This window comes from Muntiacus reevesi, chromosome 18 (genome assembly GCF_963930625.1).
Source record: "Muntiacus reevesi chromosome 18, mMunRee1.1, whole genome shotgun sequence".
In the NCBI taxonomy this organism is placed as follows: domain Eukaryota; kingdom Metazoa; phylum Chordata; class Mammalia; order Artiodactyla; family Cervidae; genus Muntiacus; species Muntiacus reevesi.
The window spans coordinates 42,573,903-42,644,625 of record NC_089266.1 but is presented as its reverse complement, the minus strand read 5'-3'; the positions used below and the strand labels follow the sequence as shown (position 1 = coordinate 42,644,625).

Below are 70,723 nucleotides of genomic sequence, written 5' to 3'. Positions count from 1 at the left end.
GACCTGGCACTGGCAGATGAGGAAACTGAGGCTCAGAAGTCGAGTCCAAGGCCACACAGTGAATTAGAATCATCTGGGCTGGATTTCAGTCTTAGTCCAGGACTTCTACGGCAGCACGGGCAGCGGGACCTCCTGAGCTCGGGGACTCCCTCTGTGGGAATTCCGCTCTGTTCCCCACGCCCACCCCAAGCCTTTGCTCAGCCTGAGAGGTGAGGCTAGCTGTGCAAAGCCAGATGAGACCTTAGATCCTTGGGTCTTCAGTGATTTACCCCAGAGGGTGGAGACTTCCCTGGAGGTCCAGTGGTTAAAGCCCCATGCTTCCAATGCAGAGGGCATGGGTTCGATCCCTCGTTGGGGAACTTAGGTGCCACATGCCTCACAACATGGCCAAAAGATTAAAAAAGAAAGAAAACAAAACAAAAATGGAGGGTAGCATCACAGTGAACCTTTATATACTTCCTGACCACCCCTCCCCCAGAGGCCCCATTCCCCCTTTCTGCACTTCATCTGAGTATAAGGTGGATGTTGGGTAGCGTGGTGATGCGGCAGCAGCGCTGACTGGCCTGGAACAAGATCTCAGCAGTGCTGCCTAACCACTGTGTGACCCGGGGCAAGGGACTTCCTGTCACTGAGGCTGAGTTTCCTCCTCTGTAAAAGGAGACAGTCACACTGCATAGGGTTGCGAAGGTTAAATGAGGGGCCTGGGGTAAGGTCTCTGGCTCAGGGCCTGGCCCAGGGTAGAAGCTAAGCCATCATCGTCTGTCTTCCCTCTGTCCCTGACGTGAGGCTCTCTGTCTTCCAGGGCATGGGGTACCTCCACGCCAAGGGCATTGTGCACAAAGATCTGAAATCCAAGAACGTCTTCTACGACAACGGCAAAGTGGTCATCACAGACTTCGGGCTGTTCGGGATCTCGGGTGTCGTGCGAGAGGGACGGTGAGTTGGCCTTGGGCATCCAGAGAGACTGGGGAAGCGCTGGTGGGCCTGAGGCCTGGGCACTCTTGCCGACGGTGGCCGAGGGGCAGCCCGCCCTATAGGAAAGCCAGGTCTGCTCTGCTCCTGCCCTTGTGGTTCCGGTTCAGAATCAGATTTGGGTGACCTTGGGGTCCCTCATAGCGCTTAATTCTCAGGCTGACCGCCAAAGAGGCTGGGTCCCCTCACCCCCATTTTCCCTGTATGCTCATTGCCTTGGGCAGAGGACCAGGGTTCCCGTCCCCACTGTGCGGAAGAGCATCAGGTTCTAGTTCCACGAATCCTGAAGGAGAAAGGCCACTCCCCCAGCTTCAGGACCCCAGGATGGAGAGCCAGCCCCAGGCCAGGTTGTGAGCCCCACAGGCCGTTCCCGTCTCCTGCACGGAGATTCCCTCTGCTCTCCCAGGGTAGAGAATCAGCGCTCTCAGGAGCAGCTCCCGGCCAATACTGTCCTTGGCCTGCTATTCTCGAAGAACCCGCTTATCACTCCTCTGTAACATTCCCCCAAAGTACAGGCGCCTGGGCAGGTGCTGCTGTTCTGGGCCATGCATGGGGTTGCAAAGAGTCAGACATGACTGAGCACACACACAGATGAGCCCTGGGGCAGACGCGTGCCCTGCGGGCCTCTCTGCTGCTCACTCAAGGCCATCTCCTTGCCCTTACTTCTTGCCACCAGGCGTGAGAACCAGCTGAAGCTGTCACATGACTGGCTGTGCTACCTGGCCCCCGAGATTGTGCGGGAGATGACCCCCGGGAAGGATGAGGACCAGCTGCCCTTCTCCAAAGCTGCCGACGTCTATGCATTCGGGTGAGGAGGCGCCTGGTGTCCCTCTTCCTGGGGCTCTGAGGCCAATTGTGGCTAAAACAGAGGGTCCTGCTGGCTATTGGGGGGCAGGGGGGTGTGCTTTGAGGCTGGTTCAGCTGCTTGTTTGGGCCAGTGACCGTGTCCTTGACCTTCTGTTTTCCCCACCTGTAAAATGGGATGAATAGAGCTCCTCCCTGGTAGAGCTGTTTCATGAGGACTGAATTAGGTAATTGTATAAAGTACTTAAGGGGTCTCCCAGGTGGTGCTAGTGGAAAAGAACCTGTCTGCCAATGGAGGAAACCTAATGAGATGCAAGTTTGATCCCTGGGTTAGGAAGATCCCCTGGAGGAGGGAATGGCAACCCCCTCCAGTATCCTTGCCTGGAGAATGCCTATGGACAGAGGAGCCTGTCGGGCTACAGTCCATGGGGTCGCAAAGCATCAAACACAACTGAAGCGACTGAGCACACATGTCTAAAATGCTTAATTCTGGGTGTCCTTCTCACCTGTTGCTCCCCAAGGACAGTCTCCAGAGCTAACCAAGAGCTGTCCTTCTGGGAGAAGGGGGCAGCTTCCAGCTGTGCCCCAAGAAGAGCTGGCGGATTGACACACAGAAATGTAGAAATAAAACATGAGCCAGATGCATAAAACCTTCCCTTAACCACATTAAAGAAGGAACCAGTGAAATCAGTTTCAATAGATATTTAATTCAGTGTGGCCAAAATATAACCATTTCAGCATGTAATCAGAATAAATTCAGGAGATATTTTATGCCCCAGAGCTTTCAAAACGTTGGTGTGTTTTACACCTCAGTTCCCCTCCCCACATTTGAGTTACTCAGTATCCTCACGCACCCCACCCCACCCCCCGCATTGGTCAGGGCGGGTCTAATGGAGATGGTCCCGTGCAGATAAGTCGAGAAAGGCTCGGGGACTTGGAGGGTCAGAGTGAGGGCCCCATGCCATAATCTCTTGGGAGGTCCTTTCCTCCTGGGTGGTCTCTCCCTGCCCTGACCTGTCAGTCATTTCCTGAGCACCTGCGGGTGCCAGGCCCAGGGCTGGGCATTCCTGTCACTCCTCAGAGGGTGCCCACCCCACTGAGGTTGAATGGTAGTACCAGGACCTCTGTCCAGAGCGGCGGTGTCTCAGACTTCTCACCACACTGGGAGCAAAGGGCCCTGGGTGCACTCAGGGTGGTCCCAGAAGCCTGGTGGGTGCAGAAGGTGGGCCGAGACCCGGGTCCTCAGGCTGGGCTCTGGGCATCATGGCAGCAGGCGGCCCCCACCCCCACCCCCAGGCCCCGCTAGTGTGAGCTGAGCGGAGCTGTCCAGGAGCTCACGCCGTGTGGGGGGGTGGTCTCCACAGAACTGTTTGGTATGAGCTGCAAGCCAGAGACTGGCCCTTGAAGAACCAAGCTGCAGAGGCCCTGATCTGGCAGATTGGAAGCGGAGAGGGCATGAAGCGCGTCCTGGCCTCCGTCAGCCTGGGGAAGGAAGTCACGGTGAGTAGCTGCCCTGCGCTGGGAGAGGGCGGTGGGGCTGGAGGGCCGGTGCCTGGCTGCCCTTCCTTCACCCACCTGAGAAGTGGAAATGCTAGCCAGATGCATGTTAGGCTGGCCTCTGTGCTGCTGGCTAGGAGGCCTGTGAGCTTCCCAAGTGGTACGGTGGTAAAGAATCCACCTGCCAATGCATGAGACGCAGGAGGTATGGGTACGATCTCTAGGTTGGGAAGATCCCCCTGGAGTAGGAAATGGCATCCCAGTGAAGTATTCTTGCCTGGGACAAGTATCCTCTGTCCCATGGACAGGGGAGCCTGGCGTGCTACAGTCCCCAGGGTTGCAAAGAATCACACGTGATGGAGTACACACACACACATACACACACACACACACAGCCTGTATCCTTCACTACCCCCCCCCCACACACACACATGAAGCCTGTATCCTTCACTACCCCACTGCTAACTTTTAAAAAACAATTGTCTTAAAAAAAAAAAATTAGAAAGGAAATAAAGCTCATGGTTTTCTTGAATTATGAGAAAGATAATAAAGCTTGTATGTTACTTACTAGAAAGAAGATTTAAAAAAAAAAAAAAAAAAAGAAGATAATAACAAATTTCACTACCTAAAGGACAAACAGTGGGATTTTGGTAATATCAGATCTTTCTCCTTCATGTCTTTCTCGACTGATCGAGAACTAGTCAAGATTTCCACAGCAAATTTGTTTTCAAGAGGCCAAATCATCATAGGTTTGCTGCCCTCGCGTGACTGAATGCCAATAGTGGTTTCTCTGTGTCGCGGTGTGTGAGTTCACCCCACCTGGCACCGTGGTACGTGAAGGAGTCCAGGGGTGGTGTTTTCAGTGTTAGCCATGTGTTCGTGAGTCAGGTGGGCCTGGAGCAGACAGATGCCAGCGGGGTGTTGATAAGGAGCTCCAGGGGGTTCCTGGGCAGCATGGCAATGGAAGCCTCTGGGGGGACCACCCGGCACTTGTCCCTGCTGGGTCCCCACCTGCCCGGTCACGTGACCACCTTCTGCCTGGTTGTGTGTGCAGGTCTGTCTTCTCATAGGAAGTTCTCCTGAATTGAAAGGCCGATGGGGGTGCAGTGTGGCTGAGTGGATCTGGAGAGTAGGCTGCAGGAGAAGGGCTTTACCTTCACTTGGGGTGGTCAAGACAGCTGTTCTGCCAACTCACTGCTGCCCTATGTCCAGTCCGTCTCGTCACTCCCAGCCTCCATTCCTGCAATGCCCAGGCTCCTGCCTCTGTTGCAGCCCCACCTTCTGAATATCTTGTGTCTCACCTGTCAACACGCTGCCTTCTACTTTCCATTCTAAATGTCTGTGATCTCTTTCCTCTGACCTGTCTTTTGGCTTTGTGACTGTTATTCCAGGGAGGTCAAGGAAGGAAGGAAGGAGAGGCAGGCCCATGCTTGTCATTTTAACTGGAAGCCTGAGAGTGCTCCTGAAATTCAGTTATTTCTCATAGTCCAACCATGGCTGGTCACCTCAGTGTTGACAGGAGGGTCAGGGGACCACCAGCTTGTGGGGGGGTGCCCAGGAGCATCAAAGGGACCCTGGGCAGAGGGCCTCAGCCTCGCCTCTCTCATGCCTTCCCGTGGTGTCTCGCCTTGCAGGAGATCCTGTCTGCCTGCTGGGCCTTCGACCTGCAGGAGCGGCCCAGCTTCCCCCTGCTGATGGACATGCTGGAGAAGCTGCCCAAACTGAACCGGCGGCTCTCGCACCCTGGGCACTTCTGGAAGTCTGCTGAGTAAGTACCCCTCAGAGCCAGACCTGCAGCCAGGTGTCTGGGGGAGGGGGGCAACCATCTGCTGTCTGCCTGAGACTTCCACCTAGGGAACCCCTAGAGTTGGTTAGCCAGAGGGGACTCATTCCCTTGCCCAAGGGGTACTGGGATTCTGTTCACCACATTTTTAAAAACTTTTTATTTTACGTTGGAGTATAGCCAGTTAACAATGTTGTGATAGTTTCAGGTGCAGAGCAGAGCGACTCAGCCATGCATATACATGTATCCCTTCTCCCCCCAGACTCGCCTCCCATCCAGGCTGCCACATAACATTGAGCTGAATTCCCTGTGCTATACAATAGGTCCTTATCAGTTATCCATTTTAAATATAGCAGTGTATACATGTCCATCCCAAACTCCCTAAATTCCCCTCCACCATCCTTCCCCCGGGCAACCATAAGTTCGTTCTCTAAGTCTGCTGTTCACCACATTTATTATGGAAACTCTTGCACAGGCTGCTGTCTCCTGTCCTCCTCTATGAAAACCTCCACATCACTGTTATCAGCTCAGTGCTAAAGCTGGGCCCAGGCTAAGACCCCAACAAGAAGTTTCTGCCTGAGAAAGTGCCAGAGTGTCACCAAAACCAGCAGAGCGGCTGTTGCCTCAACAGAGCTTTCAGCCCCCTGAGCAGCCACCTGTTACTGGGGCTGCATCTCCAGGGTTTAAGTGCCACTTAGACACTGGAGGCCCATCCTTCTTCTGTGTAATCATGGTCCTCGGCAGCCTCAGTGTCAGGGTGGTCTCCACTCCTCCTTTCTGAGTTCTGCCTCCTTCCCTTTTTTCTTTGTCCCTCTGGCTCTCTCTGCCAGATTCCTCAAAAAACAGACATCTTCCCTGCCCCTGCGAGAATCTGGGGAAGTCCTTCCTTGTTTCGGCCTCAGCTCCACAGCTAGACAGAGTGGAGGGGTGGGGAGACATGGCCTAAACATGGGAAATAGTTCAGCTTTGCAGGCCGAGAGGGAAACTCAAGTGACGGCTCCTGCCAGTGGGGTTTGCGGTGCCCCCAGCAGTGTGAAAAGCAGTGACACAACTGCATACAATCTGTGTCATAGCAACTCAGCTCTGCTGTTTGGTGTGGGGGCAGTCACAGACCTGTAAGCTCACGGGCTGACTGGTTCTAGGAAAACATTACTTATGAATGCTGAAACTTGAATTTCCTATTATTTCAGGCCATGAAATAGTCTTTTGATTTCTGCCCCCCCAACCATTTCAAAAGGTGGAAAAAAACCCAAACAAACATTCTTTGTTTGTGGATTGTGCAGAAACAAGTGGCAGGTCACATATGGCTGGACTCTTGGACAAGATTCATGGCTTTGAACTTTCAAAGTTGCTTTCTAGAAGTGAAATCTCCCACAGCCCCAGAACATGGAGATAGAATAGATACAGTGGCTTCTTTCTCTCTCTCTGTTTAAAATATTTATTTATTTGGCTGCACCAGCATCACTGACTCAATGGACACAAGTTTGAGCAAACTCTGGGAGATGGTGAAGGACAGGGAAGCCTGGCGTGTCATAAAGTGTCGGACACAACTATGCCGCTGAACAACAGTGGGTCTTAGCTGTGCCATGTGGGATCTAGTTCCCTGACCAGGGATCAAACCCAGACCCCCTTCACTGGGAGCTGGGTGTCTTAGCCACTGGACCACCAGGGAAGTCCCAAGTGGTGCTTCTCTTGATGGGAGTTGGGGGGAGGGCAAGAGCATAGCCTCCGGAGAAGCTGTACCCAGATCTCACACCTGCCCACGTGTCTGGTAGTGTCAGTACCTCCTTCTTCCAGAATGAACCAGGTATGGTCTCTGTCACACATTTTTTTTTTTTTTTTACGACTCTAAGATGATCCCTTTTTGTGGCCTGATTTGACAGACATTTAGTTGGGTTGTTTTGAAACAACCAGCTAGGTTGTTTTGAAAATAAACCAAACCAAGCTTTGAGCTGCAGGTGAGGAGAGGCCTAGGCTGGGTCAGCCCAGCGGTAGCTGTGAGGAGAACTTGTTGAAGAACTGTGGCAACTGAAGCCCGTCGTAGGGACAGTCTGAGGAATGATGATATGTGTTGAGGGAATACTGTACCTTATAATGAAGATTCGATTCAGTATTTTGCACTTAAGATGGATCAGAGTCCAATACAAATAGCGGGTGACATGATGTTGCTGTCAGAGGCCTGGGTTTTTCCCAGTGATTGTTGGTGGCTACACCACCCCTGAGGTCACATGCCAGGACCAGGCCTCCACCAGCACAGAGCTGATGGTCTAATTAGGATAAAGACAAGCAGACGTGCGCTGTAAGCCCTCCAAGCAGGACGCTGTCCTGTCACCTATGTATCCTCAGCTCCTAGCACAGTCCCAGGGGTGTAGTAATCACTCAGTAAATATTGGTGGATGAGGGGGATGAAGGAGGGAATGAGGACGACATGCCGAGTGCCAGGCAAAAACCCAGCCAATGTGGGCACGCATGAGGAAGGGAGCTTGAGGAAGGGCCTCCAGAAGAGAGGGGTCATGGGAGCTGGTTTTGGGTGGGAGCCTGAGGCTCTCCTGGACTCACAAGAAGTTCAAGGATCTGATCTGTCAGACCTTGGGTGACTCGTTTAGCAAACCAGGCCCTGATTTTCTCCTCCACAAAAGCAAAGGCTGCACTGAGCAGGTGCTGACATTCAGGAGATGATTACAGATTCCCAAAAGGCCATGGAGCCCTGCTTTCTCTTTCCACACGTGGGACAGAGAGTCACAAATGGGGATGTTTCCTGCACAAAGTGATCAGTTTTAGCCTCTGCAGGGAAAGAATGCCAGCATACCTCAACAAATCTGTATCAAAGCTTTCTGTTCATGATTTTTACTTCCACACAGTCAAGCCTCTAATTCTCATTTTCTCTTTTCTTTTCCATCAATCTTGTTGCTTATTTTTATTTTTGGGGGGTGGTGGATGTGCTGGCCCGTCCTGTCATCTTCCCCCTCTCCTGCCATCCTGATTCCTGTGGGCCCCCCTCCACCCACCCACGCTGGGTGTCCATCTCCATCACCTGCTGGACTGCGCTCCTCCCACGCCTGGCAAAATGGTTGTGGGCGCTCCCAGGCGCTGGCGGAGCCGCTACTACGGGAAAGGACGTTCCGGTCACCCTGACTTTAGGAACAACTGTCCAGTCCTGGAGGAATAGTGTGTCTTCTGCTGTTTCCCTGATCCTCTGCCTGTTTGCGTTTAACACTTTGCATATCCTGCTTCCTACCGTCTCTGCATCCAGCTTCCCCTTCTTGGCGTGTGGTATTCCCATAAACAACAGTGATGCTCTGGCGGCTCACATGGCCACTGGCGAGGGCCTTGTGGGCTGTTTCTCTCCCCGGGCTGAGAGCAGACCCACAGCGTGTGGCAGGGCCTCTGTCCACACACCATGGCAGATGATGGCTTGTTCTAGGGTGGGTGAGAACTCAGATTGCTGGCCTGGGTCCCCAGGATCCCCTCTGACTGGATCTTAAAGAAGAGAATGCAGGGAGCAGACAGTAAACTCCAAGATGTCAGTTTCGATGAGGAGCCATGGGCCTCCTGGTCGACCTCTGTTCAGCATTCTGTGGCCATGTTCCCAGGCGAGAGCTTGGGGGAGGTTCTCTATGCCAGGCTCCCTTCCAAGCTTGCTCTGCTGCCAAGACTGGACTGGAGTGGGGATGTTCTTTCCTCTGTCCACAGTGAAAGAGGGGCCCCTGCCCTGTGCCCTGGCCAGGCCTCAGCCACTCCCCCTGCCCTCTCCCTGAGGTCTCGGGCTCTGATTCTGCTCTCTCCCCTCTTGTCTCTCCTCCTGTAGGTTGTAGGCCTGGCTGCCTTGCATGTTCGGGGCTTTCTTCCTCCTAATCCACGCTCAGCACTGCGACTTCTCCGCCAGCTCAAACAGCGCTGCAGGCACTAACCCAGGGGATGCGATCCTGCCGCCCCAGCCTCTCTGCTGAGACTTTTCTGCTTTGTTAAAACTGGCCCTCGCCCCGCCCTGCGGCCCCGTGTGTGCCTGAGTAACAGCTTTCCACGGAGGGTCTCCCTAACAGCAGCCCCGCTACCCGGAACCGCCTCCCTGGACGCGACTTCATTTCTCTCTAGCACTTCTGTGGGGCGGTCCCGTCTCCCAACTAACCGCTCAATGAGAGAGATCCCCCCTCTCCTGCACCCCGCAACATACCTGCCCTTCGCAGGGTGTGTCCCCGGGACAGGGGGCGGGGTTTGCTTGGCACTTAACCCGCGAGGATCTTGTCCAACAAGGAGTGGAATGATTTCAGAGCTGCCTGCGGTCCCCTCTGGCGGGGTGCTGGTGTGACATCACAAGTTCTATTGCCGTGAAAGACGCCAGCTGGAAGGGGTGTGTCCTCGGCCGCACAGACACCTGGGAAAGTCGTCCTAAAGCTAGGGGGTGGGGCCTGTCTCCAAACAACTGTGAAAAAGCTTCTGGTCCACCCCCCGCCCCACAGCATCACTCCCCTTCCACCTGTCCTGTGCAAACAGAAAGTACCAGACCCCAAGCCAGCATTTGGCAAGAGTGTGGCTGACAGATCACACACAGGTCCTCCATGGCTTACCAAAAGCGTGTTCCTGACCCACCAAGACCTGAATCTGGGTGTCTGGAGGCAGAAGCTGAGAACCTGTATTTCAACCTGCTTCCCAGATGGCCCCGATGCACCCCCACGTTTGAGGACCATTTCTAGAAGGAGCATGCAAATATCACTCTCAGGGCTGGGGCTGAGTTTCTCTTCCCTCCCAGTTCCACTCAGAGCAAGAGCTTTGAGAACGAGCTGCCAATGAGACCGAGCCCACAGCAGTTACTGAGCACGCGGGGCACTGGGGCTTTCGAGACAAACAGGCCACCGCCCTCCAGGAGGGAGCTGAGGCTTAGCACCTCTACCCCCAACCCCCACCCCCGCCCAGGTGTGACCGGGAGCAGCTCTGCCAAGGCCACGGGCCTTATCATCACTCCCACTTCTTGGTGCGGCTGGGTCCTCTACTGAGCTTCTGGAACTGGCCCCGCTCATTAGCTAATGTTGCCCAAAGTCTGATCAAAACCTTCAGGGCTATAACTCTTGTTTTTGTTCCTCTTTTCAGCATTAACAGCAGCAAAGTTGTACCCCGGTTTGAAAGGTTTGGCTTGGGCATCCTGGAGTCCAGTAATCCAAAGATGTAGCCAGCTGTGCAGTTTTTCTGACAACGTATTTCTTTCTTAAATGTGTCTCTAAAACATCCGAACCACCACCACGACAAAAAAAACAAACAAAAAAACAATGCTCTTCAAAATGCCAATCACCCTCCTAAGTGCCGCAAGCCAAGAGCACGAGGCCTTGGTTTAGACTGTTCATCTGCAAAAACACTTGGGTCCTGGAGATGGAGCCGCACCTGCTGTTTCTTAAAATGACATCACCAACAACCAGACCTGTCCTGACAGGCGGCAAATGTTTACATGTATGTTCCTGCGGAGTTGGACTCGAGGTTGTACGATAGGTAATAATAAAAAAACTGGTGTGTGCAGAGGTTGCTGGCACCGTGGGCAGGGATGGCAGAAGTGGTCCTCCCTTCTGGAGGAGACTGTAGGAGTGAGGTGCCCACACTGGGCCAGAGGAAGAAAAGCATGGTAATTGTGGCTGGTCTCCTGGCAGGACCGGCGGGGGTTGGGGGGGTGGCAATCACAGGGTTTGACCAGGCTTCTATTTTGGCCCTAAATCCCATCACCCCTCATCCTATCAAAGAGGTGTGGTCTCTTCCTCCTCTTGCAGGTGAGACCCTGACTGGGAGCTGAACTGGATTAAGAAGGTCAGAGGTTTGCAGAGAGCTTGGGTTCATCTTTGACTCCTGTAATCCAGTCCATATCTGCTGGAAAAGTATAGACAGATCAAATCCAGATAACATCTGGATGGATCCAGTGGTTCCTAGCCAGGGTCTCCACTGCCTATGGAGGTGTTTCTTTCATGAATCCCCCAGCAGGGCACCTGGGAGATGGGATGAAAGGCTTTAGCTGTTTAGATACATCCTAGTCCTTAACTAACATTTGACCCCAGCGCTCAGGCCCAGCCCAGCAGTTTCATACACCATGAAAGCTTGATCCTTGAAAACAGGGAAGGTAAAAGACAGGGGAAGAGGCAGGCAGGGTCTCTGAGCCCACTCTCCCAGCCACAGGGTGCCCTGGCCCTTTAGAGGCCCATCATCCATCTTGCCACGGTTCTGTAACTGCCCACCCCTGAGTCCTGTTGAAACCCCTTAGCCTGCTCCTGACTCCTCCGCTGCCCATGTTCGGAGCTCTTAGATAAGGTGGGAGGTGTGTGCCCTGCCTTTCCTTTAGACCCAGCTAACAAGCCCCTCACCTTCAGAGTCTTACCAAGCCCCAAGGCAGGCCTCCTACTTGTGTCCGTTTGAACCAGGTTTGGGAAAGTCCAGAATATGAGAGGGTCCTGCCTGTCCTCATTAGAAGCTGACTCCTAAAGAGGAAAGTTCCAAATGGCAGAGAAGCCCTTCAGTGAAGGTTAGGGCATATCTGGCTCCAAAGCCAGAAATAACCCAGGGTGACGAAAGTGGAGAGCAGATTGTCTTCAGACCCCCAACCCATGTCCACATTCGGAGCCAAGAGGAGAAGGCACGTGGCCCTCCCACCGGGTTCATGTACACCTGTCTAACCAGGCTCCGAACCTGGAGTCTGGCCAAATCGTCCTGTGAAATGGGCTGCTTGGCCTGGAGACCGCGGGGTGACCTTCCTGGCTCTGGGCTGAGCATCCCTTGGCGGCCCTGCTGGGAGGGCACAGCCGAACAGCTGTGCTGGGTACCCAGGCCTCTGGGCCAACAGCACCTTAACCCTACCTGCTGGGGGTGTGGGGAGGAAGATGGAGAAGCTGTAAACCAGCTAAACTCTGCTCTGGGGTCTTTTGTCCCCTGTGGGATGCTTGGCTTCTCCCCATCATCCCTTTGACCTCCAGGTCAGCCTCTCCCCTGTTTTCCTGACTTCACGTGGTATGTGACTCCACCTCCTCTGGTCATCAGGCTCCTCCACACCGGCTCCTTCCCAGAGGTCACAGTTTATGCCTCTCACGTTTCCCCTCTGAACCCTTGGACGAGCAGGTGGCCTGAGAGGTGGAATGGCAGCTGAGTAAATGGGACTCACCTCATGGCCTACGGACAGTCAGCCTGGGTTTTTTTTTACCTTGGAGTCAGTTCAGGAAGCTTTCTTTGAGTGTCTACTGTGTGCAAGTTCTGGGGGCCCAGGAGGGGAGCAGTCTCAGTGCCTGCGTTTAGGAAACATGATCTGCCAGGAACCCAGAGGGTGGGCCTGGGGGCCATCCCCTTCCTCTCCCGGGCCCTGGGATGCCTTCTTGCTCTCAGCCTGAGCCTCTGCCCTGCCTGTCATTGAAGAGAAGCAGCTGAAAAGCTCCCCAGGTGGTCCCCATCACCCTGTCTCTATTGAAGTGACTGTGAATTGAGGTTAGGAAGACATGTCTGCCCTTCCGTGTGCTCCCCCCGGCTGCCTTGGAAACACATGAAGGACAGCAGATACTGTGAATTCAGCCCTCACAGCCAACTGTGAAAGGGATGGAGAAGCTGGGAGGCCTCCTGGACAAGATCTCGGGGGCTGCAGAGGTCCCCTGGGGTCTGAGAATGGAGCCCAAGTTTCAACCTTCAGCCCCCCCCCCACCACCTCCCTCCACTTCCCAGCCTCACCTGCAAACCCCTGGGATCTGTTCCTGATGCCTTTAAACACCAGAGCCACAACCCTTGGTCCCCATCCAACCCGAGGTCTTGAATCCTGAGTTCCCCACCAATTGTGAGTGGCATGTAGCCAAGATGACATCTCCATACCAACCACCAAATCAAAGACGCGTACAGGGCCTGGAATCCCTCTGCCCTCTCACGGAATTTCTTCCTATGATCATTGAGGGGCGTGGTGTGCCCTGTAAGCCCCTGGTGGGGGTGGTGGGGGTTGTCTGTGTTGCTTTGGGGGCCGGGTGGAGACATAAATGTGAAGCTGGTTAGGGAGCTTGTGCGATGCTGCAGTGTCAGCCAGGATTTCATCTGTGTGTGCAAACCCAGCATCTTCTGTGGCCATGAGGCACACACTTGCTTTTTTGAATGTGATGTAAAATTTGTATATTAAAAGTTTTTATATTTTCTATCAACTGCATTTGTCTTCCAGAAATGCTATTAATTTAAATTAAAATGGGTAGTATTAACGGACATGCGCTATCAGTTTTTGTGGGTGTTTTTTTTTTTTTTGCCATTGGCAAGAACACTGTGCCAGGCCCAGCCTGGGTGTCTAGAGTCTGTGAATAAAATTGTAACAAGGTGCCTGGGGCTTGTGTCTGCTTGGGTCCATTCCAGATGAGTGGGGCAGAGGTGGGGGCCTCTCGAATGGGTGGCGTAGGAGAACAGGAAGGGAGGGGACAGAGTGTTTGGCCCCCATCTGGGAGCTCCCTCCAGGGAAATAAATTTTGCCTGGACCTTGGAGGTAGATATTTCTAAACAGATGAAGGAATGGAGTGAAGGGCATCAAAGCCCATGATGCACAGAAGATCATCCTACCCCCAACAGTTACAGCCTGGTAACATACTCAGACCCGTCACTGTCTCCTCTGCTGGAGGGGTCTTTGACTTATGAAAGTCTTGAGGGGAGGGAGTCTAAATAAGATTCATCTAAATATTTTTAGGAGCCTCTCCTCACCAGTTATAAAGAGAGAAATGTGGGACTTCCCTGGTGGTTCAGTGGTTAGGACTACACCTTCCAATGTAAGGGGTGTGGGTTCAACCCCTGGTCAGGAAGCTAAGATTCCATGTGCCTCGCAGCCAAAAAACCAAGACTTAAAGCAGAGACAACATTGTAAAGACGTTACTATATTCATTGAGTAGTTCTATAAATTTTCTGGTGGCATCTTTAGGGTTCTCTATGTATAGAATCATATATACAAAGGGATATTACTCAGCCATAAAAAGGAACACATTTAAGTCAGTTCTAAAGAGGTGGATGAACCTAGAGCCTATTATACAGAGTGAAGTAAGTCAGAGAAAAATAATTATTGTATACTAACGCAATATATGAAATCTAGAAAGATGGTACCGATGAACCTATTTTCAGGGCAGCAATAGAGATGCAAATGTAGAGAACGGACTTGTGGACACAGTGGGGGAGGGAGAGGGTGGACAAATTGAGAGAGTAGCAAGGAAACGTAACTTAACTGTATGTAAAACAGAGAGCCAGTGGGAATTCGCCGTATGATGCAGAGAGCTCAAGTCCAGTACTCTTGGACAACCTGGGGAGGTGAGAGGGAGGTTCCAGAGGGAGGGAACATACGTATGTGAGCGTTCTTAGCTGTGTCCAGCTCTTTGAAACCCTATGGACTGTAGCCTGCCAGGCTCCTCTGTCCATGGGATTTTGCCGGCAGACATATGTATACCTATGGTTGATTCATGTTGATGTATGGCAGAAACCAACACAATATTGTAAACCAATTATCCTGCAATTAAAAATAAATTAAAGTTTTAAAAAGACTAAAAATGGTCCACATTAAAAAAAGAAGTCTTAAAATTTTTTTTAAAAATTTTTAGAAAAAAAGAGAGAGGTAAGCAGGAGGTTGGGGTAAGCAAAACAGATGGGGGCCAAGGGGAACCAACATCCTCTGAGCCAAGGAAGTGCTTTCTGCGCATCATCTTGCCTTAATCTAGTCCTCATAGCAGCACCCCCGGGTAGGAACTGTTGTGATGTTTCAGCTGAGGCACAGAGAAGTTAAAATACCTACCAAAGATAACACAGCTGGTCAGTGGCTAGTCCAGGACTTGGGTCACAGCTTGACTCCAGAATCTCCCTCTCATCAGAAACTGGGGAATTTATTGGCCAGACATTTATTGAGCACCTCTGTGTTCAAAAGATGGTGTAAAGTGCTGGGACACAGGAAGAGGTAGAACTCTTGGTTTCAGCTGGTGGCTGACCCAAAGAAGGAGTCCCTCAGTCTGTCTAGCAGGCTTCATGGAGGAGGTGGCCTTGGAGCTGACTTGAAGGGAGAGTAAAATGCCTGTTGCATGTAAGTGAGAGGGCTTCCCAGGTGGTTCAGTGGTAAAGAATCCATCTGCCAGTGCAGGAGATGTGAGTTTGATCCCTAAGTCAAACTTGGAGAAGGAGATGGCAACCCACTCCAGTATTCTTGCCTGGAGAATTCCATGGACCGAGCAGCCTGGTGGGCTACAGTCTGTGGGATCACAAAGAGTCAGACATAGCTTATCGACTAAACAACAACATGGAAATCAGAGGAGACCATTTTACTTTGAGCAAAAGTTTAGAGGTCTGGGAATACAGAGTGTGCTTGGGATATCAGAAGTTGTTCAGCTTTTCATCATGAAATGGAACCCAGGGAGTAGAAGAAACCTGGAGAGGATTCTGTAGGTGCCAAGCTAGGAGTTTAGGCTTCAACATGACACCCCTGGGGAGCCATGGATTGAACCTGGGCCTCCTGCAGTGGAAACATGTCCCTAACCACTGGACCACCAGGGAATTCCCTGAATTACTGTTTCTTGACTGCTTCTCCTTTGTTTCTGCATTCCTTCACTTCCCTAGTTAGGAACTGCTTGATTCTGCTTTTGGAACTAAAGGGAGTCCTAGGAGACTAAAGTCTTTTTTTTACAAACAAGAAATGAGGGATTACTTTTTGTGATATAAATAAAATCAAGTGGTTGTTAAGAAAATTAAAACGAACAAAAAACTTAATTCATAGTTTCCCCCAAAGTGATCATTCTTCTATGATGGAAATAAAATCAAGTGGTTGTTTAGAAAAAAAAGAAAAGAAATGGGGGACACAGAGGGACTTTTGTGCCCGGGAGGGCCCCGCAGGGTCTTGCTCGATTTCAGCAGAGATGCAGCAGGCTCAGGTCACACCTGCCATGAGAAGGCGCCCCCAGGTCAAGCGAGAAGGCAGGCTTCCAAAGTTTTCACCTGTAACAAAGATGAAAAACTCCAGTTATCAATTTATCTTTTGAATTTTCTCATGGTTTCCCCCTATAAGATTTAGAGCATCTCACAGGGGATGGGAGACTTATCTGTGTGGGTGTGTCGGCCTCATTTCTCGCTTGCCAGGTAGGAGGGGAAACTCAGGCCGGGGAGGCAGCCGTCACCACCCAAGCAGGTGGAGAAGAAACTGACCATGAGGATCAAACACGTGGAAGAGCGGGTGTGTCCCTGCCCCCAAACAGAGCTGGATTGTTCAGCTGTGAATTTGGGAGTGAAGTGGAGCTCTGTGTGCACATGCCAGGATTATCAGCGTGGTAGAGGCTAATGAGTTTGTAAGCACTGGCTGGCTGCAAACCTTCAAGACGTGTTGGCTGTAGAAATGAATGAGCAAGGGTGGGAACGAGGATATTGAGTCATCAACACTGGAAATGCACATCGAGCATTGATTCTGCTTTCACAGGACACATTCCTCCACTTGGATGAAGGATGATTTGAATGATTCTCAGAGAAGAAGAAAATGTATTGCTGAATGTAACCATTTTGTGAGACCTAAAATGTTTAGGGGTTACTGTGGACAGAGGAGGTGTTTGCAAAGATTTATATGTTTTCCCTTAAGCTGCAGCAGAGGGTAGGCTTCCCCACTGGCGCTAGCGGTAAAGAATCCACCTGTCCCTGCAGGAGACACAAGAGATGCAGGTTCAATCCCTGGGTCGAGAAGATCTCCTGGAGGAGGAAATGGCACCCAACCTGAGTGTTCTTGCCTGAAAAATTCCATGGGCAGAGGAGCCTGGAGGGCTACAGTCCATGGGGCTGCAAAGAGTCAGACATAAGTTAGTGACTTAACCAACTGACTGGCCTTTGGACTTTTTTGCTTTCTCAATAGGTTATTTTAATCTTTTGAGGAAGTGCTAATCAGTGGCAATGGATATCTCTACCGAGGGCCTGAGTGGTAGGTGGGGGAGGTTGACGATTAACCAGGGCAAATTGAGGTCCTAGTGGGAGTCCCTCTGTCCTTGTGCTCATGGAAGCTTCCAGACTGACTCGAAAGCAGTAGGGGGAAGGAGCTTTTGGCAAACAAGGCTCTGTCTTTAGCCCACTGTTTTACATCTAAAATCTCCTAGCTGCCTCTATGCCCTGAAACCCATCTTTAAATGCTATTCTATTCAAGCAGGTGATACATGTAGGGCCTGATGATGGGGCTCCCAGGCACAAGGCCTTCCTATGTCTCCTATTTCTTTGATTATAGAAAACAGGCTTCATTTGGCCTCCATGGCCTTCCCTGAGTTCCAAATGTAAGAAATGAAAACTCAAAATAGCCCATTTTCAAGGACAACCCGACTAGAGTGACAGCCTGCAGATGTAAGAGCCCTTAGGATACTTGAATAGGAAAATCCAGACAAAGAGAGAGTAGTAAATCCAACTGGCTTTCTCGGGAAGATTGTTAACCCTGTAGTACTTAGCCAATGAGGAACCAGGGGAGGGACTTGTGTGCTGAGAGGATAAAAACCCCATTGACTTTGGGTCTACAGCCTTCCCACCAGACACCTGATCTGGTAAGACCGTCATTAAAGCCTTACTTGTGTCTCCAAGTCTATTCCTTGGGTTGGGACTTGTGGGCTTTATTTCCCACACAAGGGGCAGATTCTAGCAGTTGTTAATTAGGGAAGGGAGAGGATTGGAGACCAAGGAGAAACAGTCAAGAGCAGATTTGGGACAAAGTCCTGTTTCCCCATCAATGGATACACACTACAATATCTTTGAGCTGTTTTGCAGATACCGAAACCCCTTCCAGGTGTGAGAAGTTAACAATTAATAATGGTATGCTGATCACAAGCATGTAGACCCCAGACCAGTTGGACCTGAAGTCTACTCACCTCACCACCAACCCATCACAAGAATGTCCATGGACTAACACACCCTCTTTGAACTATTACTATAAAACTTTTTTTATAGTAATAAAAAATACATTTTTTTATTCCTCACTATTTTCCTCAAGTTGGGACACATGGTTTTGAGGGCGTTTAGCCCACTGTGGCCCCCTTTGTCTGGCACAGAAATAAAGCTACTGTTTTCTACTTTACTCAAACTCTTGTCTCTGAGATTTGATCTCACCCGTATACAGAGAAGCTGAACTTTTGGCATCACAAGTGCATGTCCTCTGCAGGAGTATATGGTTCCAGACTTGGGCACTGGAGAGAAGACTTCCCTGGAGTATATTGGCGAGTGGGTATGGTGCTGGCAGGTGCTTTGGCTGGTCCATGGAGAAGAAGGGAGACATAGAACCATCAGCTGCCAAGATGAAGATGACAGCTGATAAAAACAAAATTCCACTGAGTAAATCTGAAGATCTAATTGGCTTTGTTATTCAGTGATTCATGAATCAGGCAGCATCTGATGTTGTAAATTAAAACTGAAAGGTTGTAAAAAAAAAAAGAAAAGAAAAGAAAAAAGAAAGGGTTTTAGAGGTAGAAGGAGGGTGGGGAGCAGGAGCTATTAACAAAAGCTAACAAAGGACTGTTTTACACCCAATCACCTTCTTTTGGAAGCAGGGCAAGTGTCACTCTTGTAGACTGTTTCTTCCTCCCAAGGATGGAGAGGTCCCAGGAGACGGATTACCACCAGGGTGCAGACCAGAAAATTCCAGCCTGGCTGATTAAGACTACATTCCTAAGGGGAGTTCCCTGGTGGTCCAGGGGTCCCAGCTTCCACTGCAAGGGGCATGGGTTCAGTCCTTGGTTTTGGAATTAAGATCCCCCATGCACAAGAGAAGACTCTACACATGGACATCACCAGATGGCCAACACCAAAATCAGATTGATTATATTCTTTGTGGCCAAATATGGAGAAGCTCTATACAGTCAGCAAAAGCAAGACCGTGAGCAGACTGTGGCTCAGATCATGAACTCCTTATTGCCAAATTCAGACTTCAATTGAAGAAAGTGGGGAAAACCACTAGACCATTCAGGTATGACCTAAATCAAATCCCTTATGATTATACAGTGGAAGTGAGAAATAGATTTAAGGGACTAGATCTGATAGACAGAGTGCCTGATGAACTATGGATGGAGGTTCATGACACTGTACAGGAGACAGGAATAAAGACCACCCCCAAGAAAAAGAAATGCAAAAAAGCAAAATGGCTGTCTGAGGAGGCCTTACAAATAGCTGTGACAAGAAGAGAAGTGAAAAGAAAAGGAGAAAAGGAAAGATATACCCATTTGAATGCAGAGTTCCAAAGAATAGCAAGGAGAGATAAGAAAACCTTCCTTAGTGATCAATACAAAGAAATAGAGGAAAACAATAGAATGGGAAAGACTAGAGATCTCTTCAAGAAAATTAGAGATGTCAAGGGAATATTTCATGTAAAGATGGGCTCAATGAAGGACAGAAATTGTATGAACCTGGCAGAAGCAGAAGATATTAAAAAGAGGTGGTAAGAATACACAGAAAAACTGTACAAAAAAGATCTTCATGACCCAGATAATCACGATGGTGTGATCACTCACCTAGAGCCAGACGTCCTGGAAGGTGAAGTTAAGTGGGCCTTAAGAAGCCTCACTACGAACAAAACTAATGGAGGTAATGGAATTCCAGTTGAGCTATTTCAAATCCTAAAAGATGATGCTGTGAAAGTGCTTCAATCAATATGTCAGCAAATTTGGAAAACTCAGCAGCGGCCACAGTACTGGAAAAGGTCAGTTTTCATTCCAATCCCAATGCCAAAGAATGCTCTAACTACCGCATAATTGCACTCACCTCACACGCTAGCAAAATAATGCTCAAAATTCTCCAAGCCAGGCTTCAGCAGTACGTGAACTTCCAGATGTTCAAGCTGGTTTTAGAAAAGGCAGAGGAACCAGAGATCAAATTGCCAATATCCGCTGGATCATCAAAAAAGCAAGAGAGTTCCAGAAAAACATTTATTTCTGCTTAATTGACTATGCCAAAGCCTTTGACTGTGTGGATCACAATAAACTGTGGAAAATTCTTCAAGAGATGGGCATATCAGACCACCTGACCTGCCTCTTAAGAAATCTGTATGCAGGTCAGGAAGCAACAGTTAGAACTGGACATGTACCAACAGACTGGTTCCAAATAGGAAAAGGAGTACATCAAGGCTGTATATTGTCACCCTGATTATTTAACTTATAATATGCAGAGTACATCACGAGAAAGGCTGAGCTGGATGAGGCATAAGCTGGAATCAGGATTGCCAGGAGAAATATTGTTGTAGCCACATGTTCCGGGAAACAAACTCACTCAGAAGGACAATGCAGATAGTGGAGTGCAGTTTATTATACCAGTTGGCCCAAGGCAGAGTCTCTTAGCCAAGGACCCCAACCAGTTTTTGTGAAAACCTTATATACCCTAAGCATATGTGTCTAAACCCACCTCCCCAAATTCCCTGAAACTAGTCTGAACAAAGGAAAAAGAAAGATACAATGATTCATATGAACCCATGATTCATATGCCTTAAACCTAGGTAGTTAACAGTGGACAATTATCAATAGGCTTGTGGTCATTCCCCAATAAGCATAATAGAATGTATGATTCTATTCAGTTACACAGATAATTAGGGTATTCTTTTAGGTGATGGAGAGCTCCGGGGCTCTTCCTTCTGGGGGCCTGGTTTTCCAGTTGGTATGTCGTTTCCATAGATACTGGGCAAATAGCTCAAAGTCCACAGTCCAGCTCAAGATGGAGTCCTGCTTTCAAGATAGAGCCTGTTCTGTTTCCTCCTTCAATATCAATAACCTCAGATATGCAAATTACACTACCCTTATGGCAGAAAGTGAAGAACTAAAGAGCCTTTTGATGAAATTGAAAGGGGAGAGTGAAAAAGTTGGTTTAAAGCTCAACATTCAGAAAACTAAGATCATGGCATCCGGTCCCATCACTTCATAGCAAATAGATGGGGAAACAGTGGAAACAGTGGCTGATTTTATTTTTCTGGGCTCCAAAATCACTGCGGATGGTGATTGCAGCCATGAAATTAAAAGACGCTTACTCCTTGGAAGGAAAGTTATGACCAACCTAGACAGCATATTAAAAAGCAGAGACATTACTTTGTCAACAAAGGTCCATCTAGTCAGGGCTATGGTTTTTCCAGTGGTCATGTATGGATGTGAGAGTTGGACTATAAAGAAAGCTGAGCGCCGAAGAATTGATGCTTTTGAACTGTGGTGTTGGAGAAGACTCTTGAGAGTCCCTTGGACTGCAACGAGATCCAACCAGTCCATCCTAAAGGAGATCAGTCCTGAGTGTTCATTGGAAAGACTGATGTTGAAACTGAAACTCCAATACTTAGTCACCTGATGTGAAAAGCTGACTCCTTTGTGTTAGAAAACGCCGCGGGGGAATAAAGAGCCACCTCTAAGGACCGGTGGTAAAAGGCCTTTAATGGGCGGGCGCTCTCGGGCAGATCTCCCGGGGAGGGGCGGGTGAGCGAGGAGACAAAGGGAGTCTGCGAGGAAGCAGAGGTGGGGAGAGGTTTTATAGCCCGGACCGGCGCCCAGGCCAGGTCCTTCTATATAAGGAAGAAAGCGCGGGCTACAGCGGCGGTGGGTGTCCAAGGGCTCTGTGTCGGTTCCTGATCGGACCAGGCTGCAGGGTGGGGTCGGTCCCCTGAAGTTTAGCCAGCCTCCGGAACTTGTCTGCGGCACTTTTTCTGGGGCATGCCTCAACATACCCGACCTTTCACTTTGATAAGACCCTGATTATGGGAAAGATTGAGGGCAGGGGGAGAAGGGGATGACAGAGGATGAGATGGTTGGATGGCATCACCGACTCTCTAGACATGAGTTTGAGCAAGTTCCACGAGTTATTGATGGGCAGGGAGGCCTGGTGTGCTGCAGACCATGGGGTCGCAAAGAATCGACCTGACTGAGCAACTGAACTGAACTGAATAGCCCTCCTCAAAGAACCCTGCCCCTCTGCCTGACTGTTAAACTTAAGCGCCTTTGTTCAGCTCATAGAGAGATAATCTGACCCTGCCCACCTGTGAATGGCTGCAAGGGAAAGAAGAGATTTAAACACCTTTTCCAAAGGCTGGCCCTTCTCAGAGATCTTTTGCAAGGCTAATGGTCCTTTTTATTTACTTCCTCAGTGCCTCTCCCTTTCTATTCTACCTTTTGACTTTAGATTCTCACCACTTTTCTCCCCGATTCTTAAAAGAACCTGGCATCCAGACCCCTACAAGATGGTCATTTTGAGACATTATTCAACCATCTTCCCAGTCAGCTAGCTTCCTGAATAAAGTCCTTTTGTTACCAAGTCCAAGTTTGTTCTGTTTGCACTTGACAGACCAATGAATTGGAGATGAGGTATTGACTCAAGGAATACGACTTTGGAGAGCTGGCTGACTGAAGAAGATGGTAGATTAATGTCTCAAAATAACCATCTTATTGGGGTCTGGATGCTAGGTTCTTTTATAGATCAGGGTGGGGGGAGGTGAAGAAACAAAGTAAAAAGACCATTAATCTTGCAAATATCTCCTAGAATGGCAAGCCTCAGGCAGGAAATGTGTTAATTTCTTCCTTCTTGCCATCTTCTACTGGTAGACAGGGTTCTGAACAAAGGCCCTTCAGTTTAACAGTCAGGCAGAGGGGCAGGATTCTCCAAGGCAGGCTATAATATTATGATAAAAGCTATGTAAAACAAAGAAACAGTTCCAACATGGAGTCAGAATTACAGTGTTCCTTGCCTCAACACCTTGTCTCTCACTTTCATTGGCCAGTTGTGCAGCAGGCACAGCAAGCTTGGGCTTGGTAAGAAATTTGGCTTAGCCAGCCAGGAGTCTTGCTGCTCATGGTTAGCTGGCCCCAGTCAGGGAATATTGGAGCAAGGCTCTTAGCAGCTGCTGGGACAATTTTTCCTGAAGATCTTTCACTCAAGATTCCCTGAAGTGGCACCAGCTGCCCCAACATTGGCAGCTGAAGCAAGGAACCAAAAAACAGAGTCGATGGACTCAATTTTGTTAGTAAGTCTGTGTGTCCTTTTGTGTTGTGAGTCAATGTATTCTCCCCTCAACTTGTGGAGAGAGGAATTGTTGGACTCTACTTGAGTTTGAACCAGTTCATTGGGGAACGAGTTCTTGTGGGGACAATCCTACCCTTGTTGAAACTGGTTCATTTGTTTGTATGGTAAATTTATTTGCCCGAGTTGGGAACTGGTTCACCTGTGCTGTGTGTCCTTTTGTTTTACCAATTGATGGACTAGATTTTGTAGGGTAAGTCGCTTCAGTGTGTACCCTGGAAACATATTCCCCCTTAATTTAGGCCTTTCCTTTATAAGACAAGCCAATTTGATTGGGGTAACCTTGAAGAAGGGGAATTGTGGTTGGACTGTTTCTGAGTTGGAACCAGTTAATGGGGGAACTCGCTCTTGTGGGGGTAGGAACAGCCTAGTAGCAACAAGGTCCTTTTGAAGGAGGAAACAGAACAGGCTCTATCTTGAAAGCAGGACTCCATCTTGGGCCGGATTGTGGATTTTGAGCTATATGCCCAGTATCTATGGAAACAACACACAAACTGGAAAACCAGGCCCTGGAAGGAAGAGCCCCAGGGCTCTCTGTTGCCTAAAAGAACACCCTAATTAATATCCTAATTATCTGTGTAACCGAATAGAATCATACATTCTATTATGCTTATTGGGGTATGACCACAGGCCTATTGATAATTGTCCACTGTTAACTACCTAGGCTTAAGGTATATGATCACGGTTAACTTTGATTGTATCTTTCTTTTTCCTTTGTTCAGATTAGTTTTAGGGAACCTTATACACTTAGGGTATATAAGGTTTTCACAAAAACTGGTCGGGGTCCTTGGCTAAGAGGAGACTCTGCCTTGAGCCCGCTGGTGTAGTAAACTGCACTCCACTATCTGCATTGTCCTTCTGAGTGAGTTTGTTTCCTGGAACGCGTGGCTACAACAATTTGTTTTGTAGGGTAAATTTATTTACCTGGTTTGGGAAATGGCTGATCTGTGCACCAATGATGGAATTTATGCCATCTTTGTTGGAATTTTCCTTTCTTTTGGTGTTATCAAACTTATAAAAATGGAAAGTATTTCATCTGTCCTGAAGGAAAGCTCTTTGAGGTGTATATTAGATATGTTAAGATAAGGAGAGCAATGGCCCCTTAATGGCTCACATTTATACAATCTTGAAGTTACAGATGCTTTGCAAAGGAGAGGGACACAATGATAATAAATGAAGAGGCTCACAGTCTCCTTTGAGCTTGAGGTGTCTGATTCTAATTTCCCTACAGGAGCCCCAGGTAACTTTGACAGTCAGAAGCTTCAGCTCCAGTTTGGGGAACTCCCCCTGTGAAGGAAAACTCCAGCCTTTTGGAGAAAGTCCACAAGTCTAATGGGACTAGGAAGTCACATTAATGTGACTTTCCAGTTTTGCCAGGAGGATTCATTTAGGCTGATACTTTTTTGGGTGTGAGGAGGTAGTATGTGGTTTTGTTGCAGGAAGGGGACCCCTTCCAGGGCCCGAAACTGGGCTCTTGTCTAACACTTGGAAATGAATTGTCTGAGGAGACACACTTGCTGACAAAGTGAGAGATTTTATTGGGAAGGGTGCCTGGGTGGAGAGCAGGAGGGTAAGGGAACCCAGGAGAACTGCTCTGCCGCATGGCTCGCAGTCTGGGGTTTTATGGTGATGGGATTAGTTTCCGGGTGGTCTTTGGCCAATCATTCTAATTCAGAGTCTTTCCTGGTGGCGCACGAATCGCTCAGCCAAGGTGGATGCTAGCGAGAGGGGTTCTGGGAAGTGGACGGACACGCAGTGTCTTCTTTCAACCTTTCCCGAACTGTTCCGGTTGGTGGTGGCTGCTTTGGCAGTTCCGTATTTCTTATCAGGACCTCCTGTCATAAAACAACTCATGCAAATGGTTACTATGGTGCCTGGCCAGGGTTGGCGGTTTCAATCAGCACGCTTCCCCTAACAGTTTGAGGGATCTTAGTTCTGCTACCAGGGATTAAAGCCACACGCCTCCTAATGGAAGTCTGCAGTCTTAACCACTGGACTGTCAGGGAAGTTCCTAGACTGATTTTTTTTAAGAAACCGGTCTGTTCCAGAAATAGAGCCTTGACCAGTGATATCTCCGAAAGACCCTGACAGAGGTGTGGTGGGGAAACCTGGCAGGACCTAGAGATCAGAGTCCACTCTGAGCCCAGCAAGCACTTATCCACCAAGCATTTGCTTTTCTGTGAATCATCTTCCTCCTCTATGACATCCCAAACCATTACCCTCAACATTCTCTTCTGTCTTTAGTTGCAGGTAGTTTTTAAGCTGAGGGCTTTGACCATTTTGGTGGGTTAGTTCTCCTGAGTGTCTCCCATATATATATGTTAATAAACTCTTGTTAGATTTATCTCCTGCTAATCTGTCTCATGTCAATTTAGTTCTTAAACTAGCCAGAAGAACATAGAAGGATACAGGACAGTTTCTTCATTTCCCAACATCTGTGTTGTAATGTGTGTCAGAATTTCCTTCCTTTTTCTTTTTTTCTGGGAGCACCAAGTGGAGCACAGGATCTTAGTTTCCTGACCAAGGATCCAACCCAGGCCTTTGCCAGTAAGAACACAGAGTCCTAGCCACTGGAACACCAGGAAATTCCTTTCCTTTTTAAAGCCGAATAATCATATTGTATGTGTAGACCAAGCTTCCCCTCTAGATCAGCAGTGAAGAATCCACCTGCAGAGCAAGAGAAACAGAAGAGGTGAGTTCAATCCCTGGGTTGGAAGATCCCCTGGAGGAGGGCATGACAACCCACTCCAGTATTCTTGCCTGGAGAACAGAGGAGCCTGGCGGGCTACACAGTTCATAGGGTTGAAAAGAACTGGATATGACTGAAGTGACTTAGCAAGCATGCACATGGATAGATCACATTTTCTTTGTTTAGTCATCCGTAGATGGACACTTGGGTTGCTTCTACTTCTTGGCTATTGTAAATAATACCATGAACACATGTGTATAAATATCTCTTCAAGTCCCTGCTCTCAGTTCGCTAAGGGTAAATACCCAGAAATGGAATTGATGGATCATATGGTAATTTCTATGTTTAGTTTTTGGAGGAACCTCCATACTAGATGTTTGGTGGCGTTTGTCTCTGACTGTGCATGGAGATGCTGTCAGTTCAGGAATACCTGAGGGCCTCACATGGGCCTTTACTATTCGTAGGAGTCCCCACAGGCATTTCTTCAGCTGGTGCAAATCTTGTGGTTCTTACTATGATTGCAAGATACTGCTCAGCAACAACCAAGAGGGAGCTTTGATAAAACAAATATTATTACTCTCATACCTTGAGGGCCACACAGGACAATGGCCAGTGTGGAGAGGGGGAGGGAGCACAGAACTGGGCTTCTGCCTTTATTGGAGTGCAAGGGTGGGGTGGTTAAGCAAGAACTAGGGGGCAGGAAGAGACATGGGGTCACTCACATGGTTATCTAGGTTGCCCAAGGTTTTCTAGAAAGGAGAACTTGATGGGTGAGGCAGGCATGGGGGCTTACCTAGAAGCTGGTATACAGCTGATGATATGTTCATGTAAAATGGGTGTTTGAAAATAGATGCTTTAGCAATCAGAAGCTTAATGCCAGTCCCTTAGGAAAAGGGAAGTTCACTGTGTTTCCAATAGTGCTAAAGGCCTCCTTTCGCCAAGACCTCATTAATACTTGTCAGTTTTTTGAGAGTGTGAGGTGGCCAACACATTTAGAACAGATCCTATGGTCTACAGTGTGGAGAAGGGTAGCCTCAGACAAGTGTCTGCGACTTTGAGTAACAGAGCTCTGAGGGCTGCCTCTCACCTCTTTAAGACAAGAACCAGGCCCCGGGAGAGGATCTCAGTGACTGCACGGTGATGCCAGGCTGCTGAGGTCAACTGTGCCAGGCACTGGGTCTTGGAGACGCCTCCCCACTGTCTCCATTCATCTGAAAATGCACTGGCTCTCATTTTGGCTGTTGCCCCTCTCTGTGGAGTGGGAGCAGGGCCGAGGGCTCTTCTTTTTGGGTTGGACTCACTGTGACTCAGTTGTGCTCATTTCACATGCTAGCAAGGGTATGCTCAAAATCCTTCAAACTAGGCTTTAGTGGTACGTTGTTGGTCCTTTATTGGACCGGAACCTGGTGGTCTGGAGTCGATAACGAGAGAGTGAAAGAAGGAAAGAGGCTAATATTCCCTGGGTTACGCAGCTGGCCTTCGAGAGAGAGAGAGAGAGAGAGAGAGACACGGGGACCCAAGCTCTGATGGAGGAAAGGTGTTTTAACCAACATGGTGTGGGCATATATCCTGTCTACAAGGTAGTTATTCTCAGCAAAGATAAAGATTAAAATTCCAAACTTACAAAACATAAGGCAATCCCTATTAAAGACAGAGTTGTAAACAATCACTTTTTCCCGTATGGCTAATAAGAAGGAAGAGGGTACTTATCACTGTCTTGAGAAACTAACAAAGGAAATGCCTGGATTCCTCAGCCCTGGGGAAGGCGTGCCTCTCCTCTTAATTCCTGAATATTCAGGAATTAGTAAGGACCAGAGGATTCCTGACAGATCCAAAACAGCACACAGGAAGCCTCCTGTTAAATGCTTCCTGACAGTACGTGAACTGAGAACTTCCAGATATACAAACTGGGTTTAGAAAAGGCTGAGTAACCAGAGATCAAATTGTCAACATTTGTTGAATCCTAGAGAAAGCAAGGAAATTCCAGAAAAAACACCTACTTCTGCTTCATTGACTACACTAAAGCCTTTGACTGTGTGGATCAAAACAAACTGGAAAATTCTTAAAGAGTACCAGATCACCCTGGGCTTCCCTGATAGCTCAGTTGGTAAAGAACTGCTGGCAATGCAGGAGACCTGGGTTCTATTGCTAGGTCGGGAGGATCTGCTGGAGAAGGAATAGGCTACCCACTCCAGTATTCTTGGGCTTCCCTTGTGGCTCAGCTGGTAAAGAATCCACCTGCAATGCAAGAGACCTGGGTTCGATCCCTGGGTTGGGAAGATCCCCTGGAGAAGGGAAAGGCTACCCACTCCAGTATTCTGGCCTGGAGAATTCCATGGACTGTATAATCCAAAGAGTCCGACACGACTGAGCAACTTTCACTTATTTACTTACTCACCAAACCACCTTACCTGTCTCCTGAAAAACCTGTGCGAGGGTCAAGATGCAACAGTTAGAACTGGACATGGAAATACTGACCTGCTCAAAATTGGGAAAGGAGTATGACAAGGCTGTATGTTGTCACCCTCCTTATTTAACTTTATGCAAAATATATTATGAGAAATGCCAGGCTGGATGAATCATAATCTGGAATCAAGATTGCTGGGAGAAATATCAACAACCTCAGATAGGCAGATGGTACCACTCTAATGGCAGAAAGTGAAGAGGAACCAAAGAGCCTCTTGATAAGGGTGAAAGAAGAGGGTGAAAAAGATGGCTTAAAATCCAGCATCAAAAAAACTTAAGATCATGGCATTTGGTCCCATGCCAAATAGAAGGTGAAAATGTGGAAACAGTGACAGATTTCATTTTCTTGGGTTCCAAAATCACTGCAAGTCGTAACTGCAGCTATGAAGTTAAAAGGTGGTTGCTCCCTAGAAGGAAAGCTATGAAAAACCCCGACAGCATTTTAAAAAGCAGAGACATCACTTTGTCAACAAATATTCATAGTCAAAACTATGGTCTTTCCAGTAGTTAGGTTCAGTTGTGAATGTTAGACCATAGAGAAGGTTGACACCAGAGAATTGATGCTTTTGAATTGTGGTGCTGGAGCAGACTCTTTGAGAGTCCCTTGGACAGCAGAGAGATCAAACTAGTCAAACCTAAAGGAAATTGACCCAGAATATTCATTGGAAGAACTTTTGCTGAGGCTGAAGCTCCAGTACTTTGGCCACCTAATTCAAAGAGCCCATTCATTGGAAAAGGCCCTGATGCTGGGAAAGACTGGAGGTAGGAGGAGAAAGGGACAACAGAGGATGAGAAGGTTAGATTGTATCACTGAGCCAGTGGACATGAATTTGAGCAAACTCCAGGAGATAGTGCAAGACAGAGGAGCCTGGCACACTGCAGTCCATGGGGCTGCAAAGAGTCAGACTTGACTTAACGACTGAACAACAGCCTCCAAGTTGTCTGGTGATGCCAAAGTGTGTTTGCTGTAACTCTAGCTGCCTCTGTGTCTCCCTGGACTCTGAGAATTTTTTTTTTTTTTAAACAGTATTTTATTGAGATACAGTTCAGGTAAACACATAGACCCTAACCTGCTGGATGAGTCTTTATGTTGTAAACAGCTGTGTGACCACCATCTAGGTCAAGCTCCAGGACATGGATCTTTCCAGCACCTAGATGATTACTTCGGGTTCCTCCCAGTTGGTGTGCACCTTTGGGTCATCACTTTTCTGACTGATTGTTGGATTTTGTCTAATAAAAGATTCCCAGCCTGTGCTCACTCATGCCTGGTTCCTATACACAACTGTGAGTGTCACCGATGATCTTGCTTATATTTTTGGTCCTTTTTTATGCCAAGGGCTAGTCCCTTGTAGTCACATCATCATTCATTTTTCCTTTCTCCTGCTCATGAACAGTGTGATTCCATTGTGGGGCTACAGTGAGTGAAGCTGTTTTCCACACATGCATATGTTTTCATCTCTTTTGGGTAAACATCTAGGAGAGCCTGGGCACAATAGAGGAAGAAGATCCGCCAGCAAGTTTCCAACACTCTTGTATTTTACACTCCAACCTGCAGGGAATGAGAGCTCCAGTGATCTTTATCCCAGTAGATGAAGAAATGGTCTCCGTGTTCCTGGTGTCAAACAGTATTGCAAAGCATTTCCCCTTCTTTTCCTCCTTCAACTGTGCCATCTGCCCCTTAAATCCAGTCAAATTGTGGTTGATCTAGAAATATAGTGGGGGCGGAGTGTGGACAGAGGAGGCATGTGTGCTCAATCTATGGGAACATCTCAAATAAGTCAATCTTTGCAAATTCTGGGGCACCGAGGCAAGCCCAAGAATAGAGAGAGGTGCAGACAGGTTCTCAGCCCCAGGGTACCTGCTCCACACTCAGTACCTACAGGGCCCCCAGCTGCTTGTCCTGGTTGGACATGGGGTCCCGTCTCTAGCACACGGTGGGGGCCTATTTAATCTCCAGTAAGTTGCTGTGTGTTTCCTCCCCAAACCTCTTTCTGACAAAAACTGATCCCGAGTCTCTGTTTCAGTCAAACATTTCCATTAACAAGGTACTGGAAGCAATTAAAGACAGGTATTCAACATATTGCCTCCAACTCAGTGTCACTTGGAATGTTTTATTATGTCTGAGATGTCTCTGCTCCCCATTCTAAAGCCCAGAATCAAAAGAGAGAAGAGAGAGAGAAATTCACACAGAGGAGGGGTCAGAAGCTCCCGGGGCATCATTATACACAAGGATAAGGGAAACTCCGTCACCAGGTTTTCTATCTTCAAAACATTTCTCTTTACATGATTATGCTTTTATGAGAGGAGTAGAATTTTAAAGGGGAGGAATACCTTTTTAAGAAGTGGAGTAGCCTTATATGGCTCAAGCTGCCACTAGTGAGCTGTGTGACCTTGGATATGACCCGTAGATTCTCTGAGCCTTAGTTTCCCTGTCTGCAAAATGGGGATAACTAGGCCTTCCTGCAGCACTGCCACCCCATGCCTAGGCAGCACCCCATCACACAGGTCTTGCTGAGCAGCCTCACTGTTGTCTGGATGTGACACAGCCACACGCTCAGGGGCAGTGTCTTCTAGAAGCTGTGCACATAGTGAGAATGTGTGAGCCTATGTGAACTATTCCAACTGGGGGTGGAGGGTAGCAGTAGAGCAGAGGGGGGAAGGCCCTGGGAGAGAAGCACCCACTTCTGTCCTCCATCTTCCTCCCTACTTTTCTTCCTTCCTCTAAACTGACTTCCTCCTGCTCCTGGCTCCTCCCCATTGAACAACAAACTGCACTGAATTCTGTATCTTGGTAAGTCCTTCCTGTTGCAGAGGTCTGCCTAGAGAGCATGCAAAGCAGCAGTGTTCACGTAAGCGATGAAGAGCTGGCCTTCAGGGACACCCAGCCTCCCTACATAAATCCAGTAAGTTCCAGGGCTGGGGGAGGCCTCGACCAGGGGGACGCAGCTCTGGGGCTCTCAGGAAACAGCTCCTGATGGGGTGATAGGAGGCCGGGGGAGGCCTCATTCCAAAGAGAACAGATGAAGGGCAGACACACCAACCAGAGCGGCCCTGCCACAACTTCTGCCTGTGATCGTCTCCCCGGTGCTGCTCAGGGCTGAGGGTCACCAGGATTTGTGCATGTGACAAAAGTTTACTGTGCTCTCTCCTGGTCTTTCTCCTGTTCTAGGTGCTCAGAGAGGGAAGAAGAGTCTAAGTAATAAATAGAAAAGTGAATTTCTTTTTTTTTTTTTTTTAACATGAAGGAAGGTATATGTCTTCTGGGGAGGATAACAATGGAGCATGGCACTTAAGGGCACTTACTTGGAAGCTGACCTCCCTGGGTTCAGCCATTTACTAGCTGGATGACCTCAAGCCAGTTACTTTACCTCTCTGGGCCTCAGTTTCTGCTTGGGTATGATGGAAATAATCAAGTCACCACCCAGAGCTCGGGTAAGGATTAAGCAAGGTAGTACGTTGAGAGAGTTTGAAACGTATCTGGCCCACTGTGGGGGGCTCTGAAAGTGTTTAGAATTATTAGGAGTCTGGGGGAAGGAGGAAAGTCCTCCCAAACAGGTGTCTGGCATCAGAGGGTTGAGAGAGCAAGGCAGGCAGGTCAAGGGTGTCTGAGAGAGACTGTTCCAGGAGGGTGGAGCGGGCTGCCCCTGCACTGTAGGGTGCAAAGGGCTCTCTTCTGGACATTTTTACCTCCTGTGTGGAGGTCTTGTCATAGATGGCCTTGTTTAAACCAGCGGCCCCCCACCTCTAGGCATGGACTGATGTTTGTGCATGGTCCAGGAGGAACTCGGCTGCAGAGCTAATGAAGCTCCATCTGTATTTATAGTCACTCCCCATCACTCACATCTTCCCATCCTTGGAAATATTGTCTCCAGTGAAACTAGCCCCTGGTGCCAGAAAGATTGGGACAGCTGGTTTAAACCCTTATCATCTCCACATCATATATGTATTACTGAGGCTCACAAAGGTGGAGGCCACTCGTAAGGTTCCCAGGTGGTAAGGGCTGAGGAGGGAGGTGTCTTGATTTCCCTCATCCTGGAGGAAGGAGGTGTCCACAGAGAGCGCCCTTGGGGAGGAGGAGGCAGGCACGCGGCAGCCTGTGTCCCAGGAACTTTCTGAGCTCACTGTGTCCTGGCCCGACCCTGCAGTAGGAGCCCCTCCCGGGCTCAGCTTCCTGAGGGGCTGGGCAGGTGGGCTGACGGAGCCCTTCATGGGGAGGGGGTGCATGGGGCATCAGGTGCTGGGACGCTGCTTGATTTGCACTCAGGCTCACCTCCCCAGGGGCCCTGGTGTGGCCTGCGTGCTCCATGCAATGGCCAATGCCCTTCAGCCCACCTAGTGAGGGCTCCTGGGTAGGACTGGAGGAAGCTGGGATGCCAGGTGGGTGCCTCCACAGTGGCCTGAGTCAGGATGTGTCATCTGGGTCTTGTTATCCATCAGACGGGGGACCCGGAGCCGCTTCCGGGTTCAGCCATTTTATTATTCTGATGACATGTTTTTACTCTCTAATCCTTGGATTCAAAAGCCCAACTGTAGACATGTCACATGACTTGGTGACATCAGAGCTGCCAGCACAGGGAGTTGGGAGGCCAGCCTAATCTGAGGCTATAAATCCAACATAAAAACCCATCCTCCTGGGTCATAGGAAGCAAAGGCCTGTGCTGCTCTTTCCTGCTAAGATCAGATACACACACACACACACACACACACACACACACACACACACACACACACACGCATAGAGGGGTCTTCAGCAATGCCAGGCTTAAACCATACAAATTTATTTCCTTACGGTTCTGAGGTTAGAAATCTAAAATCAAATGTCAGCTAAGCCATTTCCTTCTGGACCCTTAGGGGAGAATGTGTCCTTGTTTTTTCCAACTTCCAGAGGCTGCCCACTTGCCTTGTCTTGTGGCCCCTTCCTCCTCCTGCGATTTTTTTTTTTTTTTTTTTACTGTGTCAGGTCTCATTTGTGGCACAAAGGATCTTCACTGTGGCCCGTGGGCTCTCTAGCTGTGGCCCAAGTGGGATCTTAGTTCCCCAACCAGGGATCTAACCCTCAATTGCTGCATTGGAAGGCAGATACTTAACCACTGCTGGACCACCAGGGAACTCTTCACTTTCTCCTTCTCTAAAGCCAGCAGCTTCTTGCTTCTGTTGTCACATCTCCTACAACCGACTCTCCTCTTCTGCCTCCCTCTTTGTAGACCCTGTGACTATTGGGCCCACCCAGATATTCCAGATAACCCCCACCCCCACAATCTCAAGATTTGTAATCATACCTGCAAAGTTCCTTTTGCTGGATAAAGTAACATATTTACAACTTCTAGGGATTATAATGTGGACATTTTTGGTGGGGAGTGAAGGAGTCTTTTGGGCCTAGAAAAGAAAACAACATTCTCAAAGGCCCTTGCTGAACCATCTCACTTCGGAGAAAACAAAACAGAACTTTAGTTCCGCTCTGATGCTCCAGACCGGTTGCATCTATCTGGGACTTATCACCCCCTGTCCAAAAATGGTCCACCCCCTACACCTGCCCAGAAGACTTATCATCCCCTGCCCGGAAACCTTCCACCCCCATACCTGCCCAGAAGACTTAATCACCCCCTGCCCAACTACAAATGCCATCTCAACTAAAGAATACCCAAAACATCCTGCCTGATTAATGTTTCCCTTATTGCTTCCACAAACCTCGCTATAAATATGGAGCCTCCTTGATCCCTCTCGGTGCTCAGCCTGGTCATTAGGCTGACTGTCACCCCTCCTTGCCTGAGTAAAGGTAACCTACTTCTGTTGAGGTCATCTTTCCTTTTCTGCCTCAGCCGGAACTATACCTTACATTCTTGGTGCCGACACCTGGGAGGGGGCGAGGCACTCGTCTCACTGTCTCTCACTCTCCCTCCCTCTCATTGTTTTCCCTTTTCCCGGAGTCTGGGAGCGTGAACATCCGCCCAGCTCATTTTTCTGCCAGGGCTCTTAAGTTCCCCTCAGGGATGCCTAGTGCCTTTGTGAGAGGTTGTGAGCGGTGCAAGCCTTGTGCTAAGGCTTTATTGGTGCTTTGGGTACCCCCAGGCCTCAGCTCTACCCCCTTTCCCTCTCTCTTTCTCTGACGACCTCCAGAATAGGGACCTCTTGCCATTCAACCACTCTACATGCAACACTCCACTCCTACCAGCCCCTAGATTAAGGTAAGATCCGATCTGGATGATGTTTTGGAGGCGTCCTAGAGTTCAGTCCTCTCTGGGTCACAGGGACCCCTGGCCCAGGGCCACTCTGTAGGTGATGGTGGGGGACGCTCCACCTTGACACAGAGCTCTTTTCTCATAACTCCTATTGCGACTACGGGTGACAACTCGAGTTCCCAATAGGAGCCTCTGCTTGCCTTTCAATTATGGAATCTGGCCAATCTGTCCCAAAAGATTCCCATCTGGTCTGTGTTCTCAAAAATCTTAAACCACTTTCACTCTCTGAACTCAAAGCTAACTGCTTAAAACAACTCTGTACACAGATTTGGCCTCAATACCAATTAGACAATCAAGACTGCTGGCATGAAGTCAGCACATTTGACTTTAACATTCTTCAAAATCTCACCCACTTCCTTAAACGGAATGGCAAATGGTCGGAGAGCCCATATGCCCAAGCCTTTTGGGCCCTTCGGAGCAGGCCCTCCCTCTGCCAGGCCTGCTCCACCCACAAGGTCCTTCTATGCACCTTGCCTCCCAAGCAAAAGGGCTCTTCTTCCTCAACTAACTGCAGACTGCAACCTTCCACACCCCCGGAGTTCGACCCCGTGGATGAGCCCCCTCCCTACCTGCCACCCCGCCGCCCCTCTCCGTCCCCTTCATCCAACTCACCTACTGGCACCGAAACCTCTCCTGACTCCCCCTCAGCCCCACTACCCCATCTCCCCGACTCCCCCTCCTCCCTTCCTTACCCCCTGCCACATGGTCACGTACCCAACACATGTTTTCCCTGAGAGAGGTGGCAGGACCAGAGGGCCCCACCCGAGTCCACGTGCCATTTTCATTGTCAGATATGAGCCAGATAGAAGAAAAGTTAGGATCATTTTCTGAAAATCCTACCAGATACGGAAAAGAATTCCTGAGACTCTCCCAGGCCTATAACCTCACATGGAGTGACGTATATTATATCCTAAATGCCACTCTCACCCCAGATGAAAAAGACCGTATCTGGCAAGCGGCAAAAGCCCATATTGATCATTTACATAACCAAGACCGGGACAGCCCAGTTGCTGATGAGGTGGTGCCTCAGTTAGATCCCCACTGGACTTACCAGCCTGGTGACCCAGGTATCAGGAGACTCAATCATATGATTACCGGCATTCAAGAAGCAATGCAGAAAAATACTCATATCCATGTCAATTATAATAAAGTCAGAGAAATCACCCAAGAGGCAGATGAAAATCCAGCCTTATTCTTGGCATGCCTCACAGAGGCGTCCAGAAGTATATCAACCTAGATATCACTACCCCTGCTGGGTTACTCTACCTTCACATTCAGTTAATCAGCCAGTCCACCCCTGACATCAGACGCAAGTTTCAGCAACTAGAAAAGGGCCCTGAGACCCCCATAGAGACCTTCTAGAAGTAGCCTTCAAGGTGTTCAATAATAGGAGGAAGCTAAGAGAGAAAAAAAATGTGAGAGAAAAGCTAAATATGCCTTTTTGGCAGCAGCAACTAAGAGAAGAGATCAGCCTGGCCCAAGTCATCCCAGAATGGAGCTTAAGACACCCCCTCCACCCCCCCCCCCGACCCTGCTTCCAGTGCAACCAGTCAGGACACTGGGCAAAGGCATGCCCAAACCCGCGGCCCCCCACAAAACCATGCCCAACCTGCGGCCAATGGGGACACTGGAAGATGGACTGTCTCCCAGGGATGCGCTGACACCCCTGGGGAGGTCCCCACCTCCCAGACCTGGAGAGTGGAATGTCCGCAGGGACACCCTGGTGCATCTGGGGAATCCCCACTTCTCCCCAGAACCCCAGCCCAACCCTACGAGAGTAGTTTCAATGACAGGGCCTGGGTTCCAGCCCCCCGGCCCGTGTCCCAAATACGAGCTCAGAACTTAGGGTAGATAGACGGGGTAGTGGCCGGAAAAAATACCTCTTTTATAGTAGACACTGGAGCCACTTTCTCTCTCTTAACTTCCTACTCTGGCCCAACTCAAGACTCAGAACTCACAATTAAGGGGGTCTCTGGAATTCCCCTAAGGTAAAAAATCAGCCCTCAGTTACTCTGTCAATTTGGAAAATCGACCCTTATACACTCATTCCTCATAATGCCTCAGTGCCCGATGGCACTCCTACGGAGAGATTTGTTATCCAGATTGGGGGTCTTTATTACCATAACCCCCCTTGATACAGTCTTTATATTCTACATGCAGATGGCACCTGGACAGTCCCTATCCCTCACGCCTGATCTTCACTTGGATTTACCTGCCTTAGACCCCCAGCCAAACATCATCCCCCCCAGTCCACATTACCCTAAAAGACCCCTCGACTATAATCACCCAACAACAGTACTCCCTCACCCTGGAGGCCCACAAGGGACTTAAGCATATCATAGACGGTCTTCTTCAAGACTCTATCCTAATTCCTACCCATTCACCATACAACACCCCTATTCTGGCACTAAGGAAGGGACCAAACTCTTGGAGACTGGTCCAGGATCTGGGAAAAGTCAAAGAGGCCATCACACCGACATTCCCAGTCATCCCTAACACTTACCCCCTTCTGTCTACCATATCCCCGACTGCAGCCCACTTCACAGTATTAGATCTCAAAGATGCTTTTTTCACCATCCCCTTCCACCCCTCTCCCAACCCCTTTTTGTCTTCACCTGGCAAGACCCTGAGACTCACGTTTCCCAAAAACTAACATGGACAGTTCTCCCCCAGGGGTTCAGAGACAGTTCCCACTTTTTTGGACAGGCTTTACAAAAGGACCTACAGACACTCGACCTAGCCCCGAGTCATCTCCTCCAATACATAGATGACCTCCTCCTTTGTAGCCCAACCCAGAAACTCTGCCTCCAGCATACTGCCAAACTCCTTGGGGCCCTGGGATCCTGGGGTTATTGGGTATCCCAATCTAAGGCCCCAATAGCCCAGACAAATGTCACCTACCTGGGGTTCTTCATATCCCATCAACAAAGAACTATTCCCCCAGATAGAATCCAAGCCTTAATTAACTGCCCACTTCCAAAAATGAAAAGGGAACTCCTGTCTATCCTCAGCCTCCTAAATTTTTTCCGTATCTGGATCCCCAACTTCTCCCTTATTGCAAAGTCGCTCTGTGAGGCAACTAAAGGATGTCTGGATAAGCCCCTCTTTAATCCCTCCCTCACTGGTCGATCCTCTTCGCCAGCTCACCCAGAGCCTCCTCTGAGTGCCAACTCTCCACCTGCCAGATCACACCAGACCATTCTTTCTCTTTGCACATTCCAACCAAGGACAGGCCCTGGGGCTTCTATGTCAGCAGGCTGGAGACACCTGGGCTCCCATAGCCTATCAAAACAGCTGGACATGGTGACCAAGGGGTGGCCTCCCTGCATACAGGCCATGGCTGCTATTGCAGCCCTCGTACCTGAAGCAAATACACTCTCTAGACACGCCTTTTTAACAGTCTGTTCTCCACACACCTTCCAAGACTTACTATCACATTGGGCTTTCCTCTCCCTTCCCCCTTCCAGGGTACAGGTCCTACATGCCTTTCTCTTTGACCCTCAGCTCTCATTCTCCCCCTGCTCTCCCCTTAACCCCCCCAGTTAATTACCCATGTCCTCTACAACAGACCCCCTCCTACATAGCTGCAGCCTAACAGTAGATCTTACCCAAAACCCCTTCCAACATGTAACAGATTAGCTATCCTAGACCCAGACACCCCACACTGGTTCGTTGATGGCAGCTCTCAAAAATCCCCACCCTTTGCAGCAGGATATGCCATCATCCAGGGGGGTCTTCGTCACAATCACGGAACCCAGACAATTGAAGCCACCTCACACCACCTCCCAACAGGCAGAACTGATAGCTCTCACCAGAGCTTTAACTCTGGCTAAAAATCTAAGGGTTAACATCCACACAGACTCCAAATATGCCTATAACATACTTGACTCAAACATCCTAATAGGGAGAGAAAAAGGTTTCCTAACCCAAAAGGGATCCCCATTATTAATTCAGACCTGATCCACAAACTTCTAGAGGCAGCACTCTTACCAAACAAAGCCGCTGTCCTCCACTGTAGGAGACATCAAAAGGGAAGTCTCATATCAGCCTACAATAATGCTGCAGACCAGAAGGCAGAGGAGATAGCACTGTCCCATCCTTCCCTCCAGTCCCCCGTCATCTTAGCTCTGACTCCACTCGACCCTCCCACCACCAGAGAAATCCTGTCTTATCTACACTCACTTTTTCATCCCTCGTCCAAGATACTCCAACAGTTCCTCCGTAACCACTTTCCCATATCCAATGCTGACCAACAATATTTAGATAACCTTACCCGCTCCTGTCAAACATGTCAACGTACTAACCCCAATTCCAACCTTAAACCGACATCCTTTCCAACCCATCAAATGCGAGGCAGCCTCCCAGCACAGGACTGGCAGATAGACTTTACTCATATGGCCCCAGTCCGGAGAGTCAGATACCTCCTGATCCTTGTGGACACCTTTTCGGGATGGGTAGAAGTATTTCCCACTACAAACAAAAGAGCCCACACTGTGGCCCAAATCCTCCTCACAGAAATTATCCCCAGGTTTGGCCTGCCTTCATCTCTACAGTCTGATAATGGCCCGGAATTTATGTCCAAGGTCACCCAACAACTTGTCCAATTTTTACAGATACCCTGGAAATTTCACATTCCATACCATCCCCAGTCTTCAGGAAAGGTAGAAAGGATGAATAGAATAATCAAAGAAACCCTTACCAAACTAACCCTCAAGGTACATCTGGATTGGACTAAACTTTTGCCAATTGCTCTCCTCAGAATATGGACTTTGCCCAGAAAGCCCCTGGGGCTAAACCCCTTTGAGGTGATGTATGAAAGGCCCATGCTCCCTCCTGGACTCCCCCCGAACCTCCTCCCATACCAAGCTTCCTACACTCCCCTCTGCTGGCAGAACTCAATGCCCTCTGGAAATATGTCAACCACAACTTGCCTGCCTCCGACCCCCAAGCCTCCCTGTCCCCTTTACAAATTGGAGACATGGTCTTTCTGCCTGATAGTCCCCAGGGTGACCTAACCCCAAAGTGGCAGGGACTATTCAAAATCATCCTCCTTACCCCAACTGTAGCTAAACTCGAGAAGGTCACCTCCTGGGTACACCTCTCTCACCTAAAACGGGTCACCTCCGATCCTGCACTGCCCTCCTTAAATAACACCTATCAGGTCTCCCTAACAGGACCTACCTCCTTAAAATTCACCCGGCGACAACTTCTGCCAACCATCCAAGAAGACACTGAATGACCTGGAATCTCTTCAACCTACAACTGTTCCTGACCCAACTACTACAAGACCTCTGGACCAGCGCCCAGACAGGAACCTCCTTCAAAGACCTGACTGCACTGGTGTCTCAACTGTGGCTCCAGGGAACCTTCTACAACCTGACTCCAGACGAAATTGATTTCTTCACTCTCATTCTCTACATCATTCTACATCCTAATGAGCACTGTTCCTCCTCAGATTCAAACAACCACCAACTTGGGGCCTTCTGCCCCTCGCCCTGACTGGCCTCTCCCTGTCTCTCTAACTATAACTGCATTCTGAATCTTAATCCTTGCTATAGGCCTAGTAACTGTCTCCCCTCAAGACTGGCCACCTATCCTTCGTCTTTCCGTGGGTACCGCCTACGTTGCTAGCTATGCTCTGCTCCTAGGGCGCTATTTCCTCTGCACTGCCTAACTAACAGCCCCATGGCCCCTCTGTTCCTCATCCTTGCTGCGCTCCCCAGCCTTCTGGCCACTCCCTGCCCCTGCTCAGAGATTTATTCCTACATACATTCCTCATGTTATAATACAGCTCCAAAACCATGCACCATGAACCTCGGGGGCGGAAAGTCCAAATCCCTACTCACTGTCAAAGTACAAAAGAGAGGGAGTTTTGTGAGTACCTGCCACAAGCCAAATGGAAGAAACATATGTTTCTATCCCATTACCCACTGGGGGTACTCAGATGGGGGCGGGGTACTAGATAAAAATCGGGAAAAGAAACAAAAACAAGTCATAAAAAACATAATTTCCCAGTTAGAGGTGACCCCTGAGCCTTATAAATGCATAGACCTCCTTTCCAATTACAGCCTCTCCTAAAACCTCCCTCTGGCAACCAACACCTTACCCACCTTCTCAACTCTTCCTTCCAATTCTTCCAGTACACACAACACACATCCCAGTGTTGGATATGCATGTCACTGTCTCCCTCACCACACATAGCAATTCCCTTACCCTCAACCTGGCTGTCACAGGGCAACTATACCTCCCCTTCCCAACAAAAAACTACACAACTCATTGGGCCAGTCTCTGACAATGTCCTACTCTCAGCCTCTTCAAACCTAACCTGTATTAACTACTCTAGTCCCAACTACACTGGTCTTACAAACTCTGCTCCATCCTTCTGTTCCACTTGGGTTCTCTGGAACAGCACAAATAATTGCACCAATCCAGGAATCTTCATTCTCTGCGGGACCTATGCATATTCATGTCTCCCCTTGAACCCCCCTGGACCCTGCATCTTGGTCTTCCTGACCCCAGGCCTAACACTCCTCAAAGAAGAAGAGGTAGAACAAATAGTCTATCCCCAAGGGGAAATTTCCCACAGGAAAAGACGAGCTGTCATAGCCCCCCTCCTGAATGGGACTGGCATAACAGCAGCCCTAAGGCACCGGGATGGGAGGCATCTCAACTTCTACCCATTTCTACTACAAGCTGTCCCAAGAACTTAATGAGGACATGGAGCAGGTAGTGGAGTCCTTCGTTTTAATCCAAAGACAAATTAACTCAATAGCTTCTGTGGCCCTACAAAATAGGCAAGCCTTGGACCTTCTCACCGCAGAAAAGGGAGGGACCTGCCTTTTCCTAGGAGAGGACTGCTGCTATTCTGTAAATGAAACGGGCATAGTCCAGGGCAGAGTCAAAGAACTTAGAGACAGAATTGAATGCCGCAGAAAAGAGTTACAAAACCTTTACCCTCCCGAAAACCTGTTCCAACAGATACTCCCTTGGTTGCTCCCTTTCCTGGGGCCATTGGTACTTATCATTCTACTTCTCTTATTTGGACCCTGTCTCTTCAATCTCTTTCAAAGATTTCTCCAAGAACAGATTCAGGCCATCTCTCAAGATCAGGTCAAGACCACTCTTCTCGAGAGCCTCACCCCAAGCTCAGAAAAAGGGGACCTTGAGCCCTAGGACGACCCTCCATTCCAGACCCAGAACCATCGCCCCTATCCAGCAGGAAGTAGCCAGAGAGATACGGTGCCTTTTTTCTTTTTCTTTTTTTAATGATTTCAGGGTCTGGAATGAAGGAGTCTTTGGGGCCTAGAAAAGAAAACAACAGTCTCAAAGGCCCTTGCTGAATCATCTAACTTCAGAGAAAACAAAATAGAACTTTAGTTCCACCCTGATGCTCCAGGCCAGTTGCATCTATCACTCCCTGTCCAGAAACCGTCCACCCCTTACACCTGCCCAGAAGACTTATCACCCCCTGCCCAACTACAAATGCCATCTCAACTAAAGAATACCCAAAACATTCCTCTTGATTAACATTTCCCTTATCGCTTCCACAAACCTCCCTATAAATATAGAGCTTCCCTGATCCATCTCGTTGATCAGCCTGGTCGTTAGGGTGACTGTCGCCCCTCCTTGCCTGAATAAAGGTAACCTACTTCTGTTGAGGTCATCTTTCCTTTTCTGCCTTGGCCTGAACTGTACCTTACAGGGAGAAGGGGGATGGTGTAATTACTCAGTCTACCATAACCTTCTTGGAATCAATAAATATTAGTGGTTTCTTTGAATCTTTCCAGAAAAGTTTTATTTATAGTAAGTAAATATAAGTATATAGCCACTCCTACCCATTTAAAAAATAATACAGAGGGCAATATTACTTATCAGTTCTCAAAGTGGTCCCTTCTTCCTCTTTTCTTGTTAAGTCTCCCTAGAATCTGTTGTATGGAAATACCATACTTAATTTCACCATTTTTTTCCTAGTGGACTTCTGGATTCATTTCCAATTCTTTGCTATTATAATGCAGTAATGAGTAATCTTGTCTTTGGATTATACTCAATTTGAAATCATCTTGTGTTTCAGAATGTGAGGGCACTATTTAAGACATTAAAATCTCATGAAGTTTTTTTTGGGGGAAATCATTCCTTAAGATTAACCTGTACTGCCTGCCCCCATGATCCACACAGGGCTTCCTCCATCCTGCCTTCCTTCTGTGCCCTGAGGGCCCCTCCCATCACACTATACCTTAGTGTGAATATGCTTAATGGAGGAGCTCATGCTGCCAGGCGGATACATTTTAAGCCTTGTCTCTCCTGATGCTGAGAAAGGCTCTTAGGAGGATTTCAAACTCCAACAAATGAGGAGGTTCTTTTTCAGGGAAGAGCACCATGCTGGTCAGCCTGTGTCAGGCTGATTCTACTTCTCCAAAATCACTGACATGAATTTTGACAGAAAGAACTCAGAGATGCAGAGACGTTGTGATTTGCTTAACGTCACCAAAGTATTTAATGGGTTCAGACCCGACCTGGGGCAACAAAAGACACCTCTGCCAAGGTCCAAAGAGAGCACAGTTTGTCTGAACGGGATCCTGGCATCACTGGGTATCTCCCAGGGCCAGCTGTGCACACCAGGCTCGGAGGGGCTTCCCTGGATTCTGAGTGGTCGCACAGCTCAAGGACATAGACTAGGACTGAATTGAGCTGGTGGGTATTTTTTTTTGTTTGGCCTGGAGACTCTTTTAACTCCTTGCCGAAGAGATATTAGTGTCATGAACAACACATACCAGTCACTCAGTTTCAACGCATGAACTCTCTGCTTTCTCTCTGCCCAGCTCTACTTTCCTTTCCACTCCTGGATTGTTTTGAAGCAAATTGAGATATATCAATTCAATGCAAATATTTCATTAAATGTCTCTTACAGCAAAGGAAACCTACTACAATCCTTTGCAAAGCATTTTGCCCCCCCAAAATTAGAAAATTTTACACAAGAAAAATTTCAGATTTCTGTCTTCTCCTAAAGACTTGGAAGCTCTGACAACACTGGGCCTGAAAGGTAATCAGGTTACAGCTGAGTGGACACTGCTCTTTAGATAAGGAAGATGATGCCTACTTTGATGCAGTCTCCACCACTCCCGACTGTCCCCCTACCTGGCCAGTTCAACTATGCCAATCACCTGCCTGGTTCCTGTAAGCATTTAATCTTTGTAAAATATTACTTAGAGGAGAAGGTAGAAAATACTTCAACAGTGTGAAAATGTGAAAACTGACTTGAAGACAGAGCTGTGTTGAAGGCAGTTGTAGAACCATGTTAGATAAAAAGCATTCTGGACAAAACCCACTGAAAAATAAAAAAAAATAAAAAATAAAAAAAAATTTTTTTAATTAAAAAAAAAAAAAAAAAAGCATTCTGGAAGGATGCGCCAGTCTCTCCCCATAGCCATTTTCTTACTGAATCATCAATGTCACCCAGAAGCTGGGATTTGTTCTCATTTCATGGATGAAGAAACTGAGGCAAAGAGAAGTTAAATAAGCTTCCCAAGGCCACTCAGGTAATGAGTAGCAGAATTAGGATTCAAACCTGAAGGATGCCTGACTCTGAAATGGAGCATCTTCACTATAACCCTGGGTCCTTTAAAGAGGCTCAGGAAAGAGACAAAGAAATGGGGCCCAGAAGGGGTGGAGATGCCACATGAGGACATTGGAGGCTGCCTGGAGGAAGGATGGGAGCCCAGGAACGGAGGTAGAAGCGGGGCTGCCCCATGGCTGCAGAGAGCATCTGGGAAGGGGCACTTTCTGAGGCTGTGGGGGGACAAAGGTCAAGGTCACCATTGTTCTCTGGGTGGGCTGGGCAAGAGGGGGAAGATGACTTCTTGGCCTGCTCACGTGAGCAGAAGGTTTATCCTCGAGTACAGGGAGTGGGTCTCTTTGGTCCATGGTGGAACCTGAGTCCCCCGCCAGGACTTGAGGTCTTTACTAGCAGCTTGGCTTGGGATTCAGCCACTGCCCTCACTCCCCTGGTTCCTTCCCGTCTTAGGGCTGTGTACTTGCTGCTTCTTTCTTTGGCAGCTGCCGATCTGACCCTGTCACATCCTCGCAGAGCCTGAGGGGCTCCTTCTCTCAACCTCAAAATATCTGTGTAACTTCCTCACTCCAGGGCTGGAAGGTCCATGGAGCTGAGGCTCCTTCTGTCCTGTTCGTGGCCGCACGTGGCCCCTAGGCTGCTGCCCCACACCCAGGCCAGCCCCCGGCCAGGGATGAAGAGGACGGAGAGAAGGAGGCAGGCCAACTGACCACTGTCTCCTCTCCACAGCCTGTTCCCTTTACCGGGTTGATCGAAGGGGTTCTCCAGGAAGGACACAAGATCATCGTCATGGGGAGTGTTCTTTCCACAGGCGAAAACAGGTACCGGGAATTGTTGTCTCTCTCGGCCTCACCCCTGAGTGAACCAGGGTGCTGTCAGCTCAGGATGGTCCACGGAGCATCCTCCAAGCTGCCCACACCCAGCTCAGGGGATGGGAAGAGCCCGGCCATGCCAACAATGCTCAGCCTCCTACCACATACCTGTAGCATCTGGGGCACCATTAAGCAGACTCCCCAGAGACAGGGGGAATGGAGGCTCACGGTCTAGAGAGGGAAGCAGGCCAGCCCAGAGGCGGAGTTCTGGGACTGAACGTTGTATACAATGACCCAGAGCTGCAGATACATCAACTCCCTTCATTTCCTCTAGCTGGTCTCATCTACTTTGGAAGCTTCATTTGAGGTGATTTGGAAATATTTAAACTTGCCATCAAAGTTCTACTTGGTCTCTTTCAGTTTCAAGGTTTTTCCCACTAAAATCAATTCAAAATATAGATAACTCAGCTCTGTTTCCCATCCACTTTCTCCCGAGGGGGACTGTCTGGGAACAGAGAAGAGCTTGCATAGATTCCAGATGCGGGAGGTCCTCAGGAGTTCACACAGCCCTGACCTCTATTGAGCCCCGTGGTGTGGGGGCCTGGGACCTGTGCACCCTGAGATCTGCAGTGCCCACAGGGGCCCCTCTGGACACGTGGCCTCTCTCAGAAGCCTCTCTGTCCTATCCCAGCTGACTTCTACCCCCGCTGCTCCTTTCATTACTTTTCGTGGGGCCTGGGGACCTTCTGGATTCCTCCAGGCCCCTCCCCCCGCAGCCCTACTTTGACGTCTGGCTTCTAGACGACTTCCTCTGCCACTGCCTCCCCTGCCAGGTGACCCGGCCACAGTGAATGAGGGACTCTGAGAGCCCTGAGTGCCTGCAGGGGACTTGAGGGAAGTGAGGCACCCGGTTCTGAAACCCGGTCCACAGGGGAATCCGGGACCTTGACTCTGAACTCCCATCCCTCTCTCTCCCCTCCCTGTGCCAACCCTTCCTCCCAGCACAGGAGGGCTTTCTACTCCACTCTGTCTAATAGATCCTGTCTCTACCTCCGAGGGTCCCACTTCTGATGGGAGCTGCTCTTCTCTCCTCCCCTCGGGCAGAATCTTCAAAGGAACACAGCAATGAAGCTGGGGGACTGCAAAGGCAAAAACGACATCCAGAGACATGTCAGAAACACTATTCTCCACTTTAAGAGAAATGAGAACTTAAAATTTCTCATTTCAGGGTCACTTGGAGCTTCGTTTTCATTGGAGGGAGGGAGGGCTGCTGGGTTCAGTAACACACCAGTTCCTCTTGGGCCCTGATGGCTCAGAGCTCACAGAGCATCCTGGTATTTAGGAAGGCATTCAGAACTCACACCCTTAACCAAGAAAGCAAATGGGCTCTGGGGATTTCTCTGGTGGGCCAGTGGTCAGGACTCCAATCTTCCACTGCAGAGGTCATGGATTTGGTCCCTGATCAGAGAACTAAGATCCTCGAGCCATGAAGCCAAAGAAACCCCAGATAAACAAGTAAAACAGAGCACTCTGCAGGTAGAATGCCCACTGAGGGCCACCCGTGGGCGTGGGGCAGTGCCGGTTCTGCGGTGACGCCATGGGACTGAGACAGGCTGTGTGACGGTTGTGTGTTAGCTGGGAGCCTGAGTGACTCCAGGAAGCAGACTGGGAACCACATTGGCTCTAAGTTCAGGAAAGGTGTTGGGAGAGAGATGCCTCATTGGGTAATTCAGGTTGGACCTTGGTTAGGGGATATGCATGAGCTCCATCTGGGAAAAAGCACAAGGATTTATTGCACCCCTTTTGTGAGCTAGGCCCCTTGGAAGCTCCTTTTGTCTTCATTCCTCACCCTATAGTTTCAGCTATATCCAGAAGAGGTGGAGATGGTGAGGGGTTTCCTCCGAGGTGAGATGGGAACAATAGATACTTATTTAGGGGTGCCCTCGGGCCGTTTCAGTCATCATCCCCGAAGGAAGGCAGTCACCTCTTTTCTGGGTGGGCGAGCTGGATGAAGCATGGTCCCAAGTCATTGCAAATGACAAACAGGGCAGAGCTGGGGTCAGGGTCCAGGCCTGCTGACCTCACTCAGCTCAGGTGGACACAAGACAACCTCTGAAGAGGGACAGATGCACACTCTGACGTCCCCATGCCCAGAGACCTGGGGTTTTTTCTGTGTCTCCCCTTTAGACACCATCTCTGTAGATGTCCCATCAATGCACTTGTTCTTTCCATTTGCCCTGTTTCCCAGCTGAGCAGACACAGGCTGACCTCCAGGGAGCCACCACTTGGCCCCAAAGACTCTCACTTCTAGGCACATTTCTCTATTTCCATCTTGGACACAAATTTCTTTACCCATATCCTCATTTTTAGAAAACCACACTGTAAGGGCAAAATGTGGTAACTGCCCAAAACGCACTGAGGTGAATGAAGTGAGCCAAAGGGATGGGAAGACTGGAGGTGGGTGCCGACCAGCCACGCAGGCTGTGTGTAGGTTCCCAGACGGATGTCAGTCACAGAGTGAGCACCTGCTGTTCCCACCCTTGGCAGTAAGCCAGGATACTGTCTGATTTTCCTTGACCTAGGTTTGAAGTGAACTTTCAGATGGGCTACAACGACAATGAAATTGCCTTCCACTTCAACCCTCGGTTTGAAGAAAGCGGGTATGTGGTCTGCAACACGAAGCAGCTAGGAACCTGGGGGCCAGAGGAGAAGAAGATGCAGATGCCCTTCCAGAAAGGGAGTCCATTTGAGATCTGCTTCAAGGTAGAGAGCTCTGCGTTCAAGGTGAGTAGGAACTCTCCTCTCTTTATCTGTCTGTTCCCCAGCCCCATAAGGTGCTGTGAGCAGCCTTTAAATAATCATGTGAGCAACACTTTGTATAGAGAAGAGGACTATCTCCTTGTAAGGCTGCAGTCTCCTTACACACCTTCACCTGCATCTACAGGTACACCTGTTGCTTCTTTTACTCTGGAAGCAAGCACCAGAGAAGTCACCATGATGCTTTTTGACCTCCTGGGTCTTTCAGTCCAAGTTATCTCCATTTCTCTGTTGTAGCCCTTCTTCCACTCCAGGTCCCTGGGAACATTTGTGTTTCTGTTACCTTGTTGTTGCATTTATCCAGGTGTTATTAAAGACTTAGTTCTGCCTGGCATTGCACATTGGTTTTGCAAGCAGAGCTGTGTATCTGGGCTTGGGGAGATGGGAGCGGAGTTGAGAACATCTGTTGTCTTTTTTCTCTGTGTGAACATGAATGTCCCCACCGTGTCATCATACAACCTGACATCACTTCTCTGCTCCCCACGGACATTTGCATGTCTATTTCAATAACACCACAGGAGAGCTAAGACTAGAAAGACAAACCTACTGCGATAAACAAACACCAGAAGAATGAAGAAGCCAAGGACTAGAGTCAGGTAGAGATTGCCTTTTGATGCACTTAGTGTTCCAACCATGTTCCTGTAACTGGCACAGCTCTGAAGGCTGTTGCCCTGACCTACAGGGGACTGATGTAAAAACTAGATACAGGTCTAAATGTCTAGAAGCAGGGGTCCCAGAGGCATGGGTGCGCTCCCACTTGGTCCTGGACCGTCTCCTACCATGTGCACTCATCTCAACAGGTGATGGTGAGCAAGAACATCTTCATGGAGTATGCACACCGGCTGCCCTTCCACAAATTCAACGGCATCTCCATCAAGGGTGGCGTGCATCTGTCCTATGTCAGCATCCAGGTCAGACTGTGCACCCAGCACTCGTCCCCAGGGGCTGGGTGTGGGGCCCCGTCCCCTCGGTGGGTCCTGCTGTGTGAACCCAAAGGTGCCAGCCAGTCTCATCTCCAGGTGGTTCTGGGCACACACTCCGGCTGCCCCAGTCTGCCCTTCTTGTGTCGCTGTGTCTGTCTGGGACACCCGCTCAGGCTCCTGGACTAGTAGGTTTCTTGTCTCTGTCACTCTCTACCATCCCCCTGGTGAGGAGGCCCTGTGCTTCTCGAAAGAACCTGGAATCAAACTGAATCCAGCTCAGGTCCCCGGCTCTGCCATTTTCATCGGCTGGGGAATCTTAGACGAGCGATTTCACCTCTCCCAGACTTAGTTTCCTCACCTGTGGAATGAGCATGATCGGCCTCCCCACAGGTCGTCGTGTGAGTTCAATGAGACAATACACATCAAAGGGCACAGTATATCCTTTCTATGGCCATTTCCGGGTTTATTGGACCCTCTCTATGTATTATAATTTTTGAATGTGTTAGCAACATCTAAAAGGTCACGACCAATCTTGCAAGATGAAAACGTTCAGGAATTGGATGGTGGTGATTTTTGCACAGCCACAGGAGTGAACTTAACACCACTGAACTGTAGGTACACTTGTGCATATGCTTGGTTGCTCAGTCGTGTCCGACTCTTTGAGACCCCATGGACTGGAGCCCGCCAGGCTCCTCTGTCCATGGCACTTCTCCAGGGAACAATACTGGAGTGGGTTGCCAGGCCCTCCTCCAGGGGATCTTCCCAACCCAGGGATCAAACCCAGGTCTCCCACATTGCAGGTCGATTCTTTACAGTCTGAGCCAGTACACTTAAGATGGTCAATTTTTTTTTTTTTTTTTAATATTATTTTATTAGTTGGAGGCCAATCACTTTACAACATTTCAGTGGGTTTTGTCATACATTGACATGAATCAGCCATATAGTTACATGTATTCCCCATCCCGATCCCCCCTCCCACCTCCCTCCCCACCCAACTCCTCAGGGTCCTCCCAGTGCACCAGGCCCGAGCACCTGACTCATGTATCCCACCTGGGCTGGTGGTCCGTTTCACCATAGATAATATACATGCTGTTCTTTCAAAACATCCCTCCCTCACGTTCTCCCCCAGAGTTCAAAAGTCTGTTCTGTATTTCTGTGTCTCTTTTTCTGTTTTGCATATAGGGTTATCGCCACCATCTATCTAAATTCCGTATATATGTGTTAGTATACTGTAATGTTCTTTATCTTTCTGACTTACTTCACTCTGTATAATGGGCTCCAGTTTCATCCATCTCATTAGAACTGATTCAAATGAATTCTTTTTAACGGCTGAGTAATATTCCATGGTGTATATGTACCACAGCTTCCTTATCCATTCATCTGCTGATGGGCATCTAGGTTGCTTCCATGTCCTGGCTATTATAAACAGTGCTGCGATGAACATTGGGGTGCACGTGTCTCTTTCAGATCTGGATTCCTCAGTGTGTATGCCTAGAAGTGGTATTGCTGGGTCATATGGCAGTTCTATTTCCAGTTTTTTAAGAAATCTCCACACTGTTTTCCATAGTGGCTGTACTAGTTTGCATTCCCACCAACAGTGTAAGAGGGTTCCCTTTTCTCCACACCCTCTCCAGCATTTATTGCTTGTAGACTTTTGGATAGCAGCCATCCTGACTGGCGTGTAATGGTACCTCATTGTGGTTTTGATTTGCATTTCTCTGATGATGAGTGATATTGAGCATCTTTTCATGTGTTTGTTAGCCATCTGTATGTCTTCTTTGGAGAAATGTCTGTTTAGTTCTTTGGCCCATTTTTTGATTGGGTCGTTTATTTTTCTGGAATTGAGCTTCAGGAGTTGCTTGTATATTTTTGAGATTAATCCTTTGTCTGTTTCCTCATTTGTTATTATTTTCTCCCAATCTGAGGGCTGTCTTTTCACCTTACTTATAGTTTCCTTTGTTGTGCAAAAGCTTTTAATTTTCATTAAGTCCCATTTGTTTATTTTTGCTTTTATTTCCAATATTCTGGGAGGTGGGTCATAGAAGATCTTGCTGTGATTTATGTCGGAGAGTGTTTTGCCTATGTTCTCCTCTAGGAGTTTTATAGTTTCTGGTCTTACATTTAGATCTTTAATCCATTTTGAGTTTATTTTTGTGTATGGTGTTAGGAAGTGTTCTAGTTTCATTCTTTTACAAGTGGTTAACCAGTTTTCCCAGCACCACTTGTTAAAGAGATTGTCTTTTTTCCATTGTATATCCTTGCCTCCTTTGTCAAAGATAAGCTGTCCATAGGTTCGTGGATTTATCTCTGGGCTTTCTATTCTGTTCCATTGATCTATATTTCTGTCTTTGTGCCAGTACCATACTGTCTTGATGACTGTGGCTTTGTAGTAGAGTCTGAAGTCAGGCAGGTTGATTCCTCCAGTTCCATTCTTCTTTCTCAAGATTACTTTGGCTATTCGAGGTTTTTTGTATTTCCATACAAATTGTGAAATTATTTGTTCTAATTCTGTGAAAAATACCGTTGGTAGCTTGATAGGGATTGCATTGAATCTATAGATTGCTTTGGGTAGAATAGCCATTTTGACAATATTGATTCTTCCAATCCATGAACACGGTATGTTTCTCCAACTGTTTGTGTCCTCTTTGATTTCTTTCATCAGTGTTTTATAGTTTTCTATGTATAGGTCTTTTGTTTCTTTAGGTAGATATACTCCTAAGTATTTTATTCTTTTTGTTGCAATGGTGAATGGTATTGTTTCCTTAATTTCTCTTTCTGTTTTTTCATTGTTAGTGTATAGGAATGCAAGGGATTTCTGTGTGTTAATTTTATATCCTGCAACTTTACTATATTCATTAATTAGCTCTAGTAATTTTCTGGTAGAGTCTTTAGGGTTTTCTATGTAGAGGATCATGTCATCTGCAAACAGCGAGAGTTTCACTTCTTCTTTTCCTATCTGGATTCCTTTTATGTCTTTTTCTGCTCTGATTGCTGTGGCCAAAACTTCCAACACTATGTTGAATAGTAGTGGTGAGAGTGGGCATCCTTGTCTTGTTCCTGATTTCAGAGGAAATGCTTTCAATTTTTCACCATTGAGGGTGATGCTTGCTGTGGGTTTGTCATATATAGCTTTTATTATGTTGAGGTATGTTCCTTCTATTCCTGCTTTCTGGAGAGTTTTAATCATAAATGAGTGTTGAATTTTGTCAAAGGCTTTCTCTGCATCTATTGAGATAATCATATGTTTTTTATCTTTCAATTTGTTAATGTGGTGTATTACGTTGATCGATTTGCGGATATTAAAGAATCCTTGCATTCCTGGGATAAAGCCCACTTGGTCATGGTGTATGATTTTTTTAATGTGTTGTTGGATTCTGTTTGCTAGAATTTTGTTAAGGATTTTTGCATCTATGTTCATCAGTGATATTGGCCTGTAGTTTTCTTTTTTTGTGGCATCTTTGTCTGGTTTTGGAATTAGGGTGATGGTGGCCTCATAGAATGAGTTTGGAAGTTTACCTTCTTCTGCAATTTTCTGGAAGAGTTTGAGTAAGATAGGTGTTAGCTCTTCTCTAAATTTTTGGTAGAATTCAGCTGTGAAGCCATCTGGTCCTGGGCTTTTGTTTGCTGGAAGATTTCTGATTACAGTTTCGATTTCCTTGCTTGTGATGGCTCTGTTAAGATCTTCTATTTCTTCCTGGTTCAGTTTTGGAAAGTTATACTTTTCTAAGAATTTGTCCATTTCATCCAAGTTGTCCATTTTATTGGCATAGAGCTGCTGGTAGTAGTCTCTTATGATCCTTTGGATTTCAGTGTTGTCTGTTGTGATCTCACCCTTTTCATTTCTTATTTTGTTAATTTGGTTCTTCTCTCTTTGTTTCTTAATGAGTCTTGCTAATGGTTTGTCAATTTTGTTTATTTTTTCAAAAAACCAGCTTTTAGCTTTGTTGATTTTTGCTATGGTCTCTTTAGTTTCTTTTGCATTTATTTCTGCCCTAATTTTTAAGATTTCTTTCCTTCTGCTAACCCTGGGGTTCTTCATTTCTTCCTTCTCTAATTGTTTTAGGTGTAGAGTTAGGTTATTTATTTGGCTTTTTTCTTGTTTCTTGATGTGTGCCTGTAATGCTATGAACCTTCCCCTTAGCACTGCTTTTACAGTGTCCCATAGGTTTTGGGTTGTTGTGTTTTCATTTTCATTTATTTCTATACATACTTTGATTTCTTTTTTGATTTCTTCTATGATTTGTTGGTTATTCAGAAGCGTGTTATTTAGCCTCCATATGTTGGAATTTTTAACAATTTTTTTCCTGTAATTGAGATCTAATCTTACTGCACTGTGGTCAGAAAAGATGACTGGAATGATTTCAATTTTTTTGAATTTTCCAAGACCAGATTTATGGCCCAGGATGTGATCTATTCTGGAGAAGGTTCCGTGTGCACTTGAGAAAAAGGTGAAGTTGATTGTTTTGGGGTGAAATGTCCTATAGATATCAATTAGGTCTAGCTGGTCCATTGTATCATTTAAGGTTTGTGTTTCCTTGTTGATTTTCTGTTTAGTTGATCTATCCATGGTTGTGAGTGGGGTATTAAAGTCTCCCACTATTATTGTGTTACTATTAATTTCCTCTTTCATACTCGTTAGTGTTTGCCGTACATATTGCGGTGCTCCTATGTTGGGTGCATATATATTTATAATTGTTATATCTTCTTCTTGGATTGATCCTTTGATCATTATGTAGTGACCTTCTTTGTCTCTTTTCACATCCTTTATTTGAAAGTCTATTTTATCTGATATGAGTATTGCGACTCCTGCTTTCTTTTGGTCTCCGTTTGCGTGAAATATTTTTTTCCAGCCCTTCACTTTGAGTCTGTATGTGTCCCTTGTTTTGAGGTGGGTCTCTTGTAGACAGCATATATAGGGGTCTTGTTTTTGTATCCATTCAGCCAATCTTTGTCTTTTGGTTGGGGCATTCAACCCATTTACATTTAAGGTAATTATTGATAGGTGTGGTCCCGTTGTCATTTACTTTGTTGTTTTGGGTTCACGTTTATACAACCTTTCTGCATTTCCTGTCTAGAGAAGATCCTTTAGCATTTGTTGAAGAGCTGGTTTGGTGGTGCTGAATTCTCTCAGCTTTTGCTTGTCTGTAAAGCTTTTGAATTCTCCTTCATATCTGAATGAGATCCTTGCTGGGTACAGTAATCTAGGTTGTAGGTTATTCTCTTTCATTACTTTCAGTATGTCCTGCCATTCCCTTCTGGCCTGGAGGGTTTCTATTGATAGATCAGCTGTTATCCTTATAGGAATCCCTTTGTGTGTTATTTGTTGTTTCTCCCTTGCTGCTTTTAGTATTTGTTCTTTGTGTTTGATCTTTGTTAATTTGATTAATATGTGTCTTGGGGTGTTTCGCCTTGGGTTTATCCTGTTTGGGACTCTCTGGGTTTCTTGGACTTGGGTGGCTATTTCCTTCCCCATTTTAGGGAAGTTTTCAGCTATTATCTCCTCGAGTATTTTCTCATGGCCTTTCTTTTTGTCTTCTTCTTCTGGAACTCCTATGATTCGAATGTTGGGGCGTTTCACATTGTCCCAGAGGTCCCTGAGGTTGTCCTCATTTCTTTTGATCCTTTTTTCTTTTTTCCTCTCTGCTTCATTTATTTCCACCATTTTATCTTCTACCTCACTTATTCTATCTTCTGTCTCCGTTATTCTACTCTTGGTTCCCTCCAGAGTGTTTTTGATCTCATTCATTGCATTATTCATTTTCAATTGACTCTTTTTTATTTCTTCTAGATCTTTATTAAACATTTCTTGCATCTTTTCAATCTTTGTCTCCAGGCTATTTATCTGTACCTCCATTTTGCTTTCAAGATTTTGGATCATTTTTATTATCATTATTCTAAATTCTTTTTCAGGTAGATTCCCTATCTCCTCCTCTTTTGTTTGACTTGGTGGGCCCTTTTCATGTTCCTTTACCTGTTGGGTATTTCTCTGCCTTTACTTCTTGTTTAGATTGCTGTGTCTGGAGTGGGCTTTCTGTATTCTGGAGGTCTGTGGTTCCTTTTTATTGTGGAGGTTTTACCCAGTGGGTGGGGTTAGACGATTGGCTTGTCAAGGTTTCCTGATTAGCGAAGCTTGCGTCAGTGTTCTGGTGTGCGGATCTTGATTTCTTCTCTTTGGATAGCAATGGAGTGCCCAGTAATGAGTTTTGAGATGGGTCTATGTGTTAGGTGTGACCTTGGGCAGTCTGTATGTTGACGTTCAGGGCAATGTTCCTGCGTTGCTGGAGAATTTGCGTGGTATGTCGTGCTCTAGAACTTATTGGCTCTTGGGTGGTGGTTGGTTTCGTTGCAGGTATGGAGGCTTTTGTAGGGTCACTTATTACTTAAAGATTCATGTAGTCAGGAGTTTTCTGGTGTTCTCAGGTTTTGGGCTTAAGTCTCCTGCTTCTGGATTTCAGTTTTATTCTTCCTATAGTCTCAGGACTTCTCCAACTATACAGCACTGATAATAAAACTTCTATGTTAATGGTGGAAAGTTTCTCCCCCGTTAGGGATACCCAGAGAGGTTCACCGAGTTACATGGAGAAGAGGAGAGGGAGGAGGGAGATAGAGATGGGCAGGAGGAGAAAGAGGGGGACTCAAGAGGAGAGAGACAGATCTACGAAGTTGTCTGATCCCAGAGTGTTCTCCGTAGCCCAGACACCCACAAAGATTCACAGAATTGGATTGGGAAGAGAAGGGGGAAGGAGGAAATAGAGGTGTTCTGAGGTAGAAAACAGAGTCAAGATTGGGAGAGAATAATCAACACACTCGTGAATAAAAATGGGAGCTGAATATTGGATTCTTAAATGTTCACAATTTATATCATATACTGAAAAACAAAAATTAAAAATCTAGAGTAGAGGTTAGACTCTTAAAAATACTATATTAAAAACAAAAACCAAAACACACAAAAGAAATTTTAGAAATATATATGAAGTTTGGTATAAAAATAGGGCTTCTCTTCTTTTTTTTTTTTTTTTCTTCCCTTTCTCTTTCTTCTGTAAGGTTATAGTGGATTGAAAATGAAAATTAAGGCGTAGTAAAAGGAGTGCTAGAGGGCTTTAAAAGAAATAAGAGAAAAAGAAAAAGAAAATAGAAGAGAAGAAAAAAGAAAAGAAAAAAAGAAGAAAAAAAAAAAAGAAAAAAGAATGAGAAAAAAAATTGTTTTGCGTAATTAAAAAAAATCGTAAAAATCTATGAAAATGAAAGTTAAGGAGTAATGGGGGAGTAATAAGGAATTTTTAAAGGAAAATAAAAGAGAACCAAGAAAAAAGAAAGAAAAAAAAATTTTTTTTTTCCTTACTTAAAAAAAAAAAAAAAAAAAGAAAAAGAAAAAATATATCTAGGAGTTTCCCTGGAGCTGTTGCGGTCAGTGTGGGTTCGGCTCAGCTTCAGATAGCTCCTCGTTCCAGCTTACACTTCTCAATATCTACAGGCCCTTCCGGTGTAGTCAGTCCGTGGTTTCTTCAGGGATTTTAATCTGTTACACCGGTCCCTTTGTTTATTTGGGTTCTGTTGCCGGTCTCTCTTCCGCGCCTAATTTCCGCCCTGACACACGGGGCGGAGGTGGATTCTTATTCAGGTAGCTAGTTCCGTCGCGCTGCGGCGAGGGGCTGTGCGGGGAGGGACCGGCGCTCCCGGGAGAGGCTTGCGCTCTTTTCTCGATCTGCGCTGCTCAGGCTCCGGGCTGCTCCGTCTGAAGCGCGCGCCACGCTGCGCGCGGCTCCAGCCCTCGGGCGATTCACAAAAGCGCGGCACACAAAGCCGGGCCCGCGCTCCGTCCCCACGCCGCCCGAGCGGCCCAGGCAGCCAGGCGCTTGACGGGCGCTCTCTCCCCGGGTGCGGCGCGTCCTCTGCCCCGCGCGGTCCTAGTCTCAGTCCCCGCCGGCGCCAGTCGGGAGCGCGCGCCCTCTGCCCTCCGTGTCCCCAGCCGCAGTTCCCGCCCGCGCCGGTCGGGCGCCCGCGCCCTCCGTCTCGCCACGACCCTCCCGGCGGGCTTCGGCCGCCCAGAATCTCGGTCCCTTTGTTCTGCGAACGGCCGGCAGTGTGTTCGGGCCGGTTAATTTTCTGTCTCTTTTGCTGTCCCACAGTTCAAGTTGGCAACTCACAAAAGCTCCCTCTGATTGTCCTCAGGGTGCTCAGGCCCGGATCCAGCCCCAAGTAATGCCGCCCGCTCCTCTCCGTTCCGTCCCCACTTGCTGGTGGCGGATGCGGGCGTCTGGGGTACTTTTCTGCTGGGAGTTGCTTTTAGGCTCTTAATCTGTGGGTTTTATTTATTGTATCCCTCCCAGTCAGATTCAAACTCTTGAGATTCCAACACTTCCCCCAGGCCCACCAGAGCGAGGGTTTCCCGGTGTCTGGGAACGTCCTCTATTAAGTCCCTTCCCGGGACGGATCTCCGTCCTTAGCTCTTTTGTTTCGCTTTTTATCTTTTATATTTTGTCCTACCTCCTTTCGAAGACAATGGGCTGCTTTTCTGGGCGCCTGATGACCTCAGCTAGCGATCAGAAGTTGTTTTGTGAAGTTTGCTCTGCGTTCAGTTATTTTTTTGATGAATTTCTAGGAGAGAAAGTGGTCTCTCCGTCCTACTCCTCCGCCATCTTGGCTCCTCCCCCCAAGATGGTCAATTTTACATGATGTGCATTTCACCACTGTTTAGGAAAAGAGGTCAGGTAGATTTCTTCTTCCTCCTGAAGATGGAGAGGTCCCAGAAGACTGATTACCTCAAGGATGCTGACTAGAAAATTCCAGACTGGCTGATTAAGACTACATTGCTGGGGAAGGTCAAAGCTACAGTAAGGTTAGTTGTTAAACCTAGGTTTGGTATCATGGGCTTCAGCAAAAGTAGGCCATTTTGAACCTGTGGTTTTCTCTTCAACTATGCCCCACTTTGTAGCAAACTCTCAGCCTAACCAAAAGATACAATCAGAATGTAAGGCATTAGCATCACTCTCAGCTACCGATACATAGTCCCCACAGCTTTGTTCACCCTTGGTGTGGTATCCATGGCCCTGATTGTTTTGCTTAATCCCTCTGTCATTTGTAACCCAGCAGGACCCTATCCGGGGCATCCTGGGACAGCCCTATGCCCCACGAGTGTTATAAACCTTTAGCCTCCTAGGCCTTCCCCAAGTTCCAAGGATAAAATTTAAGTGAGAAGATGCAGAAGCAAAGGGCAACAGTCAAGCAAAACAAAATGATAATAGGTTAGCCATTAAACACCATCAAGGACCTTTAGTTCCTCCTCAAGAGCTATAGCCAGTATTCTGAACCAAATTCTTTGTGCTGCTTTACAGATATAGAAATCCCTACCATGTGGAAGATGCTCACTGTATGGTGCTACATGGGCATAGAACCCGGAAGCTTGATGATATTGACTCCTGATTACCTCACCACCAACCAATCAGAAGACATCTATGAGCTGATCACACACCCCTCACGCTTTCCGTCACCCTGTGTTTAAGACCACTTCCCTGAAAGTCATCATGAAATTTGGGTTTTTTAAGCTTGCCTGGACCCCTTGCTTGGTACCTGCAATAAATGCTGCACTTCCCTTCATCAAAACCCCGTGTCAGTAGACTGGTTTTACAGTGCGTGGATGAATCATATTGAGTGGAGGTAAATCTGATCTAGATAGTGATGGACAAATTGGAAATTCTGATGGTACATTCAGTTGAAAGATTACTTTCTTTAGCAATATGTTGGGGGTTACAGATTGGGGCTTTATCTTTCCTAGTCAGTGGCAGAGAAAAAGAAAAGAAAAGAAGGAGGAAGGATGTCATGTTAAGTTAAAGTGTGAAGACTTGATCCATTGTTTCGGACCAAAGCAGCCTACCTGAACGTCATCTACTGCTCTTCCCCCTCACTTTGATTCTGAAGTCTCCATCACCTGGACAGGACCGGGTGTCATGTGGGGTCTTCTTCAGTCCTGAGACGTATACCCAAGATTCAAGAGCTTGAATGCCATCCATGTAGTTGGGATGATCTGGTGCAGTCCCTTCCGAGGAGATTAAAGGGAAGTCTTTGCTCTTAGTGATTCCAAATCAGATGGTAGAAGACAACTGGGGCTCAGTTTGGTGAGTTGTAGCCAGACTAAGTGCCCTCCAAGCCTCAGCTCATTCAGTGTTCATGACAATCATATCAAACATGGCCTGTGATTAGCTACATCTCATAGATGAGGAAAGACTGAAACTTAGAGAGTGTAGGGGAGCAAAATTTTCCACCCCTAAATGTGTCGCTTTGGCATGAGTAGTCATTTAGGCTGATTCTTCTTAAGAAACTGAAGGCTCAAAGTTTTTCTCTTACCTCCTCCTCAACACGGGGTTGAGGAGGAACTGAACTGAAGAACTGCAGCAAAGAGTGCAGATAAAGGACCTGTTGTAGAAATAGAGCCTTGAGCAGTGATATTTACAGAAAAACACAAGCGAGGTGTGGTAGGGGAAACCTTGCACATCCTAGCGATCAGAGTCCACTCTGCATCCAGCAAGCACTTACATACCAAACATTGACTTTTCTGTGAATAGCCTTCCTCATCTTTGAAGTCCCAAACCATTGCCCTCAACATCTTCCTGTGATTTTAGCTGAAGGTGGTATTTAAAGTGATGGTTTTGACTGTTTTGGTGGGTAGTTCTCCTTGGTCTCTCCTATGTGTGCAAGTGTTACCATACCTTTGTTAGATTTTTTTTTCCTTTTAATATGTTTCATATCAATTTAACCTTAGATAGGCCGGAAAACCTAGAAGGGTAGAGGAAAATTTCTTCATTTCCCAACATTCATGTTGTAACTTACGGCAGAATTCAGTTCCTTTTTAGGGCTGAACGATATTGCATTGTATATATGGACCTCACTTTGTTCATCTAGTCATCCATTAATGGACACCCGTGTTGCTTCTATCTCTTGGATGTTGTAAATAATACTAGGAGCATGGGTGTACACATATCTCTTCAAGTCTCTGCTTTCAGTTCTTTAGGGTATATAGCCAGACATGGAATTGTTGGCAGTGGTAAGTTGTTTCAACTGTGTCTGACTTTTTGGGATCTTATGGTCTGTAGCCTGCCAGGCTCTTCTGACCATGGGATTCTCCTGGCAAGAGTACTGGAGTGGTTCCCATGATCTTCTCTAAGGGATCTTCCTGAGCCATGGATCAAACCCAGGTGTCCTGCATTACAGGCAGATTCTTTACCATCTGAGCCAGACGTGAAATTGCTGTATCATATGGTAATTCTGTGTTTAGTTGTTAAGGGAACATCCGTACTGTTTTGTAGGGTCTGTCTCAGACTATTGGTAGTGATGTTCTCTGTTCAGGAACACTGGGGGCACTCGCTTGGGTCTTTACTACTCATGGGAGCCCCCCTCATTAGCCCAACTGGAGCCAGGACTATGGCCAGATGGGCCCCTGTGGTTCTCATCATGACTTCAAGACACAGCTCAGCAACACCCATCAGGTAGCCTTGAAAAAAATGAGGATTATTACTCTCAAGTCCCGAGGGCCACTAGAACAATGGCCAGTGGGAAGGAGGGGGTGATAGCACAGATTGTGGTTCCGCTTTTATTGGGGTCCAAAGGCAGGGTGGTTACGCAGGAACCAGGGGGCAGGTAGAGACATGTGGGGTCACTCACACCATTATCTCGGTTGCCCAAGGTTCCCTAGAAAGGAGAACTTTATGGGTGGGGCAAGCGTGGTGGCTTACCTAGAAGCTGTCACACACCCAGCACCATGTTTTCGAAAGATGGGTGTCTTCGAAGTGGATGCTTTAGCAATCAGAAGCTTAAGGCCAGTCTCTTAGGGTCAAGCACATACACTGTGTTTCCCATCACATCCTCACCATTTAACATTCCCACCAACAGCACAAAAGGCCTTTCTCCATGTCCTCATCAACACTTGTCAGTTTCTGGCTTTTTGAGAGGGTGAAGTGGTCAACACATTTAGAACAGATCCTATGGTCTACAGTGCAGAGAACAGAGAACCTCAGACAAGAGTCTGGACTTGAAATAACGGAGCTCGAGGGCTGCCTCTCACCTCAAGCCAGGTCCTGGGAAAGGGTCTCAGTGACCGCACACATGGTGACGCCAGGTTGCTGAGGTCAGCTGTGCCAGGCCCTAGGTCTTGGAGATGCCTCCTTACGGTCTTGATTCATCCAAAAACCCATTGGCCTTCGGGTTTGGCAGTAGGCCCTCTCTGCAGGGCTGGAACAGAGGAACCTGGGCTCTCCTTTATGGCTGGACTCACTGTGACTCACTTCCAAATCACCTGGAGATGTCAAAGTGCGTGTCCCCTTGATCTCTAGCTGTCCCTGTTTCTCCCTGGGCTCTGTGAGTTTGGGGTGGTCTCTAAATTTTTAAAAATTCACTTATTTACTTTCTTTTCCTTTGGCTGTGCTTGTTCTTGGTTGCTTTGCGCTGGCTTTCTCTATTTGCAGCAGATGGGTGGCTTCTTCAGTGCCATGCACGGGCTTCTCATTGCTGAACTTTTCTTGTTGCTGAGCACAGGCCGTAGGGGTGTGGGATTCGGTATTTACAGCAAGTGGCCTCTAGAACCTGGGCTCAATAATTGCGGCACATGGACTTAGTTGCTCCACCTCATGTTGGGTCTTCCAGGACCGAGGATCAAACCCACGTTTTCTGCATGTCGAGGTGGATTCTCACGTACTGTGCCAATGTACATGGCCTGTGCTGTTTTTTAAACAGACTTTATTGAGGTTCGGTCCATGTAAGCACACAGACCCTAGTCTGCTGGAAGAGTTTTTATGCTCTAACAACAGCATGACCACCATCCGGGTCAAGCTCCAGGACATTTCCAGCACCCAGATGTCTCCTTCAGGTCCCTCCCAGTTGGTGCCCCTCATAAGCATCGCTTTTCTGACTTGTTACTGGATTTTATGTTATCAGAATACTCGCAGTGTGTGCTCACTTGTGTCTGGCTCTATGTGCTCAACGGTGACGTTCACTGAAGACCTTGCCTTTATCTTCATTTTCTTGCTGAGGGCTAGTCCATAGCAGGCAATTCCCAGGTGGCTCAGTAGTAAAGCATGTGCCTGCCAATGCAGGAGACCCAGGAGACATGGGTTGGATCTCTGAGTTGGGAAGATCCCCTGGAGGAGAGAATGGAAACCTGTACCAATATTCTTGCCTGGATAAATCCACAGACAGAGGAGCCTGGTGGGCAATAGTCCAAGGGTTTGCAAAGAGCATTCACTGTTCCCCTTCTCCTGTTGGTGAAAATTGTGTTTCCAGTGAGGGGCTGTGATGAGTGAAGCTGTTAAGCACAGGTACATCTGTTCTTATCTCTCTTTGGAGAATATCTAGGAGCAGAAGAGCCAGGACATAGGAGAGGTAGAGGGTTAACTTTATTATAATCCACCAACAAGTTTCCAACACTGTTGTATTTTACACTCCAACCTGCGGTGAATGAGAGTTCCAGTTGCTTCCTATTCTAGTCAATGAGGAAACATTTCCCGTATCCCCGGTGTTGAAGAGGATTGCAAAGAATCTCTCCTTCTTTTCCTCCTTTCTGTTCCAAATGTGTCATCTTCCCCTTAAATCCAGTCATATTCTAGTTGATTCGGGAATCTAGTGGGGACGGAGGGTTGATGGAGGAGGCAAGTGGGCTCTGTTTATGAGAACGTCTCAAAGAAGTCAGTCTTTGCAAATTCTGAGAACCCAGGGAAGAGCCAGAAGGGAGACAGGTGCAGACCTGTGTGTGGCCCTGGGGCACCTGCTCACCTGCTCCCCACCTGGTGCCTGTAGGACCCTCAGCTGCTCGTCCAGGCTGGACCCCAGGGCCCTGGCTCGAGCACATGGCGGGGACCCGCGTGACTTCAGGTAAGTCTATTGTTGCTATGCGTTTCCTCCCCACCCCACTTTGCTACCCAGCTGATCCTGGTCTCTGTTTTAGTCAGTCATTTCCTTGAACAAAGTGCTGGAGCCAATTAAAGACATTTATTCAACACAGTGACCCACCTCTATGTCATTCAGAAAGTTTTAGTATGTCTGAATCTGTTCTGCTCCCCAGTCTACAGCCCAGAATAAAGGGAGAGAAGAGGAGGGAAGAGAGAGAGAAATTCTTCGAGAGGAGGGATCAGAAGCTCCTGGGGCATCATTAAACACAAAGATAAGGTAACCTTCATGATAAGGTTTTCTATTAATATTTATAAAACATTTCTTTCCATCTGCTAATGTATTGTTTTTCTTTTCTTTCTCTTTCTTTTCTTTCCTTCTTTTTCTTTTTTTTTGACTGCACCATGCTATATGCATGTTCTTGGTTCCCTGACCAAGGATTGAACCCATCCCCCCTGCAGTGGAAGCACAGAGTCCTCATCACTATTCTATCAGGGAAATCCCTCCATGATTAGGTTTTTATGTGAGGAATAGAATTTTAGAGGGAAGAAATTCCTTTTTGAGGCCCAAAGAAGCCTCATATGGCTCAGGCTATCACTAATGAGCTGTGTGACTTTAGGATGATCTTTAAACACTCTGAGCCAGACAGTTTCCCTATCTGGAAAATGGGTATAACCAGGCCTTCCCAGCACAACCTCCACCCTGTGCACCAGGAGCACCCCACCAAGCAGTGCTGCTTTTGTTTGGATCCGCAAGAGACAGCCACATTCTCAGGACCAGTGACATTTAGAAACTCGCTGCAGTATGAGTGTGGTCAGGATCTCTGAGCCAACATGAACCTCTATGCACTATTGGGTCTTGGTGCAGATCACAGGAGGTGAGCAGAGGGGAAAGGAACCTGGGTGAGGAGCACCCACTTCCACCCTCTCCTCTCCTCCCTACTTTTCTCCCTTTCTGTAAAACTACATCATCTCCTGGATCCTCCCCATTGAGTAACAGTCCAGTTGCTTTGGTTTCTATATATTTTTAAGTCCTCTGGGTGCAGTGGTCTTCCTGGCCAGTGTGTAAAGTAATAGAGGCCACAGAGGTGGTGGAGAGACCGGCTTTATGGAGACCCAGTCTCCTTAGAGAAACCCAGTGAATTCCAGGGCTGGGGGTGGGTTGTGCCTCAGCAGACAGGAAGCAGCTCTGGGGTTCTAAGAAAACAGCTCCTGCAGGTGACAGAGGACAGGAGCAGCAACCTAAAAAGAACACGGAAGGGCAGACACAACTTCTTCTCCACGACCATGTCTTGGGTGCTGCTCAGGACTGCAGCGGGTCAGTATCCCCAGGATTCCTGCATCTGACAAACGTTTACTGAGCTCGCTGTGGGTGCCCCTACTGCTCTAAGTAATAACTGGAAAGATGATGGTCTTGCAGGGAGGGAGCAGGGTTTCTGGGATGGGTAATGACCCAGCATAGTAGCGAAGGGGACGTACTTTAAAGATGGCCTCTCTGTGCTGAAACTTTTACTGGCTGGATGACCTCAAGCAAGTTATTTTCGTTTCTGCGCCTCAGTTTCTACATCTATACAATGGGGTTAATCCTGGAGTCACTGCCCAGATCTGGGGTAAAGATTAAGCAAGGTAGCACATTGAGAGAATCTGAATGGTGTCTGGCCCACTGCAGGAGCTCTGAAAGTGTTTAGAGTTGTTAGGAGACTGGGAGCAGCAGGGAAGGCCTCCTGAGGAGGTGTCTGCTCTCTGAGGGGCAAGAGAGCAAGGCAGGGCAGGTCGAGGGTGTGTGAGAAGGACCATCTTGAGTAAAGGGGGAGCTGGGTGCTCCTGCACTGTGGGGTGCAAAGGGCTTCCTCCTGTGCCTTTTGACTTCCTGTGTGGAGGCCCCATCACAGGATGCCTTGTTTAAACCAGGGGTCCCCCACCTCCAGGTCATATACTAGTGTTGGTCCGGGCTCCTTAGGAATTGGGCCACACAGCAGGCAGTGAGTGGCAGGCAATTTAGTGAAGATTCATCTGTGTCTACAGCCACTCCCCATCACTTGCTTCCCCTTGTCCTTGGAAGAATAATCTTCCACATAACCGGTCCCTTTGCCACAAAGGTTGGGGCCAGTTGGTTTAAACCCTTATCACCCTGTGTCATACATGTAAAATTGAGCCTCGTAGAGGTGGAGGCCACTTGTTGAAGGCTCCTAGATGGAAAGTGGCCAAGGAGGGTGGTGCCTTAATTCCCCGAATCTGGAGAAAGGAGGTGCCCACAGCGAGAGCAATGCGGGACGAGACAGGCAAAGAGGGCCCAGCCGCAGTCAGGCGGCCTCTGATCACCGTGTGCTGGGCCCGGCCCTGCAGTAGGAGCCTCTCCTGCCTCAGCGTCCCAAGGGGCTGGGCAAGTGGGCTGACTGAGGGCCTCCTGGGGGTTGGGAAGAAGAGGGCTTCCTAGACACACACCAGCCTCCACTGAGGGAAAGTCATGCACACTGAGGTCCCTACCCTTGGAGAGCTACTGTTTATTCTGTCTCCCTCTTAGACACCAAATCTGTGCATGCGCCGTCAGTGTCCCCGTCCTTTCCATTTGTCCTCTTCTTTCCCAACTGAGCAGACACAGGCTGGCCTCTAACGAGCCACACCACTTGACCCCAAAGTCTCTCACTCCTAGGCACATTTCTCCGCTTCCATTTTGGAAACAAATTTCTTTACCCATTTTCTCCTTATTTTTAGAAAATTATACTCTAAGGGCAAAATGCAATAATTGCACAAAAACATAGTAAGTGCAATTAGGTGAGCAAAAGTGATGGCAACAGACTAGAGACAGGTACCAGCCAGTCACACAGGCTGTATGCAGATTCCTGGATGGATGTCAGTCAAAGTGTGACCACCCCCTGGTCCCGCCCTTGGCAGTAAGCCAGCACACTGAGCCCTGTCTGACTTCCCTCCACAAAGGTTTGCTGGGAGCTTTCAGACCAGGTGCAGAGACAATGACATTGCCTTCCAATTCAACCCTCGGTGTGAAAACAGTAGGTATGTGGTCTGCGACAGGAAGCAGAAAAGAAGCTGGATCCCGGGGAGAGGAAGATGCAGATGCCCTCCCAGAGGGAGAGTCAATTTGAGCTCTGCTTCCCGATATAGAGCTCAGAGTTCAAGGTGAGCACGAACTCTCCTCTCTTCCCTTTAGCTGCCTGTCCCCCAGCCCCATCGGGTGGTGTGGACAGTCTTTAAACAGTCACGTGAGCAACACCTTTGTACAGAGAAGATGACCATTTCTTTGTAAGGCTAAGGCTTCCTTCCACACCTTCACCTGCAACTCCAGGTGCACCTCTTGCTTCTTTAACTCTGGAAATAAGCACTAGATAAGTCACCATGGTGCTTTGTTGGCCTCCTGGGTCTTTAAATCCAATCCTCTGTTGTGGCTCTTTTTTCACTCTAGGTCCCTGGGAACATCTGAGTTTCTGTTAACATTGTTGCTGTCTTTATCCAGATGTTATTAATGGCTTTGCTTTGCAGGGCATTGCACATTGCTTTTGGAAGTAGAGCAGTAACTCTGAGCTTGGGAAGATGGGAGGGGGAGTGAGCACATCCATGTCTGTGCTTCTCTGTGTGAATGTGGATGTCCCCACCCCCTCATCCTGCTACCTGACATAAAGGTAGAGGTTGTGTTTGGATGCGTTTCAGGTCCCAAGCATGTTCTTGTAACAGATCTGAAGACTGATGCCCAGACCTACAGAGGATTGATTTGAAACCTATAGACACGGGTCAAAACTTCTAGAGGCAGGAGTCCCAGAGGCTTGGGTGTGCTCCCACCTGGCCAGTGACCAGTACTGGCGTGTGCTCTCATCTTGGCAAGTGATGGTCAATGGGAAGAGCTTCAGACAGTATGAACACCGCGTGCCCTTAGGTGAAGTCAACGCCATCTGAGTCAGAGTCTGTGCAGCTGTCCTCCATCAGCTTCCAGGTCAGACTGTCCCCTACCCGGGGCTGGGTGTGGGGCCCTGTCCTCTGTGTCTGGACCCTGCTGCGTGGACCCAAAGTCGCCAGCCAGTCTTCTATCCAGGGACTCTGGGGACGCCTCTGGCTCCCTTGTTTTGTCCTTCTTGTGTCCCGTCTCTATTTGGGATATCTGCTCAGTCTGCTGGACTAGTAGGCACTTGTCTCTGTCACGCTCTGTCCCCACCCTGCTTAGGAGGCCATGGGTTACTTAAAAGAACCCAGGCTTGGGAATCAAGCTGAATCCTGCTCAAATCCCAGCTCTGCCATTCTCATCAGCAGGGGGATCTTAGACACGTGACTTCACCTTTCGAAGTCTTGGTTTTCTCACCTGTGGGATGAGCAGTCTGCGGCCCCACAGCTCGTTGTGTGAGCTCAGTGAAGTGACCCAGATCGAAGAGCACAAAGTAGCCTGCTGGGCACACTCCAGGTCTATTTGATCATCTCTGTGTTTTACAATTTTTGAATGTTTCACCAACATCTAAAAGGTCACTTGTAATTTTGCAAGATGAAAATTTTCTGGAGCTGGACAGTGGTGATGGGAGTGAATTTAACACAGTTGAAATGTATTTACTCTTAGCATGGTCAATCTTCAGTGATATGCATTTCAGCACTCTTTAGGAGGTCAGGCAGATTGCTTCTTCCTCCTGAGGATGGAAAGGCCCTAGGAGACAGATTACCTCCAGGGTGCTCACCAGAAATTTCCAGACTGGCTGACTAAGTCTTCATTCCTGTGGAAGGTGGAAGCTACCAGCTAGGTCAGATGTTAAACCTAAGTTTGGTATCATGAGCTTCAGCGAAAGTGATGCCATTCTGAGCCTGTGGTTTTCTCTTTAACTATTCCCCATTTATTGAGAAAACTCTCAGCCTACCCAAGAGATCAATCAGAATTTGAGGTCTTCAGAATTGAAAGAGACACGTGTACCCCAATGTTCATCACAGCACTGTTTACAATAGCTAGGACATGGAAGCAACCTAGATGTCAATAGGCAGACGAATGGATAAGAAAGCTGTGGTACATATACACAATGGAATATTATGCAGCTATTAAAAAGAATGCATTTGAATCAGTTCTAATGAGGTGGATGAAACTGAAGCCTGTTATACAGAGTGAAGTAAGTCAGAAAGAAAAACACTAATACAATATATTAACACAACAATATGGAATTTAGAAAGATGGTAATGATGACCCTATATGCAAGACAGGAAAAGAGACACAGATGTAAAGAACAGACTCTTGGACTCTGTGAGAGAAGACAAGGGTGGGATGACTTGAGAGAATAGCATTGAAACATGTATATTACCATATGTGATACAGATTGCCAGTACAGGTTCAATGCATGAGACAGGGCACTCAGGGCCAGTACCCTGGGATGACCCTGAAGGATGGAATGGGGAGTGGGGTGGGAGGGGGGTTCAGAATGGGGAACACATGGACACCCATGGCTGATTCATGTCAATGTATGGCAAAAACCACTATAATATTGCAAAGTAATTAGCCTCCAATTAAAATAAATTAATTTTTTTAAAAATTTAAAAAAAATTTTCAGTGGGTTTTGTCATACATTGATATGAATCAGCCATAGAGTTACACGTATTCCCCATCCCGATCTCCCCTCCCACCTCCCTCTCCACCCGACTCCTCTGAGTCTTCCCAGCCCACCAGGCCCGAGCACTTGACTCATGCATCCCATCTGGGCTGGTGACCCGTTTCACCATAGATAATATACATGCTGTTCTTTCGAAACATCCCACCTCACCTTCTCCCACAGAGTTCCAAAGTCTGTTCTGTACTTCTGTGTCTCTTTTTCTGTCTTGCATATAGGGTTATCATTACCATCTTTCTATATTACATATATATGTGTTAGTATACTGTAATGTTCTTTATCTTTCTGGCTTACTTCACTCTGTATAATGGGCTCCAGTTTCATCCATCTCATTAGAACTGATTCAAATGAATTTTTTTTAATGGCTAGTAATAGTCCATGGTGTATATGTACCACAGCTTCCTTATCCATTCATCTATTGATGGGCATCTAGGTTGCTTCCATGTCCTGGCTATTATAAACAGTGCTGCGATGTACATTGGGGTGCACGTGTCTCTTTCAGATCTGCTTTCCTCGGTGTGTATGCCCAGAAGTGGGATTGCTGGGCCACATGGCACTTCTATTTTCAGTTTTTAAAGAAATCTCCACACTGTTTTCCATAGTGGCTGTACTAGTTTGCATTCCGACCAACAGTGTAAGAGGGTTCCCTTTTCTCCACACCCTCTCTAGCATTTATTGCTTGTAGACTTTTGCATAGCAGCCATCCTGACTGGCGTGTAATGGTACCTCATTGTGGTTTTGATTTGCATTTCTCTGATAATGAGTGATGTTGAGCATATTTTCATGTGTTTGTTAGCCATCTGTATGTCTTCTTTGGAGAAATGTCTGTTTAGATGTTTGGCCCATTTTTTGATTGGGTCATTTGTTTTTCTGGAATTGAGCTTCAGGAGTTGCTTGTATATTTTTGAGATTAATCCTTTGTCTGTTTCTTGATTTGCTATTATTTTCTCCCATTTTGAAGGCTGTCTTTTCACCTTGCCTATAGTTTCCTTTCTTGTGCAAAAGTTTGTAAGCTTCATTAGGTCCCATTTGTTTATTTTTGCTTTTATTTCCAATATTCTGGGAGGTGGGTCATAGAAGATCTTGCTGTGATTTATGTCGGAGAGTGTTTTGCCTATGTTCTCCTCTAGGAATTTTATAGTTTCTGGTCTTACGTTTAGATCTTTAATCCATTTTGAGTTTATTTTTCTGTATGGTGTTAGAAAGTGTTCTAGTTTCATTCTTTTACAAGTGGTTGAGCAGTTTTCCGAGCACCACTTGTTAAAGAGATTGTCTTTTTTCCATTGTATATCCTTGCCTCTTTTGTCAAAGATAAGGTGTCCATAGGTTCGTGGATTTATCTCTGGGCTTTCTATTCTGTTCCATTGATCTATATTTCTGTCTTTGTGCCAGTACCATACTGTCTTGATGACTGTGGCTTTGTAGTAGAGTCTGAAGTCAGGCAGGTTGATTCCTCCAATTCCATTCTTCTTTCTCAAGATTACTTTGGCTATTCGAGGTTTTTTGTATTTCCATACAAATTGTGAAATTATTTGTTCTAGTTCTGTGAAAAATACCGTTGGTAGCTTGATAGGGATTGCATTGAATCTATAGATTGCTTTGGGTATAATAGCCATTTTGACAATATTGATTCTTCCAATCCATGAACATGGTATGTTTCTCCATCTGTTTGTGTCCTCTTTGATTTCTTTCATCAGTGTTTTACAGTTTTCTATGTATAGGTCTTTCATTTCTTAGGTAGATATACTCCTAAGTAGTTTATTCTTTTTGTTGCAATGGTGAATGGTATTGTTTCCTTAATTTCTCTTTCTGTTTTTTCATTGTTAGTATATAGGTATGCAAGGGATTTCTGTGTGTTAATTTTATATCCTGCAACTTTACTATATTCATTGATTAGCTCTAGTAATTTTCTGGAAGAGTCTTTAGGGTTTTCTATGTAGAGGATCATGTCATCTGCAAACAGCGAGAGTTTCACTTCTTCTTTTCCTATCTGGATTCCTTTTACGTCTTTTTCTGCTCTGATTGCTGTGGCCAAAACTTCCAACACTATGTTGAATAGTAGTGGTGAGAGTGGGCACCCTTGTCTTGTTCCTGATTTTAGGGGAAATGCTTTCAATTTTTCACCATTGAGAGTAGTGCTTGCTGTGCGTTTGTCATATATAGCTTTTATTATGTTGAGGTATGTTCCTTCTATTCCTGCTTTCTGGAGAGTTTTAATCATAAATGAGTGTTGAATTTTGTCAAAGGCTTTCTCTGCATCTATTGAGATAATCATATGGTTTTTATCTTCCAATTTGTTCATGTGGTGTATTATGTTGATTGATTTGCGGATATTAAAGAATCCTTGTATTCCTGGGATAAAGCCCACTTGGTCATGGTGTATGATTTTTTTAATATGTTGTTGGATTCTGTTAGCTAGAATTTTGTTAAGGATTTTTGTATCTATGTTCATCAGTGATATTGACCTGTAGTTTTCTTTTTTTTGTGGCATCTTTGTCTGGCTTTGGAATTAAGGTGATGGTGGCCTCATAGAATGAGTTTGGAAGTTTACCTTCCTCTGCAATTTTCTGGAAGAGTTTGAGTAAGATAGGTGTTAGCTCTTCTCTAAATTTTTGGTAGAATTCAGCTGTGAAGCCATCTGGTCCTGGGCTTTTGTTTACTGGAAGATTTCTGATTACAGTTTCGATTTCCTTGCTTGTGATGGTT

General features: G+C 47.5%; 2 protein-coding genes across 5 annotated transcripts in view; both read left to right on the top strand.

Moving 5' to 3' along the window:
* KSR1 (kinase suppressor of ras 1) overlaps nt 1-13,363 on the top strand; it is a 161,279-nt gene extending 147,916 nt beyond the window's left edge. For 3 of the 4 annotated variants that reach the window (XM_065908774.1, XM_065908772.1, XM_065908771.1), the window contains 5 exons: nt 803-936; nt 1,649-1,780; nt 3,141-3,276; nt 4,908-5,041; nt 10,145-13,363. In XM_065908774.1, the coding sequence (XP_065764846.1) occupies nt 803-936; nt 1,649-1,780; nt 3,141-3,276; nt 4,908-5,041; nt 10,145-10,223 (615 nt within the window). In that variant the 3' untranslated portion in view covers nt 10,224-13,363. Of the gene's footprint in view, nt 1-802; nt 937-1,648; nt 1,781-3,140; nt 3,277-4,907; nt 5,042-8,143; nt 8,225-10,144 lie in introns of all 4 variants that reach the window. The other variant, XM_065908773.1, reaches the window with a different exon arrangement.
* Nucleotides 13,364-31,027: 17,664 nt separating this feature from the next.
* LOC136149679 (galectin-9-like) lies at nt 31,028-58,111 on the top strand. The gene is made up of 6 exons (XM_065910134.1): nt 31,028-31,102; nt 44,736-44,827; nt 47,401-47,602; nt 48,436-48,546; nt 57,294-57,397; nt 57,894-58,111. The coding sequence occupies exons 1-5, from the start codon at nt 31,028-31,030 to the stop codon at nt 57,336-57,338; spliced, it is 525 nt and encodes a 174-aa protein (XP_065766206.1). The 3' UTR covers nt 57,339-57,397; nt 57,894-58,111.
* Nucleotides 58,112-70,723: the final 12,612 nt, after the last annotated feature.

Bases quoted from the DNA above. Each gene is read 5' to 3' on its own strand.
- LOC136149679 (XM_065910134.1), top strand. From the start codon at position 31,028: ATGCAAAGCAGCAGTGTTCACGTAAGCGATGAAGAGCTGGCCTTCAGG. The intron at 31,103-44,735 runs GTAAGTTCCAGG...TCCTCTCCACAG, and splicing joins AGCCTCCCTACATAAATCCA to CCTGTTCCCTTTACCGGGTT. The intron at 47,603-48,435 runs GTGAGTAGGAAC...TCATCTCAACAG, and splicing joins TAGAGAGCTCTGCGTTCAAG to GTGATGGTGAGCAAGAACAT.